Consider the following 72,089-nt stretch of genomic DNA (forward strand, 5'->3'; position numbering starts at 1 on the left):
GAGACCCTCGTTTCTAAGAACAAAGTGGAAACTTTGAACATACAAGATGTCCATCTAAGCATAACCTCAAATAACTTATAACATTGCTATGGAAAGTACATGAAAAAGAGACTTAGAACCAAGGGCAAGCTTAGCAAATTCATCAAGATCTCTTCCCAAGTATTGTGGCACTAGCCATCAACGTAGACAATGTGGAAAAGGACAAAAGAGTGGGTCTAGTTGACTAAATGCAAATGTTAACCACAAAGCCTTGCTCTTTGGAAATAAGGGATCACTAGATGAAGCACCTCTTAAGGTCGAACATCATTAGAGAAGTAATTATCAAAGCCATTTGAAAGAACAAAAACAAAATAGCAATTAGAAGGAAGCTAGGTTCAAGAATTTTTTACTATTATGTTAGGAAAATTATTATGATTCTTACATCTTAGAGGAAGACAAAATATGTCTCTAAAGTGAACTATAAGCTCCTTAGGAGCATGTACTTGACTAGTTTTGAGTAACTTTTTACCCCACACATCAAAAAGATATAAATGTGCTTATTCTCTAATGGAAATATTATAATTCTAAGTGCATTTTACAATGTCAAAATTTTTAGTAAACCACATTATTAAAACACCAATCCTCAATAGACTTTTATAATGGCTAATGATTTGCACAACCTGACTGCATTCTTTGAGCATAGCCTTTCAAAGTTGATCAAGCACAACTTCACCATTTCACGAGACTAAACAATGAAATTTTAAAGGTGAAGTTTTACTTTGCAAATTACTTAGAGAGAAAAAACACAAATCCAATCAACCAATTGGTACACAACACAAGTATATTTGTGTACATTTGCTAAATCTACATCAATTATCAAGCAAAAGGTTCCAAAGATAATATTGTTTCATGTTCCATCAACGATGGCTAAAAGACTACCTTAAAAGTTTGAAATAACATCAAGCCTAGTCAAATGGTGCTGCTTCAAAACGAAGATGTAGTCTTAACGGTGTGTCCACACACTTAGTGGAGAATTTTAGATGCCATATAATCTATCTACATCATACCAATAAATTCATAATAAAAAAATAGCATTGGGAAAAAGCTAGCGCTAATATGATGAATTAATTATCACACATCTACAGCCATATGGAATAATTCCTCGAGAGAATTTGTGACAAAGTATTGAACCACATGAAGGCTTTTGCAACCACCATCAAAGAAGCTCAAGTCATCACCATAGATGACATGGGGAAGAGACGATCCAAGAGTGTGTAGAGACCACCTCCAAGTAATAGAGCCCCACTGTACAAGGACAAAAGTTAAAAACACACACACACACACACACACTCTCTCTCTCTCTCTCTCTCATGAGCACAAGTACCATTGTTCACTTACAAGAGGTGCAACTGCCATCTCACCTTGGTAAAAGAGAAGCATATATCGGTTTTAGATTAGCTTTAATCCTCTGTGAATGACAGCTGCTTTTAGAAGTGCCTCAAAGCAATTTGTGCTAAAATATGCAATTGCTTTATAAATGTCTTCTAGACCTCAAAGGGACCCAAAAGTTGAACTTTAAATTGTCCCAACCAGATGATATTCTCTGCAGATCTGATTTTTAGGTTCTTCAGTCTTCTCCACATGCTTACGCATATAAGGGTTGTGCATGTTTTTCTCCCTTTCACTGCTTACGGCATTGCATTGAGGCTGCAGGTAAGTAGGCAACATATTTGCAAATGCCAAGATTTTTCAACTACAATGACCACACAAAAGCTATCTTGGATACTCTAAATAAGAGATTGGAATTCTCAGTATGACCGCACAAAAAGCTATCTTGGACGGTTCCGGCTTGTCTACTCTTGATCCAACACATTCTATCGGGTGATTGTGATGCTATGAGCAAATAAAAAATCAACAGCTAGTAAACCCATCAAGGGCTCAGCAAAGTGGAAGGAGCACACAAAAGCTATCTTGGATACTCTAAATAAGAGATTGGAATTCTCAATATGACCGCACAAAAAGCTATCTTGGACGGTTCCGGCTTGTCTACTCTCGAACCAACACATTCTATCGGGTGATTGTGATGCTATGAGCAAATAAAAAATCAACAGCTAGTTGTAGAAGAGGGAGAATCACCCAAATTTGTTTATGTTACCTCAGACTTCATTGAAGATGAGAAGTTACACTGGATAGCCCTCTTCAAGAAGTTCTTTAACGTATTCACTCAGAGTAAACTTATGCGGATTTGAAAGGAACATCACTCAAAGTCATCACATATACCATCCCCATGGTACCAGACACAACATGTTAAACAAAGGTTGTACCCCATCAACCCAAGGCACATGCAAGCCCTGCAGTAGGAGCTTGACAAGCTACTCAAAATCAAGTGAATTTATGAGATACAGCACATAGACTAGGTGTCACTAATTCTGGGTGTACTCACAAAAAAACGGAAATATCAATTAGAAAACGGTCAATGTAGTGATTAAGAGAGGGACTATTACCTCTTGTGACTCATTCACTCATTTCTCAGCATGGGAAACAGCACTGCACCCCCTTTTTGGATGAGGCATTTTGTTATATCCTTATGTAAATGTTGAAGCCATCACTTTTGAAGGGTTATTCTTCGCAATCATGGCACAAGCAAAGGCCAAGGAAGAAGCCAATCAATGTAAACTCCATTTGGAGAAACAAAATGTCCCATAATAGAATGATCATGTGCATGGCTTGCATAGTAGATTGGTTGATCCAACTTCAAAGATCCTTTTGGGCATAGGACTGTGCCTAACCCTTCAACTGATGCAGTCCAAGACTAAATTACCATCACTTGCTCAGGCATTCTATCAGCTAATGCTGGAAAAGATTTGAGAACAGAAAGAAAGAAAATTTGCACTCCTTATACAAAAGAGGATGATCAAGCAGCTAAGTTTATTCCCACCAAGAACATTTTGAGTTTGGCATATTTGCCCTGCAACTGGATGACCAGGGGCTTCTGCAAGTTAAGGTCTGTTAAACTGAGGTAGGCCAGGTCATGCCTAAGACTGTTTGTTAAGGATGCCCGCCCCCTTGTTGTAGCACCTAGTATGACAACTTAAATACATGATAGCACGCACATACACTAGCTCACTAACTCACCCATACTCGATTATGAGCATACAAAAAAAATTTTCTGAGCCCACACAGGCACCAGGAAGAAAGACTCTATAAGCAAGGTCCAAAAGGGACTGTAGCCTTATGTCAATAGGACTTGTTTAAACTAGCAGGATGTGTATCTATATCATTTCAATCATTCAGAGAGAAACAAAGGATGTTAACTTCTATTCTACAAGCACAGCTGTCCTATTCTCATCAGAATCTACAATAACGCACGGCCACCTGCAAGGAACTAGACCAATACAAATGTAGCATTGCTAACACATTGATTACGGCTAGGTTGACCTTTCATAAATCTTCAATACACACACTCACATTGATTGCCCTGCAGCCTTCAATCCCTATATTTAGATGATCCAAAAACTCAAATGGGGTTTTTACATGTGCAATATGCATTGGATATGATGACAGCCTTTATACATTTAATTAACTGCTAAGTTCATGAAACTGCTGCTCTTGTCAGCATCAAGAAATCTGACTGTAATGACAGACCCCACGAAAATGCATGATTTGAAAGGTGAGGAGAAAACCTTGTAGGACTAACCCACGCAGAATACTTGCGAAACGAAAGAATCCTCTGGTGACATGATATATCAGAAGGTTAAGAGTCATCATTATTAAACTAGAATTGCTTCATTTCAGGTACTAAGATGGCATAAATATGATATAGATGTAGTGAGGATTGAAAAGATACCTGAAGAGCACCAGCAAAAGAGGCTGCAAGAAGAAGAGGTGAAACATAACCCATTGTGTAAGCTAACAATAGGCCACCTCCTGCCAATGGGTCCTGCAAAATTCCTCGAACATTATGGCCAACATAGAATTACTCAGATGTTACAAATTACTAAAATTAGCAACACTCCAACAAAATGATATATATTCTAGTACTTGTGAAGTAGCAACATAGCCAAGTAGTGTTGCTAGAACTGGACTGCTACAAGGTGATGCTGCAAGTGCAAAAGTAAGGCCTGCCAGATATGCTTGCACACCTGCCATAATTGCCGCGGGGGGGGGGGGGGGGGGGGGGATGGATGAAAAAACATCATGCAACCAAAGAACACAGTCAACAACAATCATATTATCCTGAGGAAAATCTGAAGATATAACTTGATGCCACTGCAGGATTGAAGTCAAACACAATAAGACACCTTCAGGAGATACAAGTATTACTTGATGGAAGGCTAGCTGCTGCTGACCGAGGATCGAAATCTCCAAAAAAAGAAGGCAATTGCAACTCAATTATCTGCCAATACCAACTATAAGAAGTGTTAAACTACCAAGCACTGTTTATGGCCTACCATGCTCCCCACTTTACTTCCAAAATTCTAGTGCTGCTTTAACTATCTGACTGTTACCTCTAGAAGATTCAGGCCCATGACTATGGCCAGGGCAGATGCAGCAATTGGCAACCCCTGCCCTATTTGACCATAAGCCTTCCCTGCCAATGAAGCTGCAACCCCTAAAAGAGCAAGCGTTGTTGCTAGTCCCAATGAGAAGGACAAGGAATCTACAAAACTCTGTTCACAAGGCCAATGTTATAGCTCAACAATACAATCTCCTGGAAATACCCATTGAGATCACTACAACCCTCCCACTCTATGTGACTGAGCAAGAAAATATGACCTGTAAACGATTTTTCCCTGGTCCGGATGCACCTGAAAAATTATCTCCATTACTGCAGATCAGTTTGGTGAGAAGAAAGCTTCATATGAAACTTCACTTTAAGAGAAAAAACATGTACCTATGTAGCCAAGAGTCAATGGCAATACACTAAGTGTGCATGGGGAAAGACTGGTCACAAGACCTGCTCCAAATATTATAGCAACACTGCCAATACACTAGATTTATAAGAAGGCAGGGCAGAAACATTTTTGAGTCACTATGTTCAAGAAGGAACAACACTTACCCAGCTGGGCTTAGAGCAGCGAGCTGTAGCTCAACAAGCTCATTAGCATTCTGCCCTGCAGAGTAGACTAAGCTGCTGAACCACTCTCCAACTGAGCCCATATCCGAGAAAAACAAGACAGTAGGTGGAATTGAGTGTTGTGCCAGGACATGTACCTTACCAACAAATTAAAATGAAGTCAAAAAGAAAGAGCATAAAACTACACACAGACTTCACATACAAGCATAAAACTTGAGTCCAAAAGTTTTAGTTTCTTCCTCTCCTTCCTTCCCTCTCAGTTCATGACTAGTTTTCAATTTATTATGCAAGGCTGCTCCTTATTGACTAATCATCTTCCTTGTCATGGAATGTCAAGGGACCAGTGTGGTGTATTCTGTTTGTAGCTCAGTGGCACACATGTAGCATGAAATGGCAGGACCAATATATGTGTACAAGGATCATATGACTTTTTGTATACTATGTTAGTTTCTCATCTGTCTTGGGTTGTGCTGACTCCAAACGCAAACCTGATGTAGAGTAGACAGGGCACCTAAAGAAGATGATGGAAGTAGAGAGGAGAGACGAAAGTCTTAAAAGAAGTGAGGGTGGTGAGATGCTGAAAATGGGGGGTGTACCGTATATATATAGGCATGACCTATCTCGAGTCTCACCCACTGAAGTCTCTTGAGCACTACTTTGATTCTCTCCGAAGGCCCTAGAAAGCCTTTTTGGGGCTGGAAACTGAAACCAAAAATGGGAATGAAGAAGGGAAACTGTATGGAATGATGTGGTTTCTCAACAACTCCATCATGTATGCCCACATGGGATGATTAGTGCTATCCAATTTGTCACAATCACCAAATATATTGAGCAAATCATTTTGCCATGCCATTGCTTGCTGCAAATTGTTGGTATTTATAACCAACACCAACAGTTGTCCAAAGTACAAAATGTTCGGACACCTCAATTGTAAACCAATGGATTGTTATACATACACTTCTCCTTGAAGTTCCCCAAGTAAAAATGCAATTTTAATATCAAGCTGGTGCACAATCCAACCATGATGGACAGCCAAAGCAACCATACACCGAATGGTGACCATACGGGATATAGGAGCAAATGTCTCCTAACAATTAACGCCTTTCTTTTGCACGTAGCCTTTTGCCACAAGCCTAGCTTTATACTTATCAATGGATCCATCCACTTTTCTTTTCAGCTTATAGACCCATTTTGTGCCAATGGCTTTCTTTCCAACAAGCAATGTCACTAGATCCCATGTTTAATTCTTTATGATAGAATCAAATTCAGCTTGCATGGTTGCCATCCAATGATACTCTCTTGTGCATCCTCAAAACAATCAAGCTCATCATCGAGTGTGTGTGCTGCCATAACAAACTCCATTGTATTAGCATGATCATGCAAACATGCTTGTCTTCTAGTACGACCAGCAATAGGAGCATCCAAATGAGTATCTTTAATAGTCTACAAGTACCATCTAGGCATCTGCCTAGCTTCGTGATTATGTACAAGCTCCTGTTGAACCTCAAATTCAACATCTTGCTGAATATTCAGATCAGCCATAGGCTGAATTTCTGCATTGCACAATGGAGCAACTGGCTGAATATTTTGTTCATTTACTAAAAACTCCAACTATATCACCAAAAGAAATGGGCAACAGCCCTTCAAATACCCTCAGATATATCAAAATCAGCAAGGGATAATTCTGATTTTTCATCAAAAATCACATCCCTACTGACAAAGACTTTCTTGAAAACAAGATCATACAATCTATATCCTTTGCTCTCATTTTTGTACCCTACAAAAATGCATTTGACAGCCTTGTTGTCCAACTTCTTTCTTAGCACTTTGGAAATATGAGCATACGCAAGACACCCAAAAATACGAAAGTGGCCAACTGAAGGTTTTTAGCTTTTCCAAGCCTCGAAAGGCGTGACATTTTTTAATGCCTTTGTAAGGCACATGTTCAGAACATGATGAGCACACATAATTGCTTCCATCCAAAAGCCATGTGGAAAATTCTTAGCTTTCAATATACATCTATCCATCTCCATGAGTGACCAATTCTTCCTTTTTGTAGCCCCATTCTGTTGTGGAGTATATGCAGTAGTATAATGATGGACAATGCCTTTCTGCTTCAAAAAATTATTCAACAAGGAATATATGTATTCCCCCCCTCAGTCCAAATGGAGAGTCTTCCTGCAGCCAAATTGATTTTCAGTAAGGGCAACAAAAGCCATAAATGCATCATACACCTCTAACTTTTTCACCAATGAGTAGACCCAACAAAAACAAGTAAAGTCATCAATGAATGTGATGAAATAATAATACCCACCCAATGACTTTGTCTACATAGGTCCACATACATTCGAATGCACAATCTACAATCTAGTTGTTGCCTTAAGGGTTTCTCAACACAGTTGCCCCTTCTTGGCTTGCATGCCCCCTGTTTCTTGTTGCTCTGTGAAGTACTTGAACTTCCAAAACTCTATAGAGCATTTCTAGACTGGCTGCCCTTGCCCCTTCTTGGCTTGTGTGGCCCCTATTTCTTGTATGAAGTACCTGAACTTCCAACACTCTACAGAGCATTTCTAGACTAGCTGCCCTTGCCTTTTTGTCTCGCCATAAAAGCCCATTCAAAGGCTATAACATCCACCCCACTATTATTTCTTGTTTGCTCTTTTTTAAGGAGCAAACTAACCAACTAAAAAAAGGTAAGTGGCTGCGGAGAAATTCTCATATTGAGATTTAAGGCCATGTGAAAGGCCAAATAAGGAGGTGGCAAGGAATTCAGAGTAGTATAGATCATCTCTGCAGTAGAATAATACTCAATCTACATTCATTAACTACTCACGTGAGTCTTGAATTTTGTTAAGATGATTCTACATGGCATCACTTTCATCCATCTTTACATTCTCAAGCTCTTTTTTCAAGAAAGAGATGTCTCATTTTTTCCAACAAACATCTGCTAAGTGTGAGCCATGCTTCTTGTGAAGAAGCTGCAAACCGTATATGCAGATTATAAACCGTTGAACTACCAATGCAATCAATGACAATGCTCAAGCATTGCCACTAATTATAGACCGTTGAAATGCCAATACAATCTGTGACAATGCTTGAGCATCCCATGTGGCCCAAGCCTTTTGTGCTATTGTTCTTTGGGGAAGTAGCTAAGTTAACCACGTCCTCCTATGGGAGGTGTTGCAGGAGCCACAACTCCAGGATGGGAACTTCCTCACCACTAACATAATACCAAAGATTTTTTGCAATCGGCACATTCTTCATCATGAAGGATCATAGAGAATAGTTATTGCTGTCCAAATCTATCCTCCTTGGATACATATGTGAATACATCATTCTGTCCCTAATTGGCCATGGTATATGTCACTGTTTCAAAGAGCACAAAAACAAGAGCCAAAGCTAAAACAACCTGGAATCTTGGAAATTTCCAGAAATTTCAGCGTACATCAAGGCGTAATTAGCAAATCTATGTCACACTTGACCACAACTGTCCAATGTACACGCTATCCAATGCACAAACAGTGCTCAACAACACAACCAATGCAAAAGCCCTAAAATTTTGTTGTCCAAAATGCACAATTTCAGTCTATTTCAAACTGAACCTGTAGTACATGTGCCAATGTTTGCTCAATATCCAAAAGGCCCAAATTTTCTAGCCCGCTTTCCAAGAAATTTCTGCAATAAGTGTGTTCCAAGATATGTCCAAGAGTAAAAATGGATTGCTTGAGAAAAAGCCCTTTGCTGTGATTCAGATTTTTAAATAATAAATGAATAAATGCCTTCTTTACCTCTAATGTTGGCTGCCTCAAGCTTAGTGGAGCTATGATACAGCTATGAAAGAGGAGTTGGCGGAGGGACAATCAGAGGCAAGTAGCTGAAGGAGACGAGCTGGTTGTATAGATGGCAGTGCTACAAGTGGCGGGCCTACAGGTGGAGCCGGCGCAGGTGTTTGGTGTGCTAGTGCCTGACGGACCAAGAGGCGAGGGAGCTGGAGCAGCTGGCGGCTAGCAGACAAGGATAGCAACTGGCGAAAGGGCAGCGCTGCTAAAGACTAGTGGCAGGTGGCCAAAGGCAGTCCTAATGGTGCTGAAAGTCTATACGAGTAGTAGCAGGTCAGGGTACAACTGACTAGTAGTAGGTGATGCCGGGCTGGTGGTGACAGGTGAAACTAGAGCTAACCAAGATCTCCAAGAGGCTGAGATGGACTATGCGAGCCTGGAGCCCTAATACCAAATGTGAGGGATGGAGATGGAAGCTCTCAGTTGAGAGTACACAGTTGACATTAGAGAGAGAGAGTGTGTGTGTGTGTGAAGACACAGCATGACTCCCAATGCAATTACCAAGAGTGTAATGAAAGTACAAAGTACAACCCTTAAACCTTAGGGTTGTTAATGTGCATTTACATTTAAAAGGTGTAAAACACGATAAGTGACCGAACTATGCAACATAAGCACATAAAATAGAAGATAATGTAACTAGGGAAAACCTCCTCTCATAAGGAGAATAAAAAGTGCTCCATTGTCCTACCATGGATCACCGACACTCCTCTCTGAACGTAGGCATGAGTCAAACCCAACACAAGCTATTGGCCAAGTATCTGGTCCTCTCTCTTTTCTCAAAGAGAGGGAAAGGCAAGCCGAAATAGAGATTGTACACACCATAATTGAGTGCAATCTCTCTTTCTAAAAAAGTGGATCAATGGTAGCAGATGGTGAAAGACATTGCCACAATTGGTCCATGAAGTTGAGAAAATGTTGAGATGAGAGAAAAATCTGAGATTCTTTGTAGAAAAATGCCCCAATCTAATTGATGCCCCGTCCAAACTGCCTAAAATGCAATCGCCTACTGTCTAGGCTGCCCAAAATGGCTGTCACCAAACTCCAAATGCTATCGCCAACCCCTAATGGGTCTGCTCCTACTGTGCTTGCATCTAGAAGGCCCCAGATGGCTGTCACCTGTAGCAAAATGCAAATATCCGCACAGGAAAATGACCAGCAACAGCCTCCTCCTCTGTCCCCACCACTATACACACTGAATCAGCCTCTACAACCCCCAAACAGCCTTCTCCCCCGTTGCATAGGTAATTTTGCCAAGTAATAGCCTTCTAATCCCATTTTCCAACAGTTTCAGCCATTAAATAATTCTGAAATTTAATTTTAGCTACTCTGACCTTGCCTAAAATGAAATGTGCCCATCCATGATTAAATTGGCTAGGCCATTTGCAAGCTGCAATGGTCCTCAACCTCAATTGACCCTTAGACTGGCATTAATTAATTATTTAATGTCTAGTCCCTAGTATCACCACTAACACTTAATGGACAAATAACTATCCTAGGCTCAAAACTGATGCCAACTAACAATCAAAGTCTAGCTAGCATAATTTGTCACAACTTTTGCCTTTGATAGCCAATGACTCTTCGAGGTCATTGGTTGTAACCATGAAATAGCTACCATGTGCATCACATACACCTTACAACCTTGCACATTTGATTATGAATTAATCAAATGTTACTAGCAAGATTAAAGCATCTTAAAAATTTCACGTCCTTGTAATAGACCTACCTATCTCATATGCTTCTCTGATAACCTTGTCTACATCAGAAAGTACCTCAATGTCTAATGATCTCTCTACATTGTAAAATCAGCCCCTAACAAATAATGTTTCCACATAGACAATGTATGAATTACAGCCAAGAGCTCTCTCATAGACCTACAAATTTCTCTCTACACCGTGGAGAAGATGGCTCTTATAGGCTAGCCCATTCTACATTAAAATACCCCTAATGATGTTTCCACATGCATCATACTGAACCACAAATGACTTCCTTGGGTTTGGCAACACAAGCACAAGATCTGAAGTCATCTTTTACTTCAACTTTTCAAATGCTAAAATTTTCATAGCTGTCCATCTAAATGTCACATGGTGTCATTTTTCTTTTGCAAAGTATGCAATGGAGATGCTATCTCAACAAGCCCATGAACATACTTCCTATAGTAAAAACATAAATCCAAGAAGTTGTGGATCTCATGTATATTCTTCAAATGTGGCCATGATCGTATAATCTCAACCTTTGCAAGGTCCATACAAATACCATCAGCCGATACAATATGCCCAAAAAATGGATTCCATATTTAAAAAACTCACTTTTCTTGTCATTAACAACTTCTGTGCTTTGCCTCATTCTTTGAATAGACAATCATATCGTCAAAGAAAGTGCCCACAAATCCTCTATGTGGCCAAAAGATGTAATCCATCATCCGATTAAAAGTGGTAGAAGTATTTGTAAGTCCAAAAGGCATGACAAGAAACTTGTACAACCCAAAAGATGTCCTGAACGTTGTTTTAGGCAAATACTCTAGTCAAATGCATATCTAATGATGCCCACTTTTCAAATCTATATGACTGAATATCTATCTATAACATCATCGATTTGAGGGATTGGAAACCAATTCTTATCGTGATTTTATTCAAGGCACGACATGCAATGCACATACGCCATGAACCATCTTTTTCTGCACCAAAAGCACTGGACAAAAAAAGGAAATGAGTTGGGCTAAATCAGCCCTCCTCTAATAGCTCATTTACCTAACTTATAATCTCCTGCTAGGCTGCACTAACTTTATAAGATGGATGTATTAGCCCTTTTTTTTATAGCTCATTCACCTAACTTGTTATCTCCTCTTGCTAGGCTATACTAACTTTGTAGGGTGGCTTATTAGGTAGACTACTTCCAGGGATAAGATCTATGTCATGATCTACAAGCCTTTCAGGCGATAGCTGCCCTAGAAGTGACTGAGAGAAGCAATCAGCATACATTTTCACAAATGAAATGTGATTCTTTTCTAACTTTGACAAGTTTCCAACCTCTTCATTATCAAACTTATCCTTAGTAAAAACCAAGTATGTTGAAAGGTGATTTTTCATTACTTTAGAAATGGTAAGAGCCGATACAACAAGGACAGGTTCCCATTTTAACTTTACATCAAATGTGAGTGCCTTTACCTTACGCTGACTAGTGATTTCTTTTGCATGTGAATCAACTACTATATCCATACGGTGACACCATGGCATACCAAGCACCACATCACAATCCTCAAGTGGAGCAATAAAGAACTCTTATCCACATATCCTTAAATGTGCAACCGAAGCTTTCCAATTAGTATCATAAGCTTTGCATGGCCCTTACATGTCATTCTAACTTTTTCCATGGGTCCCATCTCATCCTCTCTAATACCCAAATGGACTGCTATATCTACAAAGATATACTACTAAATGAAAGTCAAAGCTTTCAATCTATCTTATACACCACTGAAGGACTCAAACTTCACTCCTTTTTCACCCTCATCATAGTCTTTTGCTACCCCTTTGGGAGTCAAGTTATCATACAATGGCTGCTACAAAAAGGATGCATTTGTTGTATTTACATCCTGAACAAGCCCAAAAGAAGCATTTGCATGATCAGCACTCATTCCTCGAGTCCCATAAGCACTCACGGGTACAAATGCATTATCAAACATGCCACTTTGTGCCCCAAGCATCAAATCAATAATGCCATACATAGGATTATACACGTTTCCAACATACCCAAATACATTGGGCATTGTATACCATGCATTGACTATTACATACCATAGGGAGTTGTGCCATACATTCTCGTATACGTTCCTTGTCCAATCATTGCATGAAAAATCGTGCTATCACCAAAGTATCCTAGCTACGCCTTCATTGCATGCATGCTCGACTGTCCAAAATCCATTGGATTAGCACTTCCGTGATGACCTTACATTTGCATACCTTGCCCCATAGGTACCAACTGTTTCTCTTCATTAGCTTCTTTGGAAGCTTCTCGTGAAGGATTTGGCATTACCTTCAATGCACCTTGCTGTCCTGCCAGTGCAGAAGATGACTTTTTCTTCTTGCCCTTGCTATCCTTCTTCAGAGCATTTAAAAATCGAACAAATTAAGGATCCTTTACCAATTCAGCAAAGAGATTTGTCGTTGTCCTCATCCGAATTTTGAACCGATCAGAGCCTTAGTCTTTACTATTTCCTATGTAAAGCAATCTTTAAATGCCTCATGAAGTTGTATGCCTTATGAAGTGCAGTTTGTAAGCAGTTGAAAAACGTGACCTGAAGAGGTATTGTGTGTCTTTCTCATGTATAGATCATCATTCTTGATCATGATCAATTGTATGTTGGAGTTTCTTGCTCATCAATACAATATGACAATGGGCGCCATAATTCATACCTCTATTTCTATCTTCTTTCCAGCATATACTCTGATTTCTATCTCCGATTTGCTATTATGTGTTGTAGAGTATACATCATTATTTCTGAGTTTTCTATGAGTTACTTGATGAGGCATTAGGTATGTTTTACATTGCTTGATTTAGTTTACTCTATTGCTGTATGAGGCAATTCAGTCCTATTATGCATTCAACATAGATTTGGGGCTGAAACAACAATGATCAATTTGGCTATGTATCAACAATATCTAAGTAGAGAAGTAGGTGAATGCATCTAACTTATGCTTTGAGAAATATACCCACATATACCTACAGAAATCAACTATAAAAAAGACGTACAACACACCATTCAAGGAGGTAGTGGATGTTGACCCATGAAGATCAATACAGATCAATCTAAGGGGCGCCTCAGCTCTATGTGTAGACTACTGAGGGAATGGTACACAAAGTTGTTTTCCTAGTTGACAAGCTTTACAAATATCTCTAGATAGTTTTAAAGCGTAGAAGGCCCTCAACCATCCGTAGACGAGACAAATCATAAAGAGAGTCATATCCAAGATGCCCCAGGCAATAATGCCAAAGACACTCGTTATTCACAGGCTCCCGTCTAGTGGCCAAAGCCTGGAAGCATTGGAGCGTTGACCCCTCAAATGTTAACTAGAAAGAAACTGAGTCATGTGGTACAAGCCACTAGGCTGTGCCTCACCGTAAACAACCACTAAACCAGTGTGAGTGTCAAGGACCTTGACTATGATTGCTGTAAAGAAGACCACTTACCCCAACTGGCAAAGCTACTAAACAAATAACAAGTTCATCCCAAGCTAGGAGACATAATAGATATCATCTAGCATTGAGTCCGCAAATGTTAACTAGAAAGAAACTGAGTCATGTGGTACAGGCCACTAGCTATGCATAAACAATCACAAACCAGTTGGAGTATCAAGGACCTCAACTATGGTCGTTGTAAAGAAGACCACTTACCCCAACTAGCAAAGCTGCTAAACAGATAACAAGTTCATCCCAAGCTAGGAGACATGATAGATATCATCCACCGTGGCGAGATTTGGATCTTGGTTAGTAGAAAAACTGATACGACCCTAAACCTTAATCTTGACCAAGAAGTTATTCGCCACCTAGACATACTCGGCTGCAAGGGCTCACATGAGAAAAATATCTAGGATAAGGGTCATGTGATGTATAGCTCTATTGTCTACAATCAAACAAGAGTCAAAGTGCTAGGCTACCAAGAGTGGGCCTAAATTGTCACCTTGTTGGGTAACTCACAGATGTAAATGAGACTCAAGTTCTCGGATGTCTGAAAAGAGACAAGGTACGAGCGGTCAAACAAGCCCTCGAGCATTGAGAACAAAGTCGACTATGATGGCGAATCGATGGCAATGTGGATCTAACCACGCCACTGCCCCTGATTTTGGTTGCCACCAACCTACCTCCCTTGCTGGGGGTTGCCCGCCAACTAAGGGGCAAGGATCTAATCCTTTAATTTTGGTGTTGTACCTCTTGCCTTTGATCGATACTCCTCGTTAAAATGGCCAGCTTTTTGACAATGTTGACAATATCTATTCATTTTAGGTACATTCTACCATTCAAGTTTAAGAGATGACTAGGAGGTTCCTTGTGACTCAATAGTTTAGTTTTGGTTTTGATTGTGTTTTTTTTTTTCAATTTGAATTTTGATTTTGCTTTTCCCTTCTCTTCCTGCCCCTTCTAAGAAGTGGCAATGAGGGCCCGCTCTAAAGATGTAGACCTATGAAATTGGTGGAACAATGGAGTGTAATGTAGTAGCTAACACTCAAATTCATAGAAGGTAGGCAGATACCATAGTATGAGGGTAGGAGTCTCCCTTACCCACGTGATGGCGTCGTGGTATGCACGTTAATAGCGTCCACCCTCTACACATAAAATCTTGTCCCTCAAGCCTTTTGACCTTCTTGTAAGTATTCTCATGCCTCTGTTGCACATCATAATATACATATCGCGTTACCTTGATTCTATGTTGTGTTACCTTGCCCGTTACGTGTTACCTTCCGCTGCCCATGACGCGTTACGCTTCGCGTTCCGTGTCGTGTTGAAAAACGCTTCTGCACAACTGTGGGGCCGCTGATTAGAGGGTGATCCACGGGGTGGGTGTTGCCTACCCCATGACGGCTCCAGGGGAGTGTCGTCGCACTTGGTATCAGAGCTAGTCATATGTAATGTAGTAGCTAACACTCAAATTCATAGAAGGTAGGCATAATAATCTGTGAGATCACATCTTGCACAAAATGAAAGTATTTTCTCGGTAGATTGTTTAGAAACAACGTGACCTAGTCATCAAACTTAGAAGCCCCCATGGTAGAGAACTCAATGAGTAGCCATCGATACTCAACCAGCTTGACCTTAAGATCATCACGGTCAATGATTGCGAAATTTTGGAATTCATAGTCAAGTGTGATATAACGGGTCCTATCCTGAGCCACAAAGCAATCAGTTAAGTGTGCCCGTCGCTCGAATGCTAGATCAAAGTACTGTCACTGTAAATGAAACTCAGGAAGAAGTCCTTCCATTAACTTGGCTATGGCAAAGGCATTCCTTGCCTTCCAAGAGTAAACAACTTCGTATGGAACAAGTGTAGGATCGGGCTAGGGTTCCAACCCCTACACAAGGTCCTATAGATTTTAAGAGTCAAGTGACAAGTCCATGTCTCGTCAAATTGAGCCAAGTGGTGTAGTTAGGCCTATTAAAATGAGTCTTATCAAAGAAAGCATGCTTAACTAAGGAGGAAGATGAACCATGAGGTGTTGGATGAGAATAAGGATATGAGGGAAGGAGATAAGTAAGAGGTGGTGGGCAGGCAGAAATAGGTTGGGAGTGTTCATATAATGCCGATGATGGAGGCATTGAAACATGAATATTTTCATAAGATGTTGATAGAGCTGGAGGCACTGGAGCATTGATGCCTTGTGCAAATGTCGGCTAGGGCATAACAGTGACCAATAGGTCCTTTAGGTACAGCAATGGAGGCAAACGATGGTACCAACTGATCTACACTTGTGTAAGCAAGAGAAGGAACCCCGCGCTAGGTATAACCCAAGGGTATAAAAGATGGAGGCTAAGCCTCCCCAAAGGTGCATGTACACCAGGTATATAAGTCCTAAAGGTAATGCCTATGTGTAATGGACCCCCTAGTGTGATATGTGCAAAACATTATGGTATCTAATATGCAAAAGTGAAAAAATGGTAATGCAAGGAAAGAAATGGATGAAATGGGTGGGTTTAAAAATTGTTGAAACTAGCCTTCCTTCTCGGTTAGGGTGGTTTAACCTGATTAAGCACTTAATTACAGCAATCAACAAATGAACATAAACTGAAATGCTCACTTTACCTTCATAAACTTGGGCAGTGGACACCCTGTTGGCCCCAAAACTGACACCCCTTTCGGTATTTCTTTAATTTTAATTGCTGATGGATAAATTACAAGCCGAGATTTCACAATCTCCTTGGCTAATTCAAAAGCCCCTTGCTGTTCCAATAATCAGCAAAGCATTTAAGCAAATTGCCCCTTGATTTTCACCCAAGACTTGCTCTAATGGAACCCCAATTGGTCAAATGCTGCCCCAAATTCACAATAAATAGGCTGGCATTTGAAATCCTCACAATTCCACGAATTTTCGGTGCTGATTTCAGTGTACAATGCCTTTGACTAAGGGCACGGGTCCCAAGGTTGCTGCTAAACCCTAATTACTTCTGTAATTTAGGATTTACAGCAGTAAGCTCTCTGCTGTCCACCAAATTTGGCTGTACCCTACTACCAATGGCTAAGAATTGTTGAGAATACTTGAGCATAGACAAGAGGAGATGAGAGAATGCTGTAGAAAGATAGAAAATCAGCTAAAATGTATCTTTTGATTCGTAGCTCTGATGACAAATCTAATGGCACCAACAACTTCAAAAGGGAGGTAAAACACCAGCTCAGCTAACGAGCCCTCCTCTTCTACCGCCACCTCTCTTGAGGCGGAAGAGAAATCCTACTGCTCCCTATCCTATCGCGGCGAGCGATCAGTCATCGTCGCCTCTCAGAGCCAAATCTGATCACTCCCTCTCCCTCTACCAAGCTCCGAATGGCTGCCATTCAGCTTCCACCACCCTCCAACAGTCTTCTCCCTAGTTGCATGGGAAAATTTTGCCAAGTGGCAACCTTCCTAATGCATTTTCAGCCATTAAATTATTTTTTCAGAATTAATTAATTCTGAAAATTAATTTCAGCCCATTTGACTCTGCCCAAAATTAAACATGCCCATCTGTAATAAAATTGGCTAGGCCATTTGCAACTTCGAGTGGTTCCCAACCTCTGTTGACCCTTAGACTAGCATTAATTAATTAATTAATGCTAGTCCCTAGTGTCACCACTGACACTTAATGGCCAAACAATTGTCCTAGGGTCCAACCTGGGGCCAACTGACCACCAAAACCCAGTTGGCATAACTTAACACAACTTTTGCCTTTAACACCCACTGCATCCTCGGGGTCCTTGGCTTGTTCCCATGAAATAACAGCCATGTGCATCACATGTGCTAAACGACCTTGCACATTTGATTAGTAACTTAATCAAATGTTACTTGAAACCAGCCTTCCTTCTCGGTTAGGGTGGTTTAAGCACTTAATTACAGCAATCAGCAAATGAACATAAACTGAAATGCTCACTTTACCTTCATAAACTTGGACAGTGGACACCCTGTTGGCCCCAAAACTGGCGCCCCTTTCGGTATTTCTTTAATTTCAATTGCTGATGGATAAATTACAAGCCAAATTTCACAATCCCCTTGGCTGATTCAAAAGCCCCTTGCTGTTCCAATAATCAGCAAAGCATTCCAATAAATTGCCCCTTGATTTTCACCCAGGACTTGCTCTACTGGAACCCCAACTGGTCAAATGCTGCCTCAAATTCACAATAGATGGGCTGGCATCTGAAATCCTCAAAATTCCACGAATTTCTGGTGCAGATTTCAGTGTACAATGCCTTTGACTGATGGCACGGGTCCCAAGGTGACTGCTAAATCCTAATTACTGCTGTAAATTAGGGTTTACTGCAGAAATTACAGATCAGCCCACCAAAAGTGGCTGAAATCTCCTCCAAATGGCTGAGAATTTCTGAGAATGGTTGAGCATAGGCTGAAGGAGATGAGAGAATGCTGTAGAGAGAGAAAATTTTGAGATTTGTCACGAAGAACTGATCAAAATCAATTGCTGCCCTGCTGTATCAGCCCCAAACGGATGCACCAACAACAATAGGAGCATCAGAGACTGTGATCTTTAGGAGAAAGTGCATCAATAGCAATTGTCAACTTCCCAAGGTCAAGAATATGCAATCTCCATCACCAAAATGGTCTCTAATTGCTGGGAAATGGCCCCAAAAGCTGGCAGTAACAGTCCAACACCTCTTTCCAATAGCTCCAAAATGAAGAAACGAGATTTCCCTCTCCCTTCAGCCCTATTTAGCCTTTCCCCCACTTGATGGGAAAGTTTTGCCAAGTGGCAGCTTTCTTAATCCATTTTTAGCAATTTCCGGCCATTTAATTAATTTTTAAAATTAATTAATTTTGAAAATTAATTCAACCCTTAATCCATGCCTAGAAAATTGACCTTGCCCATCCAAAAATTAATCGGCTAGGCCATTTGCAACCCAAAGTGGTCCCATGCATTAATTGACCCTTGGACAAGCATTAATCCATTAATTAATGCCTAGTCCCTAGTGTCACCACTGACACTTAATGGCCAATTAATGGTCCTAGGGGCAAACTGATACCAAAATTCACCTAGAATCTAACAAGTGTAACTTGTTACAACTTTTGCCTTTGACACCCATCTTTTTCACAGGGTCCTTCGGTCTTCAACTATGAGAAAGTAGCTTCCACCTCACATGTGCAACACGTGTATCTTTTAATTGCACATTTGATTAATTGTCAATTAAACATAAGCAAAACATCAAATTTTCATGTCCTCGTAACATTACTACCAAGATTAAAGCATCTCAAAATTTCACGTCCCCGTGACAATTGTGATGATACATTAAATTGATTTTGATGAGGTGAAGAAAATTGAAATGATACCAAATATGATGAATGCTGAAACTAGCTTTCCTCCTCGGATAGGGTAGTAAATAACCTGATTAAGCACTATTTACAACAATTAACAAATTCACAAAACTTTGCACATTTTACCATATAATCTTCGACATTGGATACCCTGTTGACCCCAAAACAATCGCCCCTTTCAATATTTATTTAACTTAATTAAAAAAGAAGTTGATGTACAATGGGATTCTCCTAATCTCTTTCGATATTCCAACTCCCCTTGCTGTCCAAAATAATAGCAAGTCTTCAATCTGATTTGCCCCTTGATTTGAGCAGTCAATTGGCCTTCACTTGCTTTGATGGAGATGGAAAATGCCCCAAATTCATTGATTTGCTAGTCTCTTCACTTGAATTTGACTAAAAACAACTTTAGCCCTATTGAATCCAAGTCTTGAAGCTTCCAATTTTTGGCACGATTCCTAAAGCTGCTGCTAAACCCTAATTTCTGCGCTACAAATTAGGGTTTACGGCAGAGAAAGCTGAAATTTCTTAGCCTCTGGTGATCTCAATGCTGTAATCTTTGGAGCAAGGCTGTAAAAAGCTGGGAGATAAGAGAAAATGCTGAGGAGAGAAAAATTTCAAACTTTCTTCGTGAAGAACTGAAGAAAATCTGTCATTTACTGCTATTGCCTTGTCTCAACTGCTTATAGATACAAAGAATAGAAGAAAATCAGTCATTTACTGCTGTTGCCCTGTCTCAACAGCCTGTAGATGCTGTTACTTGTTGTTGATTGGTCTTCTCCTACCCCTAGCTGCCTCAGAAGGTCCTCTAATGGCTGCAAATCAGACCAGTAGCATCTCCCCCTCTCTTGCAAATGAATACACTAAAATGTCTCTCCAATCTCTAAAGACGTTTTTCAGTCTTACATGGGCATTTTTGACAAGTGGCAACTTCCCAAATGGCTTTTCCAGCATTATCCATAATTAAATATTAATGTTCAATCTTTAAATACTGAAAATTAATCTAATAATTATTTCAGTGCCCTGAAAAATAATCCAACTAGCCAATAATTAAATTGGCTAGGTAACTTCCATTCCTGAGTGTCTCTACGCCATCTTTGACCATCACATTGGTGTTAAGTACCATTAAACGTCACTTCTCTAGTGTCACCAATTGATAGTTATGGCCAAATGAATGACCTAGACCAACAACTAGCACCAGATACCACCAAGTACCTATGCGGTATAACTTATAGCAAATTTGACCTATGATATCCCATGATTTCCTGGAGTCCTAGGCTCATAAATTTACTTTAACTCCAGTTACACCTCACATGTACAACATTCACTTAACCATGTCATTAAAAATTAATCCACATGTTAAGTGAGGTTTCAAAAATACATATCCTCATGACAAATGCAAAGAAGAAGATGCAGCAAACTCATTTTAACCATTAGAAGAATAACGTAAAGAAAAAAGTGAAAATATAAAGATACCGAACTCTTTCTTATAATCACCCCTTCTTGCATTAACGTATATGAGTGTGTCTTCTATGGGGGATTTACTATGTTCCATATATTGCACTCTTGCTTCAATTTGGTCTTTACCAACATGCTACAAAGGCAGTAAAGAAAGAGAAATAAACAAAGGAACAAAAGTAGACAATTGTGTACCTGCACCGAAGTAGGAGAAATAGACTGAAAGTATGGAACATACTTAGGATCTCTCTCTCCAAGAGGGGGGGCCATCCCTAGTGGAAGTCAGGACAGCCCTACAACATCATCAAACTTGTACACTACATCTTATGAGAAAGAACCAAATATACCTTCTACATACAGCTTTTGTTTTAAGACTTGTCAACATAGCTATTCATCTTTCCTAACTCTATGAGCCAAGATCAGCTGCAACTCCTCATTGATGATGTCACCAGTGTAGTCAAAAGGATCTCTAGCCCTGTCAGAACCTTGCTGAGTTGGCAATGAGTGCCACTCCTACTCAATTCTCAACAAAGGCTCTTTTGGGAATTGAGTCGGTGGACATGTTTAAAATCATCTAAACTATTGTGGTTTCTACCTTCTAAGAAGAGCTTTCAAATCAAGGTTTGAGTTTCTTCAAAGAGAACCAAGCTCTGACATCATGTGAAAAAATACCCTGATACAGAAACTCAAATACAATCATATGATAATAGCACAAATTGATAAAAGAAAGGGTTAAGGTAACTCAAAGACAATGAACATAGTAAATAAGAAACTAAATGAATCCTAATAGAATGCAATGCTCATGCAACAAACACACTATGCAATGAAGGAATGCTAACCCCCAATCTCTGGTGTCTCCAAGACCAGTGCAAAAAGTATGAGGTGGAGAGTATGTTGTACTCTAACGGATCCCAAATCGAAGCCAAGGCAGCCTCCCTCGGTGTTTGGCAGCAACAAATGGAGCAATAGGCAGCTGGATCAATGTCAAACATATAAAGGAGAGCAAATGCAGCACCTGGTGATGATGTGGCAGGCTGGCCGCAACCTGAACAGCAAAATGCAGATCAAGTGATGATGTGACAATCAGGTCAATGCAACAGCAATCAAAATGCAGCAATTGTTGCAATCGCAGAGGGCAGGCTGGCAGCTAGCAGGTCCAAACACAGCAATTTCTGCCACATGGCAGCTGGCAACAGCAAAGGAAGAGTGTAGCAGCAGTCCGAAGTCGCCAAGGCTGAAGAGCTGTAGATGATGGCTGAAACAGTCCCAAATCTTCATAGGAAGGCTGAGAAACAAGTGTTGGTGGGGGTGGACACTAGTCTTGAACAGCTCTGGCTGTGATATCCTCCATGAATGGGATGTGGATAGCAAAGTTTCAACACCTATAATTCCAAAAATGAGATTGTTTGAATAAGAGAGCAGCTTGTCTATTTATAAAAAGTTTAGGGCCTCCCAAATTAGGGTTTGCATGTGGGACACTCAAACTCTCTAAGACTACATTGTCTAAATAAGAGAGCAGCTTGTCTATTTATAAAAAGTTTAGGGCCTCCCAAATTAGAGTTTGCATGTGGGACACTCAAACTCTCTAAGACTGCATTTCTTTTAAAATAAAATATTAAATTCATTATTTAATTTGAGTTTTGAGGCTGTTTAATAAAAGCTAATGAATTTTTAGTTCGACAAGCTAGACATAGAAGATGGCTAGTTTATCAGCTAGATGTGGAGTCCGTATTTCTTAATGGTGATTTGAAGGAGGAGATATATATTGAGCAGCCTCCCGGCTTTTCCTCATCAGATGGCAAAGTTTACACGTTAAAGAAGGCCCTTTACAACCTCAAATAGGATCCACATGCTTGGAATGAAAAGATAGACTCATTCTTACAAGGGAATTTAGGGTATTGGCATTCCTCTACTAATCCCTAATTGTATATCCATACGTCAGCTGGAGGGCAAATGTTGTTCATGCTTTACATAGAATATCTCATTCTGACATGTGACCATGTCCAAAAGATCAAGCAGACAAACAGGTTCTAGATGAGATGTTCAAGATCACAGATATGGGCTTTTTCCACTCCTTTCTAGGTCATGTGATTTCGTAGACTCCGGGGGAGATTTTCATCTCTCAGCAACGGTATGTGCAAGAGCATTTGACCACCTTTGAGATGGAGGGGTATAGGCCTATTTCTACTCCCATGGATCCAACCTAGAAGGCTACGCCCCATGTAGATTCACCAACAAAGGATACTACCTACTACAAGCAATTGATTGGGTCAGTGATATGGCTCCTAAATACTAAAATTGATTTGTGTTTTCCTATAGGTTTCCTTGCAAGATTCACAAGAGTGAATCTAAGCTTGTTCATTGGCACGCTACTATGAAGATTTTGTGGTTCTCGAACGCGGCCCCCAACCTAGATATTTATCATCCAACAAGTAAATGAGAATTAGTTTTTGTTCTATAGGGCTAGACGGACTCAAACTGGGCTAAAGATGTCGATCATAAGCGGTCTACCACATGTGAGACAGTGTGGCTTCCAAAGTTGTTAGGACAGCTCAACTATCCTCAGCCAAGTCCTACTACACTTCATTGCAACAATGAGTTGCATTGCTTTGGCATGGAATCCCATATTCCATGATAGTTTGAAGCACGTTGAGATAGAGTACCATTTCATTCAGGAGAACTTCTCTTGGAAACTCCCTTATCTAGAAAAGAAGTGGATACAAACCACATGGGCTGCAGCAACCACTAGAGTGTTCCTAGTCTTGTCTCTCTCAAATAGAAACATTGGCATACCTTATGAATACAATACAAATGGAGGGGAATGTTGCATCCTTGGACATTCGAAAGGGTGCTAGTATCATTGGTCCCAATGGTTAAGAGGATTTGACATCCTTGGGTATCCGAATGGATGCTAGTAGCATTGGTCACAATGGTCATGAATTGACTCTAGGGCACTTCATGACCACTATGACCAATACTACTGGCACATCCATATACGAAAGCATGAGATTGAGTATAAACCAGATGAACTGTGGCAACCACTCGAGTGCTCCAAATCTTCCTCTCTACAATAGGAAAATTGGTACACTTAATGAATCGTACATGTCTCAAAGTAACCACAAAAGCAAATCACCGATGCGATTGGAATAATCTTTTTTCTGCAAGATTGGATGGCGTCAAAGAATGATGGCATATGTGTTTATTTCACTAGTTTCCTATGACATGCATGTTGAAAGCAACTTCATGACAAAGTTTCGAGAGGTTGCAAATAGGATCCTCCTGGAAAAGGGTTTGAGCCACATCCAATCACATGCACAAGTTAAACTTCCAAGCAAGGGATAGAGACATTCCATATCCAATCACATGCACAATTTTAGACTACCGCTTTGGAGATGAGCAAAACCTCTCCTTAATCAACACTTGGATAACCATTTCACGTTTGTGTTGAAATTCATATTCTTAGTATGCAGCCATTTAGGCTACCGCATTTAGAGATGAGCAAATACTCGCCTTAACCAATGCTTGGCTAAAGCTTTGACGATAGCTTCGCCGTTGTGTTGAAGTTCCATATTCTCGACGTGGAGCCATTTAGGCTACCGCTTTGGAGATAAGCAGAAGCTTGCCTTTCCTTAACCAACCCCTGGCTAAGCTTTAGTTTTTCCATATGTGTGTTGAAGTTCAATATTCCCAGTGTGTTAAAGATCTCAATTAAGACAAGCGACTCACTCATTGAAACAAATTCCGTCAACAAACGATTGGCAGTCATAGTATCACAGGGAATTAACGTGCCATAGGATGATAGGAAAGCCGAAATGTCATGTGCAGGTGAGCAAATGAACACTTACTGCAGACATAACGGGAGGGCGTTTAGTGTCTCCCCGGGCAGACGCGCGCTGACTGCAGGTGCGAAGACGACGTAGGGGCGACAGGAACGAGCTCCCGATGCCATGGACCAGGGATTGAGAGCAAGCGATCGCCATAGCCGTTAGATGAGGCAGGCGTTCGTCCTTTTAGCCAAGAGGCTTTTATGAAACCTGGTACTCCTAATTTCTAAACACTAGCCTAACACCTGCACCTGCAGCCAGGTGCTTGTTGTACTTATAGTTCGTTCTAGTGATGTTTTTTTCTCGAAAGTCGTAGTAGTTTTCTTTTTTTTAAGAAGACCTCAATGAGGTTCTGCCATATTTTAGTGTGCTGTATTTTATCAGCATAAAAGTATATACTAGCGTTTTGTGTGCGCAAAGTGCATGCAAACCATCAACAAGCAACTCTTCCTTGACAATCCATTTATTTTCTTTCTCTCTCCTCTTTTCTGTCTTTGTTTTTATTTTTTTCCTTCTCTCTCTCTTTCTCTCTCCCTCTCTCCTTCCAATTCCTTGTCTAAAAATTTTATATCTTTCTCTTTTCACCTTTTATTTTAGTTATATTTTCTCTCATCTCCTTCTTGCTCTTTCTCTTCTCCCCCCTCTCTCCTCTCTTTTCTTTCTCTCTCCCTCTCCTCTTTTTTTTTTTCTTCTTCTCCTTCTCTTCATTCTCTCTTTAATTTTTTTCTTCTCTCTCTTTTAAATTTTATATTTCATCTCTATAATTCTCTCTCATTGTGTTCATATTCTCTCTCTTTCCTTTTCTTGTCTCCCCACTTTTTTTCTTTTCTCTCTCTCTCTCTCTCTCTCTTTCTTCTCCCTCTCTCTCCTCTCTTTTCTTTCTCTCTCTCCTCTTTTCTTTTTTAATTATCTTTCTCTCTCACTTTTAATTTTTCTTTCCTCTCTTTATAATTCTCTCTTTTGTGACCTTTATGCACAAGCTTTGGAGCCTACTGCGACACAGATACTCCCGCCTCGCACTGGAATCATCCAAACAATTTGCATCGCAAGGGGACACTGAATGCTGGTACGCCCGTACTCAAGCCTGCTGCAGCTACATGGGCTACACATGGACCACCTCCCACCCCTACAATATAGTCTGGACTACCCACACCTGAAGATTAGCTGGGAGGAGTTGAACCGCATCATCAGAGCAGATATTATTCAACTACACACAGCTAGGACATGGGTGTTACCAGCCGAAGATCTGGGGAAGAAGATGGCCTTCTACTAAGAGCACCTCCTATGCCTCACACCTAACGACTTCATTATACACCCAAGATACATGGATGTACACCTATCCCATGGGGTCCGAAGTGCCATCGAACAACTCCGTACATCATCACACCAGCTACGAATCGAGACAGGCAGATACGGAGTAGACTCTCTCCCACTAGAGGATAGGATCTGCCAACTCTGCTAGCTAGAGCCAAAGACAGAAGAACATTACATATGTAGATGCCCAATGTACTACGAGATCAGAGGCCGCTTCCACTATCTCTTCAAGGAGGGATTCAGACCACTCTCCCAAACACTAGACTTCCTCGACCAGAAATGCCTCAGGCTCTTCCTCTTGGAGCTACATCGACATAGGGACCACCTTCTATGGGTCCGGGACCAAACAATCAGAAACACGCAGCAACGCACCCTTCAAGAGTTCTACAGACCCTCGGCCACCCCCTCTACAATGAGGACTACAGCCAACCGACCAGTGGCCCCACCCCGAGGAGTCACCTTGGATAGAGCTACAGAGAGAGGTAGAGCTCACCACCCACACCCAGCAGGCCCATGCCTCTGCAAGAGACATCACCTACAGATGCAACGGATACTACAGCGCCACCGGGGAACCACACCCCCTGCCGCTTCAACCTCTCCATGCTAGACATGCCCATGCAGGACATCTTAAGATGACCACGCTCCATGAGCAGTTCCACACTGCACTTGAAGTGCATCTAGATTGTATCGAGTCTATATACCATTTTGTACCTACTCACCTAGTTCACCATAACACTAAATAGTAGCTTTACTGGGACTTGGAAAACTTCCCAGACATTTTGTATGTAACCTTTTGGTCTCATAGGCCAACTTGGCCTTTTGTAGACATTAATATAACTTTCTTTCTTTCTTTCTCTCTCTTCCCCCTCTCTCTACCTTATATTTTAGTTTATTTTCTCTCATCTCCTTGCTCTCTCTCTCTCTCTCTCTCTCTCTCTCTCTCTCTCTCTCTCTCTCTCTCTCTCTCTCTCTCTCCTGCCTCTCTCACTTCATTCTCTCTTTATATTTTTTTTCTTTTCTCTTTCTCTCCTATAAATTTGATCTTTCCTCTCTCTATAATTCTCTCTCTTTTTCTCAGTCTCTCTCTCCTTTTCTTCTCTCCTCACTTCTCTCTCTCTCTCTCTCTCTCTCTCTCTCTCTCTCTCTCTCTCTCTCTCTCTCTCTCGCCTCTCGCTTCATTCTCTCTTATATATTTTTTCTTTTCTCTTTCTCTCCTATAAATTTGATCTTTTCTCTCTCTATAGTTCTCTCTCTCTTTTTCTCTGTCTCTCTCTCCTTTTCTTCTCTCCTCACTTTTCTTCTCTCTTTCTCTCTCTCCTCTCTTTTCCTTCTCTCTCCTCTTTTTTCATTTTTTATTCTCTCTCTCTCTCTCTCTCTCTCTCTCTCTCTCTCCATTGAGCGGAGAAGTTCCAAAAATGGCTTCTACAAGCGTATCATGGCAAAGCCATGCTCTATTAGTTTAAGCTTATAGGAAGGGCTTTTGCTTTACCTTGGTGGGTACACAATAAGAAAGGGATTGGATCATCACATTTGTAGTGAGATTCCAAGATAACCTTGTTTACCTTGACTAGCTTAGTGAAGAGGTTGGAGTACTATTTGCAACACTTGATACATCCCATGTGCACCGAATCATCTAGTGAAGATGGAAAAAAAGGCCTGCATTTTATGGGATAGAAGAAAAGTGATCTCTTAGTTCAAAAAGGTCTTTGATGCACATGGTATTAGGATCTACATTGAGGTTAGATTAAGCCATTTTCCTAACTCATGCTATCTTTGCAACAAAACAGGCCATTATGCTCATGATTGCAAGCAAAAGCAGAGTGAAAAAGAGGATGCAACAAGTGAAAGTTTCCTAGAGTGAGGCACATCCACCAACTCAAGTCAAAGCCCCATAGGAAGGGCCATCAAAGCAATTGGAAAAAAACCCAAAGAAATGGCAAGGAGAACTAACCTGCAATCAGAGATAGGCTTCCCTTGCTGGATAGAAACACATAAGGTCCCTTGGCCGAAGAGAACGTGGGGCTCCTTGAAATGTATGGTGAGCCATATAATGGGTAGCTTCACAAAGAAACTAAACCTCATATCTTGGAACATAAGAAGCTTATGTTCAAACAAAAGAAAAGCGACATGCAAAGATATGGAGGTTAAGAAAACTAGGCAATCCTTGCATTGTAGGAAGTCACGATAGTAGAGGAAGATATTCGGAATGGGGTTTCTCCTAGCTATTATTGTTTTTTGGGAGCATGCATCTTGAGTCAGGAATAGCATGTATATGTCTCTCTTCAACTAAGCTAAGAATGCTCTCTTCTTCCATCATATGAGGTATTTGATGTGCTTGCCTGTGGGTGGTGGATCTCAATGGTCTGGTGATCTTTGCCTTGTAGATATCATTTGTCTCTTAGGAAAAGAAGTACGTAGGGTGTCGACATGCTACATGTTGGCTTTGTAGATCAATAACCTAGAGATCCATAGTGAAAGAAAGATAAGCATGATCTACTACCACTTCAAGGAGAGATGGTGAGATTGAGAGGTCCTAAATATAGAGGGTATAAGCATTGGTGGAGAAAGTACATAATCTACCATGCTTGTTCCATGCTCTAGCTACCTTGATTCTTGGTATGTGCTCCTTGATGTGGGCTAGTTGGGTCGGCGTGAGATCATTGCCTAGAAACACACTAGTACCTTTCAATGTTTAGTGTCTAAGAAGTCTCTCCTAGCCTCCATCATGGGGAAGTAGAGAATGAGAGCACACTCTTTTGTGATCTCATCCTCAATGCTCTTTTTACCCACTCTCTAAATAGAGTTATGTATGTCTTTCTTGATGTTCATCAATGTGTATAATTCCTTGGTGCCTTCTTTCATTTTCTCATGCATTTTCAGCCCTATCACTTGAACATGAAGCTCTCTCACTTTCACTTTTGTTCCTCCTCTAGTGTGTCATTGATTATGGTTGTTGTAGATGAACATGAAGCACTCTCACTTTTCATTTTTGTTCCTCCACTAGTGTGTCCTTGATTATGGTTGTTATAGATGTATGTGCCGATTGTTTTTCTTTCTTTGCCACATGAATCCATTGTTTCACTCCCTCTACTTGTTGTTGGGTTTTCTTGAGAATCTTGCCCAAGATAATGATTCCTTTATCACGTCCTCTTCCTTATTTTGAAGCTTATATAGTCCTCTTTAATGTGAGTTTTGCATTTAGGGTTGAGAGAGGGGGGGGGGAGTAAGATAGAAGGAAGGAAAGAAAGTGAAAGAGAGATGGTATAAGTAGGAAAAAAGGATATATATATATATATATATATATATATATATAGAGAGAGAGAGAGAGAGAGAGAGTAATAGCATAATGAAAATAGAGTGGATGGAAAGTCATTAGCATATTAGTTAGCTCATGAGTGAGTTTATGTATGCATTGTGGATTGGGCACATTATTTCTATGCATTTTTTGAGGTGCTCGTAGTTTTCTTGAGCCAAAATGTGATTGCATGGGATTATTTTATCTCAATGACTTTTTTTTTTGGGCTCTACAAAGTTGGCCAATTTTGCTTGTTTTGGTCATTATCTTATGCTTATATATTCACACGCCTTCCTCCTCCTCCTCTCCTTAGTAATTCACTCATTCAGTCACTTGGAGTCTTCCAGAGTAGGTTATATTAGCCATTATTGGTGTGAGTTCCATTTATATTTTTACATGAGCACCTTTGTGTGCTAGTATTCATTGCAATGTTTCACAACTCTAGCCATTGAGGAAGAGGGTAGGCCACCATAACTAAGACCTAAGGATTTTCCATGTAGTAGAGTCTCCATTAAAGTGTCCTCTTGCTACTCTCTGATGTGCTTCAATTAAGACTTTGTGCATCTCATGAGATGCAACTTCTTGGCAAGCTGTCTTGGCATAGGTAGTAGTTTTGAAATATGCCTCTCTAGTAGGCTCACATGAATCCTCTATTTGGTGGAAAAGGGGAGATCTATTGGACCCATGAGAGAATATATTATTACAACCATATTTGAAGTGGTTTTAGATTCTCCTTTTAGCATAGCTAATATAGCATCCATGTCAACTACTACTGAGGATTTCCATGTGTCCCCATCTCAATTCTAACTACCCACATGGGATTACAAAAGAACATCAAGTCATTGGCCCAGTCCTTGATTACACATGCATTCTTCATCCACAATCTTCCCAACTAGATATTGTAATCCACTCTTTTCAGAGCTATAAAGTTCACTTAGAAATGGTCAATCTCATTTGGCTAGTTCTTTAGCACTTCAAATGGTCGTGCTTTTGTTTCATTGGCCAATGTAACATTAAACTGAGTTGTTTCCACATGTGAATTGCCCCAAGCTTGCAAAGTTGTATAGCTAAGGATGCTAATTCCTACCCCAGTGTCAACAATTCCCTTTTTGATCACATTAGCCAAGGCTATGACTAAGAGAACTATGTACATTTTAGTCCTACCAAAAGGCATTGACTTGCAAGGTTCTTGACATATGGGTTTTAAGGTTAGGCTTGGTATATGCATTTCAACATCGTGACACTACAAGATTCCTGCCTTTGATTGTATTGGTTTTTCTATCAACTCCTTCATCACTTTCCAAAGCACGAGATTTATTTTAGTACCAATTGTTCAAGTAGTAGAGATAGTGGTGTCAAGAGAGGTTAGAAGTTTGGCATTCGATCCCCTATGCTTATACTTTCTAATGCTTTGTTTTCATTGATCAATGTTGAAGCTACATTGCTATTTGAATCTTGGTTAGATTGGTATTCAATTTCCCTCCAATATAATGCATGTGGGGGATCATGATAAGCTAATGCTCGAGAAGTCATGAAGCTCATTTTCCAATATGGATTATGCATCCTAGAGATGTAGTTCTGCTTCCATCACTCAACTTCTCACCCTTTTGAATATCTCTAATTATTAATTCACATTAGGATACTCTCCAATCTTCACACTCTTCTTTCTTTCATACTTGGAGCAGATGTTTCTACTGCTACATTAGGGACTTGTTTTTCCTTATTAATATTGTATCACTATCTTTTAACTAGATCTTAGTATTGAGATGCCAACCTGTTTTGCTTAGACTTTGGTTATCATGTTAAGGAAAATCTATAAACCACCCTCTTCTAGCATGTCATGTGTATGATCGCTTCTACATCCTTGAATAACTTATTTTGGCTTACCTAGATAGTATAGACATGTAAGAATATCATTGCTCTTTAGATACTTCACAAATGGGACATCCAATAAGTGCTTCAACAATTATTAGTTCATATTAACATGGAGAATGTATCATCACATTTGTACCACAATGGATTCATTTTTCTCTAATTACAACTCACCAAATGGAGAGGATGAAACTAGAAATAGAGCAAGCCTTGAAATTGATGCCTTTGAGGTGTCACATGCCTTTGCTTGAGACTTTTTGTGCAAAAGTTATTTATTACTCTAGTTGACTAATATGCTTCCAAGTATACCATTTGTGATGAAAATGTGAGCAAGATAGAGAGAAGAGCACAAGTGGAAGCAAGAGCAAGAGCTATGGAGGTTTGAACTAAAGAGAGTAATAATGGTATGTGGAAACTCCAACAATCACAATGTGTGACTTGCCTTCCCTTTCATTATTCTATCATAGTGTTAACCTTAGAAAAGAAAAAAGTACAAAAAGTGGAGAAGCGCAAGTCAGGAGCTAAAAGAGGCAGCTCAGAAGGAAATCAAACACAATGAAAGAAGCACAAAGGGAAACGACTGAAAGCGCAAGGGCAACCTCAAAAGCTAAGCCAAAGGCAAAATCACATTTTTAAATGCAAGGCACCCCTAAAACTTTTTGTAACAAAGCGCCAGGCTCCCTCCTGTGCAAATTGTAAAGGTAGATGGGCGGTAGGAAGGAAGCTAGGAAGATAGAAGGACAATGGGAAAGAGGGCCTAAGCCACGGCTGGCCATGTAAAAAAGGGGATAAGGGGATGACCACCCAAAGGGGATTAGGGTTAGGGTTTTGTATAAAAGGCAAAAAGTGAATGAAGAAGCTCATTCTTTGGTGTGTGGCAAAGTGGACTCATCTTCTTCTCTCCTTCTTGTGCTTACTTATGTGTGCTTGAGAGAGGGAGTGTGAGAGTATGAGGGAGTGAGTGTGTGCTTTTGATTTTTGTTGCATTTAGAGTAAGTCAGGACCAAGAAATTGAAGGAAAAACTTTAAACATGGTTAAATAGGGCACAAATAGGGAGAAAAATGGGAAAAAAGAATGCTTAGAGGTGTTAGAATCGCATGGGGAGTGATTGAGAAGATTAAGACTGACTCCTACAAGGGTTTAAGACCCTGGGAGGTAAAGGGAGACCTCATTTTTAGGTTCTATAGTAGAGAGAGAGAGAGAGAGAGAGAGAGAGAGAGAGAGAGAGAGAGCATGTGCAAGACTTGGTGCTTCCAATGAATCAATCTAAGGCCATAGGAGTTTTTGGCTTGGATCAGATGTGTAGAAACCTTTATGTGCATCTAACCTTGGATCCTAGTGAATCTTGCTTGTGGGCATGGTTGAAAAGTGTTGGCGTGAAGTGATTTTTGTTGCCGCTATTTACATGCTGACGAAATCAAACACGATGTACATGCATCCAATTCCTAGAATCGGACGCTTGGACACCCCAACAATCAGACCACTAGCACACGTCCAATCTTGAGGATCGGACACTTAAACATGTGACCTCATTCGATTTTGAAAATCAGACTCTTTAACCACCCTGTCCGATTTTGGAAATCGGACACACTCAAATCGGACCAACATGACCTATCCGATAGGACATATCCTGTCCGATTTTGAGAATGGGACATCCTAGATTCGAACTCTCAGAATGAGATGCACAAAAATCAGATTCACAAAAATTGACCAACCCATAATCGGACACCACTCGGAGTCGGACTACTCGGACCAACCTAACCAAAATCGGAGAACCACCCGGACTCGAACTGTTTGATCGGCCCGATCGGACCAACCCAAAATCGTACATCCGATTCTGATAATCGGACTCATGAGAATCGAACGTCTGAGAATCAGATAGAAAACTATCAAAATCGGACATGTGAACATAATACAAATTTGACACATCTAAACCTTGAAACCAACCCAGAAACCTTATAGAGCTAAAAGCACATCATAGATTTATCACTGGGCTGAAATCTAGAGCAAGTAGTTCAAAACTTGGCTAGGTCCTTCGAATTGTGCATGGTATTTAGCGTAATGGCCCCATGGGCTGGGGGGGACTGCCCCCTCCTCCCAAATCCCTGTAGGGGGGCTCCTTTGCATCTCCCCCAAGTAGGCTGAAGAGAAAACACACACTGTGACATGTCCTCAAAATTAGATCCTAGTGTAGTAATGGCTCTGCATAAGCATAGATTCTCACTTGCAAAACATTGTGATGGATATCCAAAATGTTGCTATGTGCTCAAGGGTATTATGCAAGTAACCGATGGATTTGGGTACCAAAACCCCCTACTAAACCACCTCTGTCTGAAGGCCATATCGTATCAAAAGTGAAGAAGTGCAGGAGGAAATCTAAAAATCCAAGTCTCAAGTCAACAACATTGGAGTGACTGAGCCCCTCACGATTGAAATCAAGAAACCAAACATGACCATTCGAAAGGTAGACCCTTATCCTAACATGCTTAACAAGCTGATATTAGATGTAACCATCGAGTGTGTACAAAGACCATTAGTGCCCAAGGAGCCTTTGACTTTCCAAGAGGATAATGAGCACCACTTGCCCTTGCTCATGATAAGGTTGATTGCTCAACAAAGCAAATGACAGAATCATCTAACGGCCATGAGCAAATATTCCAGCCAGTGCCAAGTCCACCTAGGAGTCCCAAATCTCCTACACCCTCTTTCCCTAAATGGACACAGGAAGCACGAGAGTAGTCGTGTCAAGTGTAGTTGCTTAATCCCAATCTCTATCTCCATCTGAGCTTCCAAATGTGCAAGATGCGGGACATGACACCACCCCTGATTCTTAGCCTAAGGATATGCATATGCAATCTACAATGACTAGCTGCACAAGTGAAAGTGTAAAGGGCAACAAAAGACACGACCACTTCTGATCTACCTAAGGACTTGACACTATAGTCTACCAACAATAGCCAGTCCACTGAACTAGCTGCTGTTATTTCTCAACACCCCCCTCAAATGATGAGTCCCTATACTTGCTGGCTTTTGCCCCCCTACATGATAACATGGCTTAGGAGACTAGCTCATAGGCAACCTAGTCAAGTTAAAGCTTGAGACTTTACATCTTTGGCAAGGGTTTTTACAAAACAAATCCACTATGGGAACAAATTCCTTAGAACAATCTGTCAGAGTTGTTGATGGTAGCAGAAGCATCTTCTTCTTCTTCTTCATTCATGAATTGACTTTGGTGGTGGTCATTATGCATCTGTTGTGGTCTTTTCTTGTGAAAACATTTAGTGGAAATATGGCCAGTCTTACCACAATTATGACATGTCATCCAACTTTTGTTGTCGATGTTGAATCCTCGACCTCTTCCTTTGGGTCCAGCAGCTCCTTTGGCATATAATAGATTTTCCCTAGATGATGGAATACCATCTTTTGCATTCTTGTTCTTCTATTTGTTCTCTTCATCAAGAAGAGTGTGCTCAATATCTTTAAGTGAGAGATTGGGAACATTGCTTAGTGTTGAAACAAGGTTCTCATATGGTTCATGATTAACATTGGCAAGTAGCACTGCTATTGCCTCATCATCATCAATGGTCTTTTTAAGAGGTGCTAGCTAAGTTTTAAGGCTCTTGAACTTATTGATGTGTATAGTCACAGATGAGTTGTCTTTTACATCCAACTTATAAAATTGCATAAGTAATTTTACTTTTGAGTTCTTTGCTTGTGTACCAAAGATTTTGTCAAGTTCTTCCCATGCCTTCTTTGTATCCATGATGCCAAAGATGTGGTGTAATATATCATCTGATAGACCCCAGGCAATAATACCTAGAGCTTTGTTGTTCATCTTCTTCCATGCCTTTGTTTTAGGTTGGTCTTCTGCAGCATCTTCCTCTTTAGCATCTTTTGCATCATCTTCTTCAAAGAGATCCTAGAGGTCTTTCCTCATGAGATGATACATGGTTTTCTCCTTCCAGGCGTGAAAGCCTTCACCATTAAACTTTGCTCTCTGCTCCAATTCAGTCATCTTAGAAGGAGGTCTTACCACGAGAACACTCGGGCAATGTCTATTCTTTTACATAGAAATTGAGACTTACAAATGGATTTGATCAATAGGGCTTTAAATCATTACAAGTGTTGAGAATAGGATTTTGAATAGCTGAGGTAAAATCAGTGAATGGCTTGTTCATGAGTGAGCTAAATACACAAGTGCTAAGAGATACTGATTGAGTATCAAGAGATACTATTGATGTTGAATCTCCTTGTTGAGCTAGATGTTGCTCAATGATCTCCTTGCCTTACTGATTTTGAGTACTATGGATTGAGCTAGAACTCAGATCAAAATGGTAGCAACTTGAATTAGTTGAAGGAAGTGAGAGATTGAAGTGTAAGATAAGCTTGAACTTCAGAAGCTATGGCTACCTTGTATTAGGGTTTCTGTACCCGACTGTTATTTCGTCTATAGTAGCACGTACACGCAATCAATTGACAAAAGATTTGATGGAGAGAAGGCTTATATACTAGGATTCAAAAGCCCTATGGTCTTGAGTCTAGTATGTGTAGGTTGCGCAATTGTATGACAGCCTGTTAGGCACAATTTGGACAGATTCGATGAATTTCCATAATGCTAGAGGTATAGTGCACCAATATCAGCAATTGAGATGCTAGAGAGAAGCTGCAAGAGTAGGGGAAGAAGTTTGTAGAAGAGATCTTAGTGAGACATTGCTTGTATTGGGAGATCCAGGGGCTCCAAGGTGTGTGGGTGCAGGTAGGCTATGGTGGCCAAGAAGAGATGTGTGAGAATGAAGTAGGAGATAAACTCATACACTTATCCTGAGCTGGAGGTGAGCTATGAGAAGTTGGGGGAGCAGGGAGAACAACTAAACTGAGCTCACCATGGCTCTAATACCATGTTGACAAAGATGGATCTTGAACACAGTTTAGTTATGGAGGCTTGAACTCGTAAGCAAGAGACATGAATACTGATGACTGGACATAGACTTTCACTCAAGTGAATTAGGTTCCAAGATAGATTAGCTTGGACTCATAAACAAAATCTTGAGTGGATAGAGTTACAGACTCCAAGTACAAAGTACAATAACATTTTCATTGAAAAGTGAACCAAGTACATGTCTTTATAGCTTTCCAACTTCTCCACCCTCCCTCACTATGCATATGGGATTTAGGACATCTCTTCCTGGAGCATACATCATTTGTATATTTCTCAACATGTCCTTGCAGACATGGGCACATTCCCTAGGGAGCAGCTTGAGGAATATTTGCCATATTTGCTATCCTGGAAAGAGCAAGAAGATCTTAATGGGCACTATGACAAGCTCCTACATGAACACATGCAACTCATCTTTGACGAGGAATCTAATGAACTATGCTTAATTGTGACGTTCAACGAAGCACTTTGCCAACCAAATCTCTTAGAGATAGAGCAACTAAAGCGACAAACAGAGGGTCGAAGTCAATTTAAAAGACATTGGTTTGAAAACCACGCTACAATGGCCTTGGAGCCTAGATTATGAAAGTCTTAGAGGAGCGATTGGACCAATGGGGTCTCAAAGAGACACACCCACCTATGTGGCACCAACTTCCTTTTGAGTACTGACTACCGTTCGGGGTATGGACTTAGCTGGAACTTACCAAGAGAACTCTCTGATTGATAAAATTCTCACTGAGGAGGAGCTACATGTTGCCAATAGACTCAGATAAGGCACCATGCTACTCAATGTTGCAAAATATCTATTGTTATTGCGTAGGTTGCTACGATTATTGAATATGTATGCCCCACTCTAGTACAATCTTGAGTTCTACAATTGGTTTTTATCCTCATGAAGTGACATGGATTCATAAACGTGTACATAAATAAACAATGTGTTTTGTGATTGTATATAAATAATACCAAAAGAAGAAAAGCCAACACACACACACAAGCAATGATAATCAAGTGTAGGTGATATGCATCGAAGTCAACACTATGGGATTCAGATAAGTGATGTCTTTTTGAGCTACACTTGTTCATTATGGTTGAAGCATATGACTTGCATGTACTCTCACGAGTTGCCAAGTGAATACATACAACACAGATCTCTGTACGAAAGCGTTCAATGTTCAAGTCACCACAAGACCACCAACCCCACAAAGAACCATTATGGAGCAAGCAATAGAAATACCAAGAAATAAAGAGCCATGATGGAAGCCTTGCTGGAAGAGAAAATCACCCTTGTAGAAAGCACACATTGCATTTGAAGCATGGCCCAAAGCATAGCCATTGGCTACTCTCTCTTTCTTGGCCAAACTCTACATCTGGGTAGGAGCCACACTCTCAACAATGACAAATGTTGCTTCATCAACTAGGATTCAATTCATCGGATGCTTTGTCCCTTGTCCATGCATAGCTCACTCTAGTTGCTACCTCAATTGTTCCGATGTCTCATATGTTACAAAGAGGAACCTAAAATGGTAGGGCAAGATTAAGGTGGCAAGCTCTCATTCATGGAGAAAGAGCAAACAAAGTATGGCTTGATGCTAGAAATGAGGGGTTTCAACCAATTCACGTTCAAGCTTACCCTAAACCTAGAAGACGCCATCATGGAGGGGCCAGGTAAGTGTAAAACAACTCGTGGACCAGTGTAGTCTATAGAAATATGTAGAGAAGGTAAGGCAGACTGTCAATTACAGCGAGTGCACAAAATTTTGAAGGAGTTGTGGCATGGTGACAGTAAGAAGAGGAGAAGAAGCTCATCAAGTAGAGTTGGAGTTGTTGAGCCCTGCGATTGTGAAGAAGACATTGGGTTTAGCTAGCAGTAGGATTGAGAAACACCCAATGAGGGATGTGTATAACATGCTGGGGTTGTGCCATCACCAATCTGAGAATAAGAGGAAGATGAAGTCCACAACGAATAGTAGGACAACATGGAGAGAGTTACTAATAAAAAGGAGAATGACCAACCATCTCAACAACAAGAGCGAGAGGACAATCATTGTGAGTAGTAAGGCTAAAAAATTGTCGAGTGAATGGGAGAGGAAAAGATCACTGCCAAAATCCCCATGAGAACTCAATCCACCTCCAAAGGAAACAAAGAGCTGCAAAGGACGGAGGAGGAATCGAAGAGACTAGAAAAAGAGCACAGGAAAACGCCAAAAGAGGAGGAAGAATGACTAAGGCAAAAGAAGGAGGAGGAGATTACTCTAACGAAAATGGAATCAAAGATTTAGGCTATAAGCTAGCACATTCCAAGAGTGAATGCATCTTGGTGGAAAGCAAAGTCACGGCTTTCAAGACAAGAAGGCTGGAGCAACAACTTGCATCCTCCTTGAGCACATTGAACGTCACTGATGCCAGGAGGCATATTCCACGGTGGATTCCGTGAGGTTTTACGGTGGATTCCGTAAACTTAGATGGCCGGGGCTCATACGCAAAGAGGATTCTTTGTGCGAGAAGTTGATGGGGACGCCTGTCCTTTTCGGGCGTTTCATTAATTTAGTGTGTACATGGGTGATTCCATAGCGGGTGATTCCGCAAAATGCATATTAAATTAATAAACGTTTATGAGTTTAGAGTGCGCACTCGTAATAAATTAAGGTTAGGATTTATTTCTAACCAGTTGATTTATTTATGTAGCTGAAGACTGCTAGGTATTCACTTTTGTCGGTTTAATTGTGTTATTTTACTAACGATTGTGAATGCTTCAGTTGATGTGTAGAGATAGCAGCAGTGGCGGAGGAAAGCATTGGAGTCTAGCGGGTTTCCGATCTTTGGACTATATTTTGATAGGCGCCACGCCTATATTTTGATTATGTCTACAGAGACATCGACTATTTATTATTATTTTGTATGCGCTTATGCGCCTGGATATGTTATTTTTATTTGGACATTGAGATTGGGCGTGCCAGACTCTTTGGGCACCGTCCATTAGCTTTATTTTCCTATTCTTGGTAGAAAGCAAACTCAAAAGCTAAAAGCTTGTCATATTTTTGTAATTGGGCTATTTTTGAGCAAAAAGATTGAAAATATATATTAAATACATGCTTTGTGAAGCGCTCACACAAGGCATGGGGGAGATTCAACCCAATTTGTCTCTTGTCTTATGTCGTGCTTGCTTTCACATTGGTTTTTGTGCTAAAAAGTAGAGTGCTTTGTTCTTGGGGACCTTTGGGAATTCACTACGTGAGCTACCTGCGTCCGATCTGCGCACCAGTGGTATCAGAGCGGAGCAGAGATCAAGGGCTTCCAATGGCTACCAATCTCGGGCGAAGGCGGAGCTCTAGGAACAAACGGCCTCTACAGTCAATCTTGTCGTGAACCGTCGATACAGGCAGACTTCTGGCGATCAAGAACCCCTGTTTCCACTCTCAGATCGCGAAGGACCACTCTCTGTCGGCGGAGGACCACTCCCTCAACTCCATGAACAAGTCGTGATGAAACTGTGAGAAAAGCTCTTAATCCTATTAATCAAAAGCTTAATCATAAAGCTTAAGGGTATTAGAGAAGCTTGATTAGCTTCAAATCAACAAATCGTTGCCAAGAGGAGGACCCCCGAAAATTGCGCGGAATCAAAACGGCCCCCCCCCCCCCCCACGATTGAAAAACGGCGGCCTCTGTCCACTTACTTAAGCTTATTAAGCTTAAAGCTTAACTAATTAAGCTTAAATCCTTCTATACTTTGCAAGTTCTACTGGGCAGACAAGTCTACAAACTCCGGGTCACGCACTCCAGAAGACAAGTTTCGCAAGTCGACACTAATCAAGTACTGCAAGTCCTGCAAATCAGCTAAGTTCAGCAAGTCAACAACCCTGCAAGTCTGTTAAGTCTGCAACTCTGCAAGTCAGACTAAATCAGAACTGACTAACGCTCGAAACTCCTAGAAGACTTGTTCGTTTGCAAAAACTCTGAACTGGAAAGTTGTTCGCAGCAAGCTGTTTTACCTATCTGCAAGTTCGTTGAAGTACTTTCAGCAAACGGAGACATAAATATTTCAGAATTTCTGAAAATTGAAGAAGAAAATACCCAAAATACATAGCCTTGTAACCCCAAATTTGAGCTACGCTCATCCCGCTAACTGATTTTGAGTGAGAAAGGTTTGTTGAGTTTTACAGGATGACTTCCCCACATATGGATGATCCTATGGCTGAAGACGACCTACCCGAGCCTACCATGGAACAAAAGCTGGATCTTATCATGCTGCAATTAGACGAAGAGCGAAGAGCTAGGCAAGCCTTGCAAGCGCAATTGACAAAGCTACAAGGAGCGTCTACTGATAAAGAAGAACCTCAAGCTGAAGATCTGATTCGCCGTACCATCGACGCCACTCTTGAAGCACAAACCATTCGCAAGGAATCCAAGATAAGTAAACGAAGTTTCAAGTTTCGCACTTTCAATGGCATAAGAGAAGGAAAGACTGTTTTATCATTCATTAGCCAGTTTGATGACTATTTCCATGAGGAAACTTATCCTGAGAAAGATAAAATCAAGTGTGTTACTAATCATCTGATAGATAGAGCATCACTTTGGTGGACTGTCGTCCGCAAGAGCATAGAATGTCCTGCTACATGGGAAGATTTCAAGAAGAAGTTCATGCAAAATTTCCTTCCACCGCAATTTCATGAGAAGGCAATCAAGCAATGGGATTTACTTCAACAACGCGATCGTGAGCCTATACCACAGTATACAGAGCGTTTTTGGAATGCACTTTTACAGCTACGCATGCTTGAAGACGTACCAGAGACGACCCATAAGCGGAAGTACATGTCTGGACTTCTTGGACATTACTACGCTGAGGTGAATATGTTCAAGCCTGCTACTCTTGAAGATGCCATCTCCTTAGCTCACGACACTGAAGATAAGTTACGTGGAAGAGATCGACGACCGCAGTCATTCCAAGCAAACGGTAATTATGGATCTAAACAATTCAATTCAAATTTCAGAAGGTTTAATCCAGGTCGTTTCTCATCACCATCTTTCCGCAAGAATTGGCCTAAACCACCTGCATTACCATCCACTGTCAATCCAAATCCTAAGCCTATCCAACAAGCAAATCCAAATATACCCAGACTCCCAGCCATTGCAAATAATGTGACCAAAGCCAAGCCCATCGTATGTTACAAGTGTCACTAGCCAGGCCATCTCGCAGCAAATTGTCATTCAAAGAAGCCATCAGTACATATCAACTACCTTGGAGCTATGGACGAAGACGAGCATGAGGATATGCCGGATTTCACTGAAGAAGAAGATGATCCTACTACTACTTCCGACACTTTACCAGGTATGCCTACTTTACATTCATTGTTGACTATGAAATGTATGGTGCATGGAAAAGAAAGAACTATATTGCATGATGACGGTAGTACGCATGATTTTATTTCAGCAAAATTGGTAAAGGAATTGAAATTGCATACAGTACCTACGCATTATCGCATAAAAGCTGCATTTTTAGGTACTAGGTACAATGGCACACAAGAAGTTCAAAATTTAGAAATTCAAATTGGTCCATATATTGAAAGAAGAAATTTCTTAGTTGTCCCATTACAGTCTAGCGACATTATTCTAGGAATGCCATGGAGACACCAACATAATTCCAATATAGATTATTCCACACACACAATGAATATTAATTTTCAAGGAAAATCTATTACATTATTTGGTATGCATGCATCTCATATGTTTCCACTGCTTTCGCATACTCAAGCAAAACGTGCACTACGCAAGAATACTAAATCATATCTCATTTGGGTGAATGAATTGCACGCAAAAGAAACTCATATGCACCCTAGACATAAGGAATTTCTCGCATATTTTAAGGACTGTTTCGCAGAAGACCTACCACCAGGTTTACCTCCATCACGTCCAGAAGACCATAAGATTGACCTAATACCTGGCACACAACCACCTTGCAAAGCCCCATATAGGCACAATCAAATAGAGCAAAAAGAAATCCAGAGTCAAGTAGAAGAATTACTAAATAGAGGCTTAATTCGACCTAGCAGTTCTCCATTCGGTGCACCTGTGCTCTTAGTCAAGAAAAAGAATAATATTTATCGGATGTGTATTGACTACCGAGCATTAAACAAGATCACTGTAAAGAATAGGTATCCTATACCTAGAGTTGATGACCTTATGGACAAACTGCAAGGATCTTCTATATTTAGTAAAATTGACCTTAAATCTGGATATCATCAGGTGAGGCTAGATAGATCCGACATATTTAAGACTGCATTCAGGACACAGTTTGGCCATTACGAATTCTTAGTTATGCCATTCGGATTAACTAATGCACCTGCTACTTTCAGTAGAATGATGAACCGTATTTTTCTAAAATATCAATATTGTGTGATTGTTTTCTTTGATGATATTTTAGTATTCAGTCAAAGTGAAAAAGAGCATTATGAGCATTTATCATTAGTTTTTCAATTACTGAAAGAAAATCAATTGTTTGCAAATCCTGACAAGAGTGAATTCTTTAAGACAGAAATAGAATATCTAGGTCATATTGTATCAGAAGAAGGAATAAAAGTTGATCCTAAGAAAATTGACGCAATATTGCATTGGCCTATTCCTAAAAATGTACATGAATTACGCTCATTCCTTGGTCTTGCTAGTTTCTATAGGAAGTTTGTACGTAATTTCTCATTACTTGCTTTACCATTGACCAAACTTCTTAAGAAAGGCATTGTTTATCAATGGACTGAAAACCAGCAGAAATCCTTTGATTTACTTAAACGTGCATTGACCAATGCCCCTGTCCTACAATTGCCTGACTTTAACAGACCATTCTTTTTAGTTGTGACTGATGCTAGCGGATCAGGAATAGGAGCCGTGTTAATGCAAGATAACCATCCAATAGCATATTCTAGTTCTAAGCTGAAACCTTCTGAGCTTAAATATTCCACTTATGACAAGGAACTCTTAGCAGTTGTTCAAGCATTGAAACAATGGAAGCATTATTTAATGGGTTCAGAATTCATGATAAAGACCGACCAGCAAAGCATTAGACATCTACTTAGCCAACCCCAAATTTCTGACCGCCATATCAAATGGGCTTCCTTCATTCAAAGTTTCCATCCTATCATTCAATACCAACCTGGAAAAGAAAATGTAGTTGCTGATGCATTAAGTAGAAGACCTGCAATTCATAACATTTCTATCATATCTTTTGATTCTTTGATTGCTATGAAAGACACATATCACCAGGATATTACTTTTCATTCTGATTGGCAAAAATTAGTTCAAAATAATTTCATTCCTGTTGATTCATTATCATATAATGATGGATTCATGTTCTTTGAAAAGAGACTGTGTGTTACTATTCCATTCCGATCTTTTGTTTTAAATGAAATTCATTGTCCCCCATATCAAGGTCATAGAGGTATCATTTCTACATTACGCATGTTAACTGAAGATTTTTATTGGCCGCATATGGATGCAGATGTGTCTAATTTTGTTTCTGAATGTCTGATTTGTCAAAGAATAAAGAGACATCATGGTAAACAGTATGGGTTATTAATGCCTTTATCTATTCCATCTAAACCTTGGGAACATATATCTATGGATTTCATTACTGGCTTACCAAATACTAAATCTAACCATGACATGATTTGGACAATTGTAGATAGATTTAGTAAGCAAGCATATTTCATTGCATGCAAGAAAACTTTAACAGCATCACAAGCAGCACAGTTATTTTTGAAAACTGTTTTTACTAACCATGGATTGCCGAAAGTGATTATTTCAGATAGAGATTCTAGATTTTGTAATAATTTCTGGATTACACTGTTTGCAAATCTAGGCACAAAGATTGATTTCTCATCTGCATTTCATCCAGAAACAAATGGACAAACAGAAGCCACAAATAGCACTATTTTAGATCTTTTACGTGCATACACTATCTCTAAACCTCAAACATGGGATACTCATTTGCATTTATTACAGTTTGCTTACAATAATACACCGCACACATCTACAAAGAAAGCACCTTTTGAAGTTATTTATGGACATAGATTATCTACACCTGTTGCATCTTTGTCTAATAGAATACAAAGTGCCGATGATATTGCTGTTATGCATAACACTATTTTTGATGAGGTAAAGGATATGATTGCTAAAGCCCAACAATCATATACCAAACAAGCCAACAAGAAAAGACAAGCCATGAATTTCAAAGTTGATGATTATGTTTGGCTTAGAATAGAAAAGCGTAGACTGCAAAGTGTAGATAGACATCCAGTTGTCAAATTAGCCCCTAGATTCTACGGACCATTTAGAATCATTCATAAGATTAATGACAATGCATTCAAGTTAGAACTGCCATCCCATTGGAAAATTCATAATACATTTCATATTAGTTTATTGAGACCATTTAGAGGACAATTACCTATCCACCCTGTATATGAAAACCCACCTTTACTAGAAGAAGAGACTGAAATCCTTGAACCAGAAGCCATCATAGACACTGATTACATGACCACTAGAACTGGCCGAAGGTACTCTAGATATCTCGTGAAATTTAAGAACCATCCTGTAGAAGAAGCACAATGGATGCACGCTAGAGACCTAAATGCTTTTCCCACTCTGTTAGCTCCACATTGAGCTAATAGCAATTGAGGTCAATTGCTATCCCACCCCGGGGGTATGATGCCAGGAGGCATATTCCACGGTGGATTCCGTGAGGTTTTACGGTGGATTCCGTAAACTTAGATGACCGGGGCTCATACGTAAAGAGGATTCTTTGTGCGAGAAGTTGATGGGGACGCCTGTCCTTTTCGGGCGTTTCATTAATTTAGTGTGTACATGGGTGATTCCATAGCGGGTGATTCCGCAAAATGCATATTAAATTAATAAACGTTTATGAGTTTAGAGTGCGCACTCGTAATAAATTAAGGTTAGGATTTATTTCTAACCAGTTGATTTATTTATGTAGCTGAAGACTGCTAGGTATTCACTTTTGTCGGTTTAATTGTGTTATTTTACTAACGATTGTGAATGCTTCAGTTGATGTGTAGAGATAGCAGCAGTGGCGGAGGAAAGCATTGGAGTCTAGCGGGTTTCCGATCTTTGGACTATATTTTGATAGGCGCCACGCCTATATTTTGATTATGTCTATAGAGACATCGACTATTTATTATTATTTTGTATGCGCTTATGCGCCTGGATATGTTATTTTTATTTGGACATTGAGATTGGGCGTGCCAGACTCTTTGGGCACCGTCCATTAGCTTTATTTTCCTATTCTTGGTAGAAAGCAAACTCAAAAGCTAAAAGCTTGTCATATTTTTGTAATTGGGCTATTTTTGAGCAAAAAGATTGAAAATATATATTAAATACATGCTTTGTGAAGCGCTCACACAAGGCATGGGGGAGATTCAACCCAATTTGTCTCTTGTCTTATGTCGTGCTTGCTTTCACATTGGTTTTTGTGCTAAAAAGTAGAGTGCTTTGTTCTTGGGGACCTTTGGGAATTCACTACGTGAGCTACCTGCGTCCGATCTGCGCACCAGTGGTATCAGAGCGGAGCAGAGATCAAGGGCTTCCAATGGCTACCAATCTCGGGCGAAGGCGGAGCTCTAGGAACAAACGGCCTCTACAGTCAATCTTGTCGTGAACCGTCGATACAGGCAGACTTCTGGCGATCAAAAACCCCTGTTTCCACTCTCAGATCGCGAAGGACCACTCTCTGTCGGCGGAGGACCACTCCCTCAACTCCATGAACAAGTCGTGATGAAACTGTGAGAAAAGCTCTTAATCCTATTAATCAAAAGCTTAATCATAAAGCTTAAGGGTATTAGAGAAGCTTGATTAGCTTCAAATCAACAAATCGTTGCCAAGAGGAGGACCCCCGAAAATTGCGCGGAATCAAAACGGCCCCCCCCCCCCCCCACGATTGAAAAACGGCGGCCTCTGTCCACTTACTTAAGCTTATTAAGCTTAAAGCTTAACTAATTAAGCTTAAATCCTTCTATACTTTGCAAGTTCTACTGGGCAGACAAGTCTACAAACTCCGGGTCACGCACTCCAGAAGACAAGTTTCGCAAGTCGACACTAATCAAGTACTGCAAGTCCTGCAAATCAGCTAAGTTCAGCAAGTCAACAACCCTGCAAGTCTGTTAAGTCTGCAACTCTGCAAGTCAGACTAAATCAGAACTGACTAACGCTCGAAACTCCTAGAAGACTTGTTCGTTTGCAAAAACTCTGAACTGGAAAGTTGTTCGCAGCAAGCTGTTTTACCTATCTGCAAGTTCGTTGAAGTACTTTCAGCAAACGGAGACATAAATATTTCAGAATTTCTGAAAATTGAAGAAGAAAATACCCAAAATACATAGCCTTGTAACCCCAAATTTGAGCTACGCTCATCCCGCTAACTGATTTTGAGTGAGAAAGGTTTGTTGAGTTTTACAGGATGACTTCCCCACATATGGATGATCCTATGGCTGAAGACGACCTACCCGAGCCTACCATGGAACAAAAGCTGGATCTTATCATGCTGCAATTAGACGAAGAGCGAAGAGCTAGGCAAGCCTTGCAAGCGCAATTGACAAAGCTACAAGGAGCGTCTACTGATAAAGAAGAACCTCAAGCTGAAGATCTGATTCGCCGTACCATCGACGCCACTCTTGAAGCACAAACCATTCGCAAGGAATCCAAGATAAGTAAACGAAGTTTCAAGTTTCGCACTTTCAATGGCATAAGAGAAGGAAAGACTGTTTTATCATTCATTAGCCAGTTTGATGACTATTTCCATGAGGAAACTTATCCTGAGAAAGATAAAATCAAGTGTGTTACTAATCATCTGATAGATAGAGCATCACTTTGGTGGACTGTCGTCCGCAAGAGCATAGAATGTCCTGCTACATGGGAAGATTTCAAGAAGAAGTTCATGCAAAATTTCCTTCCACCGCAATTTCATGAGAAGGCAATCAAGCAATGGGATTTACTTCAACAACGCGATCGTGAGCCTATACCACAGTATACAGAGCGTTTTTGGAATGCACTTTTACAGCTACGCATGCTTGAAGACGTACCAGAGACGACCCATAAGCGGAAGTACATGTCTGGACTTCTTGGACATTACTACGCTGAGGTGAATATGTTCAAGCCTGCTACTCTTGAAGATGCCATCTCCTTAGCTCACGACACTGAAGATAAGTTACGTGGAAGAGATCGACGACCGCAGTCATTCCAAGCAAACGGTAATTATGGATCTAAACAATTCAATTCAAATTTCAGAAGGTTTAATCCAGGTCGTTTCTCATCACCATCTTTCCGCAAGAATTGGCCTAAACCACCTGCATTACCATCCACTGTCAATCCAAATCCTAAGCCTATCCAACAAGCAAATCCAAATATACCCAGACTCCCAGCCATTGCAAATAATGTGACCAAAGCCAAGCCCATCGTATGTTACAAGTGTCACTAGCCAGGCCATCTCGCAGCAAATTGTCATTCAAAGAAGCCATCAGTACATATCAACTACCTTGGAGCTATGGACGAAGACGAGCATGAGGATATGCCGGATTTCACTGAAGAAGAAGATGATCCTACTACTACTTCCGACACTTTACCAGGTATGCCTACTTTACATTCATTGTTGACTATGAAATGTATGGTGCATGGAAAAGAAAGAACTATATTGCATGATGACGGTAGTACGCATGATTTTATTTCAGCAAAATTGGTAAAGGAATTGAAATTGCATACAGTACCTACGCATTATCGCATAAAAGCTGCATTTTTAGGTACTAGGTACAATGGCACACAAGAAGTTCAAAATTTAGAAATTCAAATTGGTCCATATATTGAAAGAAGAAATTTCTTAGTTGTCCCATTACAGTCTAGCGACATTATTCTAGGAATGCCATGGAGACACCAACATAATTCCAATATAGATTATTCCACACACACAATGAATATTAATTTTCAAGGAAAATCTATTACATTATTTGGTATGCATGCATCTCATATGTTTCCACTGCTTTCGCATACTCAAGCAAAACGTGCACTACGCAAGAATACTAAATCATATCTCATTTGGGTGAATGAATTGCACGCAAAAGAAACTCATATGCACCCTAGACATAAGGAATTTCTCGCATATTTTAAGGACTGTTTCGCAGAAGACCTACCACCAGGTTTACCTCCATCACGTCCAGAAGACCATAAGATTGACCTAATACCTGGCACACAACCACCTTGCAAAGCCCCATATAGGCACAATCAAATAGAGCAAAAAGAAATCCAGAGTCAAGTAGAAGAATTACTAAATAGAGGCTTAATTCGACCTAGCAGTTCTCCATTCGGTGCACCTGTGCTCTTAGTCAAGAAAAAGAATAATACTTATCGGATGTGTATTGACTACCGAGCATTAAACAAGATCACTGTAAAGAATAGGTATCCTATACCTAGAGTTGATGACCTTATGGACAAACTGCAAGGATCTTCTATATTTAGTAAAATTGACCTTAAATCTGGATATCATCAGGTGAGGCTAGATAGATCCGACATATTTAAGACTGCATTCAGGACACAGTTTGGCCATTACGAATTCTTAGTTATGCCATTCGGATTAACTAATGCACCTGCTACTTTCAGTAGAATGATGAACCGTATTTTTCTAAAATATCAATATTGTGTGATTGTTTTCTTTGATGATATTTTAGTATTCAGTCAAAGTGAAAAAGAGCATTATGAGCATTTATCATTAGTTTTTCAATTACTGAAAGAAAATCAATTGTTTGCAAATCCTGACAAGAGTGAATTCTTTAAGACAGAAATAGAATATCTAGGTCATATTGTATCAGAAGAAGGAATAAAAGTTGATCCTAAGAAAATTGACGCAATATTGCATTGGCCTATTCCTAAAAATGTACATGAATTACGCTCATTCCTTGGTCTTGCTAGTTTCTATAGGAAGTTTGTACGTAATTTCTCATTACTTGCTTTACCATTGACCAAACTTCTTAAGAAAGGCATTGTTTATCAATGGACTGAAAACCAGCAGAAATCCTTTGATTTACTTAAACGTGCATTGACCAATGCCCCTGTCCTACAATTGCCTGACTTTAACAGACCATTCTTTTTAGTTGTGACTGATGCTAGCGGATCAGGAATAGGAGCCGTGTTAATGCAAGATAACCATCCAATAGCATATTCTAGTTCTAAGCTGAAACCTTCTGAGCTTAAATATTCCACTTATGACAAGGAACTCTTAGCAGTTGTTCAAGCATTGAAACAATGGAAGCATTATTTAATGGGTTCAGAATTCATGATAAAGACCGACCAGCAAAGCATTAGACATCTACTTAGCCAACCCCAAATTTCTGACCGCCATATCAAATGGGCTTCCTTCATTCAAAGTTTCCATCCTATCATTCAATACCAACCTGGAAAAGAAAATGTAGTTGCTGATGCATTAAGTAGAAGACCTGCAATTCATAACATTTCTATCATATCTTTTGATTCTTTGATTGCTATGAAAGACACATATCACCAGGATATTACTTTTCATTCTGATTGGCAAAAATTAGTTCAAAATAATTTCATTCCTGTTGATTCATTATCATATAATGATGGATTCATGTTCTTTGAAAAGAGACTGTGTGTTACTATTCCATTCCGATCTTTTGTTTTAAATGAAATTCATTGTCCCCCATATCAAGGTCATAGAGGTATCATTTCTACATTACGCATGTTAACTGAAGATTTTTATTGGCCGCATATGGATGCAGATGTGTCTAATTTTGTTTCTGAATGTCTGATTTGTCAAAGAATAAAGAGACATCATGGTAAACAGTATGGGTTATTAATGCCTTTATCTATTCCATCTAAACCTTGGGAACATATATCTATGGATTTCATTACTGGCTTACCAAATACTAAATCTAACCATGACATGATTTGGACAATTGTAGATAGATTTAGTAAGCAAGCATATTTCATTGCATGCAAGAAAACTTTAACAGCATCACAAGCAGCACAGTTATTTTTGAAAACTGTTTTTACTAACCATGGATTGCCGAAAGTGATTATTTCAGATAGAGATTCTAGATTTTGTAATAATTTCTGGATTACACTGTTTGCAAATCTAGGCACAAAGATTGATTTCTCATCTGCATTTCATCCAGAAACAAATGGACAAACAGAAGCCACAAATAGCACTATTTTAGATCTTTTACGTGCATACACTATCTCTAAACCTCAAACATGGGATACTCATTTGCATTTATTACAGTTTGCTTACAATAATACACCGCACACATCTACAAAGAAAGCACCTTTTGAAGTTATTTATGGACATAGATTATCTACACCTGTTGCATCTTTGTCTAATAGAATACAAAGTGCCGATGATATTGCTGTTATGCATAACACTATTTTTGATGAGGTAAAGGATATGATTGCTAAAGCCCAACAATCATATACCAAACAAGCCAACAAGAAAAGACAAGCCATGAATTTCAAAGTTGATGATTATGTTTGGCTTAGAATAGAAAAGCGTAGACTGCAAAGTGTAGATAGACATCCAGTTGTCAAATTAGCCCCTAGATTCTACGGACCATTTAGAATCATTCATAAGATTAATGACAATGCATTCAAGTTAGAACTGCCATCCCATTGGAAAATTCATAATACATTTCATATTAGTTTATTGAGACCATTTAGAGGACAATTACCTATCCACCCTGTATATGAAAACCCACCTTTACTAGAAGAAGAGACTGAAATCCTTGAACCAGAAGCCATCATAGACACTGATTACATGACCACTAGAACTGGCCGAAGGTACTCTAGATATCTCGTGAAATTTAAGAACCATCCTGTAGAAGAAGCACAATGGATGCACGCTAGAGACCTAAATGCTTTTCCCACTCTGTTAGCTCCACATTGAGCTAATAGCAATTGAGGTCAATTGCTATCCCACCCCGGGGGTATGATGCCAGGAGGCATATTCCACGGTGGATTCCGTGAGGTTTTACGGTGGATTCCGTAAACTTAGATGACCGGGGCTCATACGTAAAGAGGATTCTTTGTGCGAGAAGTTGATGGGGACGCCTGTCCTTTTCGGGCGTTTCATTAATTTAGTGTGTACATGGGTGATTCCATAGCGGGTGATTCCGCAAAATGCATATTAAATTAATAAACGTTTATGAGTTTAGAGTGCGCACTCGTAATAAATTAAGGTTAGGATTTATTTCTAACCAGTTGATTTATTTATGTAGCTGAAGACTGCTAGGTATTCACTTTTGTCGGTTTAATTGTGTTATTTTACTAACGATTGTGAATGCTTCAGTTGATGTGTAGAGATAGCAGCAGTGGCGGAGGAAAGCATTGGAGTCTAGCGGGTTTCCGATCTTTGGACTATATTTTGATAGGCGCCACGCCTATATTTTGATTATGTCTACAGAGACATCGACTATTTATTATTATTTTGTATGCGCTTATGCGCCTGGATATGTTATTTTTATTTGGACATTGAGATTGGGCGTGCCAGACTCTTTGGGCACCGTCCATTAGCTTTATTTTCCTATTCTTGGTAGAAAGCAAACTCAAAAGCTAAAAGCTTGTCATATTTTTGTAATTGGGCTATTTTTGAGCAAAAAGATTGAAAATATATATTAAATACATGCTTTGTGAAGCGCTCACACAAGGCATGGGGGAGATTCAACCCAATTTGTCTCTTGTCTTATGTCGTGCTTGCTTTCACATTGGTTTTTGTGCTAAAAAGTAGAGTGCTTTGTTCTTGGGGACCTTTGGGAATTCACTACGTGAGCTACCTGCGTCCGATCTGCGCACCAGTGGTATCAGAGCGGAGCAGAGATCAAGGGCTTCCAATGGCTACCAATCTCGGGCGAAGGCGGAGCTCTAGGAACAAACGGCCTCTACAGTCAATCTTGTCGTGAACCGTCGATACAGGCAGACTTCTGGCGATCAAAAACCCCTGTTTCCACTCTCAGATCGCGAAGGACCACTCTCTGTCGGCGGAGGACCACTCCCTCAACTCCATGAACAAGTCGTGATGAAACTGTGAGAAAAGCTCTTAATCCTATTAATCAAAAGCTTAATCATAAAGCTTAAGGGTATTAGAGAAGCTTGATTAGCTTCAAATCAACAAATCGTTGCCAAGAGGAGGACCCCCGAAAATTGCGCGGAATCAAAACGGCCCCCCCCCCCCCCCACGATTGAAAAACGGCGGCCTCTGTCCACTTACTTAAGCTTATTAAGCTTAAAGCTTAACTAATTAAGCTTAAATCCTTCTATACTTTGCAAGTTCTACTGGGCAGACAAGTCTACAAACTCCGGGTCACGCACTCCAGAAGACAAGTTTCGCAAGTCGACACTAATCAAGTCCTGCAAGTCCTGCAAATCAGCTAAGTTCAGCAAGTCAACAACCCTGCAAGTCTGTTAAGTCTGCAACTCTGCAAGTCAGACTAAATCAGAACTGACTAACGCTCGAAACTCCTAGAAGACTTGTTCGTTTGCAAAAACTCTGAACTGGAAAGTTGTTCGCAGCAAGCTGTTTTACCTATCTGCAAGTTCGTTGAAGTACTTTCAGCAAACGGAGACATAAATATTTCAGAATTTCTGAAAATTGAAGAAGAAAATACCCAAAATACATAGCCTTGTAACCCCAAATTTGAGCTACGCTCATCCCGCTAACTGATTTTGAGTGAGAAAGGTTTGTTGAGTTTTACAGGATGACTTCCCCACATATGGATGATCCTATGGCTGAAGACGACCTACCCGAGCCTACCATGGAACAAAAGCTGGATCTTATCATGCTGCAATTAGACGAAGAGCGAAGAGCTAGGCAAGCCTTGCAAGCGCAATTGACAAAGCTACAAGGAGCGTCTACTGATAAAGAAGAACCTCAAGCTGAAGATCTGATTCGCCGTACCATCGACGCCACTCTTGAAGCACAAACCATTCGCAAGGAATCCAAGATAAGTAAACGAAGTTTCAAGTTTCGCACTTTCAATGGCATAAGAGAAGGAAAGACTGTTTTATCATTCATTAGCCAGTTTGATGACTATTTCCATGAGGAAACTTATCCTGAGAAAGATAAAATCAAGTGTGTTACTAATCATCTGATAGATAGAGCATCACTTTGGTGGACTGTCGTCCGCAAGAGCATAGAATGTCCTGCTACATGGGAAGATTTCAAGAAGAAGTTCATGCAAAATTTCCTTCCACCGCAATTTCATGAGAAGGCAATCAAGCAATGGGATTTACTTCAACAACGCGATCGTGAGCCTATACCACAGTATACAGAGCGTTTTTGGAATGCACTTTTACAGCTACGCATGCTTGAAGACGTACCAGAGACGACCCATAAGCGGAAGTACATGTCTGGACTTCTTGGACATTACTACGCTGAGGTGAATATGTTCAAGCCTGCTACTCTTGAAGATGCCATCTCCTTAGCTCACGACACTGAAGATAAGTTACGTGGAAGAGATCGACGACCGCAGTCATTCCAAGCAAACGGTAATTATGGATCTAAACAATTCAATTCAAATTTCAGAAGGTTTAATCCAGGTCGTTTCTCATCACCATCTTTCCGCAAGAATTGGCCTAAACCACCTGCATTACCATCCACTGTCAATCCAAATCCTAAGCCTATCCAACAAGCAAATCCAAATATACCCAGACTCCCAGCCATTGCAAATAATGTGACCAAAGCCAAGCCCATCGTATGTTACAAGTGTCACTAGCCAGGCCATCTCGCAGCAAATTGTCATTCAAAGAAGCCATCAGTACATATCAACTACCTTGGAGCTATGGACGAAGACGAGCATGAGGATATGCCGGATTTCACTGAAGAAGAAGATGATCCTACTACTACTTCCGACACTTTACCAGGTATGCCTACTTTACATTCATTGTTGACTATGAAATGTATGGTGCATGGAAAAGAAAGAACTATATTGCATGATGACGGTAGTACGCATGATTTTATTTCAGCAAAATTGGTAAAGGAATTGAAATTGCATACAGTACCTACGCATTATCGCATAAAAGCTGCATTTTTAGGTACTAGGTACAATGGCACACAAGAAGTTCAAAATTTAGAAATTCAAATTGGTCCATATATTGAAAGAAGAAATTTCTTAGTTGTCCCATTACAGTCTAGCGACATTATTCTAGGAATGCCATGGAGACACCAACATAATTCCAATATAGATTATTCCACACACACAATGAATATTAATTTTCAAGGAAAATCTATTACATTATTTGGTATGCATGCATCTCATATGTTTCCACTGCTTTCGCATACTCAAGCAAAACGTGCACTACGCAAGAATACTAAATCATATCTCATTTGGGTGAATGAATTGCACGCAAAAGAAACTCATATGCACCCTAGACATAAGGAATTTCTCGCATATTTTAAGGACTGTTTCGCAGAAGACCTACCACCAGGTTTACCTCCATCACGTCCAGAAGACCATAAGATTGACCTAATACCTGGCACACAACCACCTTGCAAAGCCCCATATAGGCACAATCAAATAGAGCAAAAAGAAATCCAGAGTCAAGTAGAAGAATTACTAAATAGAGGCTTAATTCGACCTAGCAGTTCTCCATTCGGTGCACCTGTGCTCTTAGTCAAGAAAAAGAATAATACTTATCGGATGTGTATTGACTACCGAGCATTAAACAAGATCACTGTAAAGAATAGGTATCCTATACCTAGAGTTGATGACCTTATGGACAAACTGCAAGGATCTTCTATATTTAGTAAAATTGACCTTAAATCTGGATATCATCAGGTGAGGCTAGATAGATCCGACATATTTAAGACTGCATTCAGGACACAGTTTGGCCATTACGAATTCTTAGTTATGCCATTCGGATTAACTAATGCACCTGCTACTTTCAGTAGAATGATGAACCGTATTTTTCTAAAATATCAATATTGTGTGATTGTTTTCTTTGATGATATTTTAGTATTCAGTCAAAGTGAAAAAGAGCATTATGAGCATTTATCATTAGTTTTTCAATTACTGAAAGAAAATCAATTGTTTGCAAATCCTGACAAGAGTGAATTCTTTAAGACAGAAATAGAATATCTAGGTCATATTGTATCAGAAGAAGGAATAAAAGTTGATCCTAAGAAAATTGACGCAATATTGCATTGGCCTATTCCTAAAAATGTACATGAATTACGCTCATTCCTTGGTCTTGCTAGTTTCTATAGGAAGTTTGTACGTAATTTCTCATTACTTGCTTTACCATTGACCAAACTTCTTAAGAAAGGCATTGTTTATCAATGGACTGAAAACCAGCAGAAATCCTTTGATTTACTTAAACGTGCATTGACCAATGCCCCTGTCCTACAATTGCCTGACTTTAACAGACCATTCTTTTTAGTTGTGACTGATGCTAGCGGATCAGGAATAGGAGCCGTGTTAATGCAAGATAACCATCCAATAGCATATTCTAGTTCTAAGCTGAAACCTTCTGAGCTTAAATATTCCACTTATGACAAGGAACTCTTAGCAGTTGTTCAAGCATTGAAACAATGGAAGCATTATTTAATGGGTTCAGAATTCATGATAAAGACCGACCAGCAAAGCATTAGACATCTACTTAGCCAACCCCAAATTTCTGACCGCCATATCAAATGGGCTTCCTTCATTCAAAGTTTCCATCCTATCATTCAATACCAACCTGGAAAAGAAAATGTAGTTGCTGATGCATTAAGTAGAAGACCTGCAATTCATAACATTTCTATCATATCTTTTGATTCTTTGATTGCTATGAAAGACACATATCACCAGGATATTACTTTTCATTCTGATTGGCAAAAATTAGTTCAAAATAATTTCATTCCTGTTGATTCATTATCATATAATGATGGATTCATGTTCTTTGAAAAGAGACTGTGTGTTACTATTCCATTCCGATCTTTTGTTTTAAATGAAATTCATTGTCCCCCATATCAAGGTCATAGAGGTATCATTTCTACATTACGCATGTTAACTGAAGATTTTTATTGGCCGCATATGGATGCAGATGTGTCTAATTTTGTTTCTGAATGTCTGATTTGTCAAAGAATAAAGAGACATCATGGTAAACAGTATGGGTTATTAATGCCTTTATCTATTCCATCTAAACCTTGGGAACATATATCTATGGATTTCATTACTGGCTTACCAAATACTAAATCTAACCATGACATGATTTGGACAATTGTAGATAGATTTAGTAAGCAAGCATATTTCATTGCATGCAAGAAAACTTTAACAGCATCACAAGCAGCACAGTTATTTTTGAAAACTGTTTTTACTAACCATGGATTGCCGAAAGTGATTATTTCAGATAGAGATTCTAGATTTTGTAATAATTTCTGGATTACACTGTTTGCAAATCTAGGCACAAAGATTGATTTCTCATCTGCATTTCATCCAGAAACAAATGGACAAACAGAAGCCACAAATAGCACTATTTTAGATCTTTTACGTGCATACACTATCTCTAAACCTCAAACATGGGATACTCATTTGCATTTATTACAGTTTGCTTACAATAATACACCGCACACATCTACAAAGAAAGCACCTTTTGAAGTTATTTATGGACATAGATTATCTACACCTGTTGCATCTTTGTCTAATAGAATACAAAGTGCCGATGATATTGCTGTTATGCATAACACTATTTTTGATGAGGTAAAGGATATGATTGCTAAAGCCCAACAATCATATACCAAACAAGCCAACAAGAAAAGACAAGCCATGAATTTCAAAGTTGATGATTATGTTTGGCTTAGAATAGAAAAGCGTAGACTGCAAAGTGTAGATAGACATCCAGTTGTCAAATTAGCCCCTAGATTCTACGGACCATTTAGAATCATTCATAAGATTAATGACAATGCATTCAAGTTAGAACTGCCATCCCATTGGAAAATTCATAATACATTTCATATTAGTTTATTGAGACCATTTAGAGGACAATTACCTATCCACCCTGTATATGAAAACCCACCTTTACTAGAAGAAGAGACTGAAATCCTTGAACCAGAAGCCATCATAGACACTGATTACATGACCACTAGAACTGGCCGAAGGTACTCTAGATATCTCGTGAAATTTAAGAACCATCCTGTAGAAGAAGCACAATGGATGCACGCTAGAGACCTAAATGCTTTTCCCACTCTGTTAGCTCCACATTGAGCTAATAGCAATTGAGGTCAATTGCTATCCCACCCCGGGGGTATGATGCCAGGAGGCATATTCCACGGTGGATTCCGTGAGGTTTTACGGTGGATTCCGTAAACTTAGATGACCGGGGCTCATACGCAAAGAGGATTCTTTGTGCGAGAAGTTGATGGGGACGCCTGTCCTTTTCGGGCGTTTCATTAATTTAGTGTGTACATGGGTGATTCCATAGCGGGTGATTCCGCAAAATGCATATTAAATTAATAAACGTTTATGAGTTTAGAGTGCGCACTCGTAATAAATTAAGGTTAGGATTTATTTCTAACCAGTTGATTTATTTATGTAGCTGAAGACTGCTAGGTATTCACTTTTGTCGGTTTAATTGTGTTATTTTACTAACGATTGTGAATGCTTCAGTTGATGTGTAGAGATAGCAGCAGTGGCGGAGGAAAGCATTGGAGTCTAGCGGGTTTCCGATCTTTGGACTATATTTTGATAGGCGCCACGCCTATATTTTGATTATGTCTATAGAGACATCGACTATTTATTATTATTTTGTATGCGCTTATGCGCCTGGATATGTTATTTTTATTTGGACATTGAGATTGGGCGTGCCAGACTCTTTGGGCACCGTCCATTAGCTTTATTTTCCTATTCTTGGTAGAAAGCAAACTCAAAAGCTAAAAGCTTGTCATATTTTTGTAATTGGGCTATTTTTTAGCAAAAAGATTGAAAATATATATTAAATACATGCTTTGTGAAGCGCTCACACAAGGCATGGGGGAGATTCAACCCAATTTGTCTCTTGTCTTATGTCGTGCTTGCTTTCACATTGGTTTTTGTGCTAAAAAGTAGAGTGCTTTGTTCTTGGGGACCTTTGGGAATTCACTACGTGAGCTACCTGCGTCCGATCTGCGCACCAGTCACGCAGTCGAAAAGGAAAAGAGACATGGGAACAACTAAAAAGAAAACTAGCACTAACAAGGAGGGTGATGCAACATGGGCCCCATGACAAGCCATGCATTCCTTGGCAAATCTCTTAGGCCCCCTCGAATTGTAACTACTATAGAGCATCAGGATGATGTCTAGTATTCTCCCTCCCAATGCATCTCCAAAAAAAATGCACCTATGATCATAGCACAACACCTAGGGGTCCTCAAATTAGGTATGTCCAACGATCTTGGTTAGCAGGGTCCGTCCCTAGTCCCCTAGCCCTTTATACATCCCCCACAATTGTTTAGGGCACATCAGGGGTAGGACATACCTAGGGATCTTGTCTTGTAGCCTATGGTTAGACTGTCACCCTAAACCATTTGCACAATTCTTTTCCACACTCCATCTCAATGCCATCGCAATCAACAGTGGTAAGCAAGGCATGAAAGACCATGGAAAGTACATCGTACTCTTCAAACAATACAAGTAGCCACCAGCTACCAAAAACTAAGGTGTCAATGAGCTCAATTATGCTACATCGTGTTGTCAAAATCACAAATGATGTCTCAAGAAGCCTTCAAGTGTATTTCTCCTTAACATCGACAATTTTTTCCACCTCATTGAATCCTCGCTTCATCCACACATTGCTACGAGAAACTAGACCAACAGTCTTCTAACTACGTAATATCTAAGTATGCACCTGTACTTATATAATATATGTATCACAATCTATACATAGTTTGGGTCCTCAAGTGCAAGATAATACTCTTGGCTTATCTCCCAAACTAATCAAACTACATCTTGTGCATGATAAGAAAACTAGTACTAACCCCTAGGGAGAGACCATATGAGAGGTTTTCAATTGCAGGTATTGAAGACTCCAATGAAAGTATCGTCAGCTCTTCATCAACACTCAACTTTGAACTCTTGTCCTTTATCATCATGCAATCCCACCAAAGAATTGTCACAAATGGAATCCCCAAAACACCAACACTTGTGCTAGCCATGAGTGCAACTCCCAATAAAGAACAACACTATCACAAACTACAACAACCCTATCACTAGCAAATCACGCCGCCAATAAAGTGCCACCAAAGACCTTCATCCGCACCACCACCAAAACTCCTCCACAACAAATCACAATAGTCCCTTCCACCCACGTCTTCGATGCATGCCAAAGCCTACTACCTACAACAGAGGGTGCCATGGGACTATCACTCATTTAGGAGGGGGTAATGTTAATCTCAGAATAATAAAAAAGTGGAGAAGCGCAAGTCGGGAGCTAAAAGAGGTGGCTCAAAAAGAAAATCAGACACAACGAAAGAAGCAGGAAGGGAAATTGCCGAAAGCACAAAGGCGGCCTCAAAAGCTAAGTCAAAGGCAAGAGTACATTTTTAAATGCAAGGCACCCCTAAAACTTTTTGTAAGAGAGTGCCAGGCTTGCTCCTGTGCAAATTATAAAGGTAGATGGGAGATAGGAAGGAAGCTAGGAGGACAATGGGAAAGAGGGCCTAGGCTATGACTGGCATGTAAAAAAGGGAATAAGGGGATGACCACCCAAAGGGAATTAGGGGTTAGGGTTTTATATGAAAGGCAAAAAGTGAATGAAGAAGCTCATTCTTTGGTGTGTAGCAAAGTGGACTCATCTTCTTCTCTTCTTCTCTCCTTCTTATGCTTGCCTGTGTGTGTATGAGAGAAGGAGTGTGAGAGTGTGAGGAGTGAGTGTGTGAGGATGAGGGATCAAGGAGAAGAAGCTCTCTGACATCTCCTCTCTTCTTCTCTTCTCTTCTTTTCTCTTGTCTCACGTGCTGCTATGGAGGATGGAACTTGAAGGTAGAGGCTTGAGGTTGCTTGAGCTTGCATCACAAATCGTGGAGCTATTAGTGTTTGGGCATCAAGGTAAGCTCACTACACCCTGGTAGGATCAAAGGTGCATCAGCTAGGTGAGAGATAGCCATAGGTATTTGCTTTAAACGCTTGAACAATAAGCGGTTCATGGGTCTTGGCGGTTGGTTGCCTCTATATATAGTAAAGAATAATGAATAAAGATAATAATGATGGGTGGCTACCACCTATAGTATACACTTGTGCAAGCACTAAGTATAAGGCAAACATAGGTGGCCTTTAACTCTCGAAAATCTCTCACTTAAAGATAAATGTTGTGGGAGCTCTTGAGACTTGGTCAACTGCCAAGACCCACGAAACACTTATTGTTTCAAGTGTTTTAAGCTAAGTGTAATGGTGCCTACCTCTCATATAGCCATGCACACTCTTACACCGATACGAGTGTAGTGAGCTTACCTTAATGCCCGATTGAGTTGACTTCTCCTACGAGCTCTCGGATATCTCCACCATCCAAGGTGCAAGCTTGATTCTTAAGCTTCGAGATCTAAGCTCCATTGCTATGCACAGACAAGGCGCACAGAGAAGAGAAGAGAAGAAGAAGAGAGAAGAAGATGGAGAGCTTCTCCACCATGGTCTTTCACCCTCACACACTCACTTCCTCACACTCCCTCTCTCAAGCACAAGCACAAGTAAGAAGAAGAAGAAGAAGAAGAAGAAGAAGAAGAAGAAGAGAGCTAGTTTTGGCCATACACAAGAATGAGCTTCTTCATTCACTTTTTGCTTTCAATACATGCCCTACTTCTCTTGGGTGCCCATCCCCTTTTTTAATGACTTGCCATTTTAGCCTAGGTCCTCTTTCCCTATTCCCTTCCTATTTACATTGTTCCTTCACCCATTCTTGTCTACATTTTAGCCTAAGTCTGCTTTCCCTATTCCCTTCCTATTTACATTGTTCCTTCACCCATGCTTGCCTCCATTTACAAATTGCATAGGAGGGAGCCTGACACTCTTTTATAAGAATTTAGGATATGTGCTTTTATATTTAACATGTGCCTTTCCTCTTTTGCACTTTCCCTGGACTTTTAAATTTGCTTCTTACACTTTTGGCCCTTCTCCTCATGTTTTTTCATTGGGCCGCCTTTTTCTATTTTGTTATGTGTCTTTCTGATTTTCTTTTGCTTTCTTTTCACTTTCTTTATATCAGGGTTAATGTTACCCCCCTCCTAGCTAAGTGCTAGTCCCATGGCACTTGTTGGTGAGGGATCAGGTGGTTAAAGGGTTTTCATGTGGGTCAATGATGGGGCTCAGGGGAGATTGGTTGTGAAGAAGAAGCATAACAAAATGAATGAGAGGTTGCAGTGGTAGAGGATAGATTGAGTGGATGAATGGGGCCTCTGAGGTCATGGTTGATTGTGGGTTGTTGAATGTACTTGAAAAGAAAAAGGAAGTGCACTACTTGGGGGCATGCCTACCTCACTATGCAGTGCATGGTGCCCGTGCTAGTGGAGCTGGGAGTTGGATCAAACCTTAGGGCCTGTGGTGTTGTCCCACACTTGAGGACCCAATTTGTGTACAAAGGGAGGTGCTATGGGTGTGACTCAGGGAGACATGTCTAACTTTAGGGGAGCATAAACTCCCTAGGTGTGTCCTTCCCTTGATGTGCCCTAAGTGTGAAGTGGGGAAAGGGACTAGGTATATAATTGTCCCTAGGGGCAGTGTTTGTGGCACTATGATGGTATATAAGAGTTCTATTTCTTCCTTTTCTTGTGCTTTGTCATTTGTTCTTTCTTTGCCTTCTTTTTTTCTTTTTCTCTTCTCTTTTTTTCTTGTTTATTTTTTATTTTTTATTTTTTTATTTTAATATATTGGGAGGGAGCAAGCTAGACGTCATCCCTATGCTCTTTAGGAGCTACACTACAAGGGAGCCTAAGGGACTTGGTAAGAAAGGGCCTACTCTGTAAGTAGCCTTTTATGTTAATGCATACATTTAGGGGTGTCGTCGCAATAGGAAGAGGTGGCTGTAGTTGGTGAAGCGGTTGTTGTTCATATCTTCAAGGATGACCATACAAAAGGAAGGCAGGAGCATAGCCCTCATCATGAGGCAGATTATCGCACATCTATCAATTCTTGCATTTAGATTAAAAAAGAGTGGTGGTGATCGGCGGGCCTCTTCCTTTGCAGGGGTGTCGTCGCAATAGGAAGAGGTGGCTGTAGTTGGTGAAGCGGTTGTCGTTCATATCTTCAAGGATGACCATACAAAAGGAAGGCAGGAGCATAGCCCTCATCATGAGGCAGCTTATCGCACATCTATCAATTCTTGCATTTAGATTAAAAAAGAGTGGTGGTGATCGGCGGGCCTCTTCCTCTGCAGGATTTTGCTTGACCAAAATCCTAAGTAACCTAAGATAATCACATGTAGTAATAAAGGAGGGATTGGAGTAGGATAAAAACTCATCGAGGAAGTGCGTGATGGATGGGCAGATGTCTCACTCGATGAAGGTTAGGAACTCCTCTCTCGACTCCCTGCATTCACATTGTAGTTCCTTGGGAAATCATACATGCCATGCATGTTCGAGTTATACTCTACCCCTATTCTCTACCGATATGGCATGTAGGTGGGATCATTGCACTCATCTAGTATGGTATTGCAGAAGGCCATCCAAGCATCAAGGTTGGAGTCTTGAGTAGGTTGCCACTGATTCGGTTGGCCTTTATATTTGCTAATGGTCTTTGGAATCTCCCAAACCTTGACTTGACACCAATAGTCAGCAGCTCTCTTTGCCACCTTGTAGGGTGTCTTGCTCTTTCCTTTGTCCATTTGTTCCCTAGTTGTTGGCCAAGCCTAATCACCTACTCCACCACTCTTAGAGACAAGACCATGTCTAGGGAGTGAGAGTAATGGAAGGAGAATTTGAATGGTTGGCATTTGTTCTCCCATTGCTCCTAGACAACTAGTTCTTGGGCCTAGTTTATAGGATATCATTCTTCTCTTTGTGGGATTTGGGCCTCAAGAACTTGCTGTGGCTTTGCTTGGAGTCTTCTTTGTGCTAGCTCCACTTGCTCTCTCTGCTTGCACTTTCTTTCTAGAACTCTCTCATGGGTGGCTTCCTCACCTTGCTCTTTTGTTTGTGTGTGCATTCTCTATGGTGGGCTTGGCTCATGTGGCTGCTCTTCTTCATCTTGGTCTGCTGACCTTCTTCTCTTTGTGGTTCTGTTGAGATTGTAGTGGATGGTTGAGCTTGTTGTTATGGCTCTTCAAATCCTAATTATTTTAACTCCTTTGTCGAGAGCCTAGCCTACCTCATGTATGTCGTTATTGTTTTGTGCTTAGGCTAGTGCTCTCTTTTGGTACATTTTCATAGAGATCGTATCTCAAGGCTCTCCTTCTGATTTCTAGTTTCCTTGTTGGCCCTTTTACTGTATCCTCACCCTCGGCCTGGGTCACATGCATGACCATATTTAGGAAGGCTTGTTGCTAGACTTCTAGACCTGCCTCCATTGCTTCCACCCTTGCGAGTGCCATGATTCATTCACTTTCCGCCCCAAGGCAAGGTGTTCGACAAGGCCCTTGAGTCTTCCAACAGTCTTTTCCTCCCAAGCCATGGCCTTTTCCTCCATCTTTTCTATGCCATGATTCTGGAATTGAGACAATCTTATTACCATCTATTCCAAATCCTTCCAGATCCCAAACATCTCCTCTTTCTACTGTTTGAGGTGGTTCAGCTACTTTGCCAATCGTTTTTGCTCTAGGAGGGCCACATGGAGTTGGTTTTCCACCTCTGTCAGTCGACACCTCATCTCTATATGTCTTAGCCTTGTGTAGTTCCTTAAATATCCATTCCTTGTGCTCTTTCTCCTTATGGAATTCTACGTAGGCCTTTCCAACTCCTCGACGGGCTCATCTATGATTTTCTTCAGCTGTTCGAGGTATTCTTGCATCTCCTTATTATGTTTCAAGAGGATTGAAAATTCCTCCTCTGGCATCATCTATTCTTCTCTTTCCCCACCTTGGGGCTCTTTTATGTCCTTCTCCTCCTCCGTTCCTTCCAATCACTTTTTGGCTTCCAACTCCTTCCTCAGGTCACTTATTTGTCTTTGTTAGGTGGCTATTTGTCATGTTTTTTTGAGTTGCTAAGTTGAGAATACTTCTCTTTATGTTTCCAACTCTGCCAACTACTGCATTTCTCTCTTCTTTCACTCTTTCCAGTTGCTCCAATAACTCTTGGACATATTCCTCATATTGTGCTGGCATGGTTGAGGGTATGGACATAGTTGAGGCTTCTACTCTAGCCTTCTTTAGGTCTTTTCTTGATTTTGCATCCATAGTAGCATGCCTCTTTGTCCCTGGTACTGGGGCTCCTCCATTGGGTACTGGGCCAAGCTGTTGCACCGTGTTGATTAGGTATTGTACCCAAGCCATCACATTGCTTTGGTTCATCGTTGTGTCTGTGGTTTCTTTTGTGGTGGTAGTACTGGCAACCATGACGGGCAAGGGCAGGTGTAATGGGGCCTTTCCTTTGCCTTCCACTACAGGCCCTTGAGCTGCTTCTGCTACCATGGAGTTGGTGCTAGGTGCATCTTCTAGGCTCCTCCTAGCCAAACTCTTCTATTTGGGAGGGTTGCTCAATGGACAGCCTAATGGCGAGAGCCATCCACTCATCCTCTTCTATCTTTAGTCTTTCCTCCTCCTCTTGTTGCTTCTTCCTTCGTTCTTCCTCTGACCTTCTAAACTCTTCTTCTGCCTTTCACTAGCATTCCTCCTATAGCTTTCTTGATTTCTTCTGCATGGCTCGTAAGGATTTTTCCTCTTTTGTTTTAGTTTTCTTCTTCTTGCTCAGGATTTTTCACATGATTTTTCCCTTCTCCCCCTAGTTCAATGGGACTGAACCCTCCTCACCTTACTCACTAATGGTCCTTTCACTTGAACCCTTATGTTGCCGCTATGCTTGGGATTGAGCTCCTTTCTTCCTTGTACCTCACTCTGTTATTTCTTTTTGTAGCTTGATAGCTTCTTTGTCTCCCACATTTCCTATTTTTGGAGACATTGATGGGTTTTTTGTGACCCGGGAGAGGTGCTACTCTTGAATAGGTGATGTCTTTAGTGTCTCCCCTACTTCTTCTTCCCTTTCCATATCTCCCATGGCTTCTTCGATGATTACCATCAGTACCCCTCCAAACCCTATCATGGATGCTTTTGATGCATATGTTTTTCTATCTAATTCAGTCGTGGTGGCTGATGACTCACCTCTTGCAGGTCTTTGGCTTGATGACAAAGCCTTGGCTGATGATTCAATTTTTTTACGAGCGTAGGTATTCAAATTCACTTCATCTAGGGACCCTGGTGTGATGCTTTCAAGCATCGGCATTGGTATCTGGGCCATGAGTGTGTTGTATCAATGACTAAAGAAAAGGGCATGCAATATCTTTGCCTGTAAATGGACTGTAGGGTTAGGGATGTCTATTATACTTATCCCATCATTGGTGTGCACCTTTGTCTTCAACATCTTCAACATGCCATAAACATCCCTCTTCGGTCTCTTTCCATGTGTGTTTGCCAACCCTAATGGCTTCTTCATTATTTCAGGGCTAAGTGTAGCTTCTATCCTTGTGGGTGAGCCTCCTTACCTGACAGTTACTACACCATTGTTCTTTCTTGCATTGAAAGACCTCAGGAGCTCAATGCATTTGCCGTGGTTGATTTTTTTGCCAACCTTCTCTACATATTTGTGGAGATTGCATTGATCAACTATTTGCTTCACCGTGGCTTTCTTAGTCACTAGCGCTTTCAAATTGCTAACGTTGTGGTATTTTAGCTAGTTGTAGACTCATGTCTCAATGGGCCAATTGGTACTTATTGTGCTCTTCCTCTAAGAACAGGAGTTGTCCTACCATTTCGAGTTCTTGTTATGGCATGACAACTTACAATTAGCTCATTTGAGAGTACATTTTGCAAAGAAAAAGATTACAAACAAATACTATGGAGTGGTGTGATATTCTAGTATGGAATGGAAAACTTTTTTACTTCAAGCAGTTCACACATTCCAAGCACGAATTTCATAAAAAAATTTCCTGAAGTATAAGTTCGCTTTATTCATCCTTTTTTTCTTTTGAAGTTTGGTTTAAAGTTATGATGTTCAAGTCACTATTCGAATAGCCACCTCAAATAGCTATTGGACATAGTTTCCTTCCTAAAAGCCATCATTATTTGAACATTGCCAATGGTAAGGTGAATATGCTGTGAGTCCTAGTTGACATTGGAGTGTGCCTATTTCTTGAATGCACATCCTAGTTGTAATTCCTTACCAACAGCCTTGGTGCTAGGTAATATGTAGAAGATCATTATTAGGCTTTTATTCTCGATAGATCTCACTATCTTGCACTTTCCTAGTAGTGAATAAGATCGCACCATAAATGGACTAAGTTTAGCATTAGTAGATTGCAACTTGGGACTGACCAATGAGGGTCCAATGATCATGTGTAAGGATATTAAAGTCAGCTCCCTTGTCAATGAGTGCATCAAAGGCATGTGTCTTATGGCCATTGATCGATATGTGCAAGTATGCAGGTGCCATTGCTTCCTGGTCCTTGTCCTCTATCTTAGTGATGGTGGCTACTCTTACATTCACAGGCGGGTCTAGCATTGGAGGCTCATGTAGTGGATGTGTTGGAGGGTAGTACTTCTTGAGGCGACTGCCATTAAAGAAGCCTATGCTCTCTCCCTCTAGAGTCTCAAGCTCTACATTGCCAATTCAACTAATATTGCAGACCTTGAAAGGTCACCATCCCCTGAACTTCATCTTTTGCTTATGGCTCTTCACAGAGTACATGAACACTAGGTCTCCCTCTTGTTTGAAGTCGTGTTGTTTGACATGTTTGTCAAACTAGCTCTTGCGTCTTGCCTTTTTTCATATCAATGCATGGTTTGCCAAGAGTTGGCTTCAAGAGGCATTCTAACTTCACCAGGAGTTCCATCCATGCTTCCTTTCCATCCAATCTCTCTTGTACTACTACTCTTAGACTTGGAACGAGGAACTCCACTACCAAGATTTCTTTGGTCCCATAGGTAAGCTTGAATGGTGTCTGCCCTACGATTGTCTTATAAGTTGTCCTATAGGCCCATAGCAGTGCCATGAACTTATTGTCCCAATTAGTATGTGGGTGGAGACTACCTTAGTCAGGACATTTACTAAAATCTTATTCATGGATTTTGCATGATTGTTATCTTGAGGGTAATAGGGTGAGGATTTCCTATGGATAATCAATAATATTGATACTAAATGGGCAATCACTTCGTCAATGAAGTGTGTGCCTTGATCGCTAACTAGTTTGATGGGATAGTCAAATCGCGAGATCACTCACTCCCAAAGGAACTTAGTTGTAGTCCTACATCATTCTTTCTAGTGGCTTGAGATTTAGCCCATTTCGTGAGATAATTCATCTTGCTACAATTATGTACTTCACCTGTGAGTACTACACTGCGGGTCTGATCAACCTAATGAAGTTGATTCTCACTTTTCAAAGGATTGTTGTGCTATTATCGGGGTCAACTCCATCTTGTCCTTATGGATGGGGACTTTGGTTCTCTAGCACTCATCACAATGCTTCATGGAATTAGTTGCATTGCGGAATAGGGTGGGCCATCACAACTGATATTGTTGTATCTTGCATGTTATAGTGTCTCTGTGAAAGTGTCCTCTAGCAATTCCACCATGCGCTTGAGTAAGTACATCATGCATCTCATGCTCACACGCACATCTTTGTAATAACCCATCCAATCCTAGTCTATAGAGCTAGCTGGCTATTAATTGATAGGACTGAACCTTGTGGATAAGGTGCTTTAGCCTAGCCTTCTCTATAGGTCTCTTCGACAATCCGTGCTCTAGGATTTGGACTATGTCATCTGCCAAATACGGTGTTAGATCGGCCCTGAACAAGTCTTTCTCATTGGATATGCTAAAAAGATGTGCATCTGGTAGGTCGTCTACGATGCTCTGGTTTAGTAGCTTCTCCTATATGGGTATGTGGGACATATGGTTTGCCATGTAGTGTTGCTTACCCTTGCATACAACCATGAAGAAGTCAAACTCTAGAAGCAAAAGTAACCATCTAGCTATGCATCCTATAGCGTATGGTTTGTTTACTAAATAGAACAAAGCCTAATTGTCAATGAAGAAGATGAAGGGTGTAGCTAAAAGATAATGATGAAACTTCTTCATCACAGAAAACACAATAGCTATGCCTTCCCTCTCTATCGTGGACTAATTCATCTCCATATTTGTGAGTTGTTTGCTAGTAAAGCTCACATGATAAGCAAGATTATATTGACCAGGTTGGAACAATACAACTCCCACGAATCATCGATAGTACCTTGTGTGCCCCAAGAAGCACTGAACTCCCTTATAGTTTGTGGGTGGGTGGTGGTAAATTGACAATGATCCTGACTTTGGAGAAGTTGGCGGTAATGCCATTCTTAGACACCACGTGCCCTAGGATACATCCATGTCTTACCTAGAATTGGCACTTCAGGGGGTTCAAGGAGAGATTATACAACCTACACCGCTAAAAGACTGCACGAAGTTTATCTAGGTATTCCCTTCAATTGGAATGGACATATAGATCATCAACCAATACCTCTAGTTCTCACCTAAGAATGTCTTTGAAGATGGCATGCATGAGGCACTAAAAGGTAGTTGCTGCATTCATTAGCCAAATGGCATGACTATGTAAGCAAATACATCCCATTTGGTCGCAAATACCTGTCTCATCAGGGTGTACTTGCACACTTGGTTGTAGCATGAGAAGCCGTCCAAGAAATTATAAGCTTCCTTCCCCACGACTCTTTCGAGCATATGCTTTGTGTAGGGCAGTGGATAGTTATCTCCCTTAGTCGCAACATTGATCTTTTTATTGTTTACACACACTCGAATCTTCTAGTGCTTCTTTAGGATAATCACTATAGGTGACATCTAGTTCATGTGCTCAATTTTTAGATGAATTTGGCTTTTGACAGCTTATTTATCTCCTCCTTAGTAGTGTGTGCATGGTTTGGATTCATCAGGTATGGTCGCTACTTAACTGGCATTGCATCAGGAGTCATAGGGATGTTGTGAGTCACAACCCTCAGATTTACTCCTTTTAGTTCATCTAAGGACCAAGTAAACACATTTATGTACTCTCGTAGGAGAGCAATGAGATCAACCTCCTCTTTCTTAGTTAGGTCCTTGGCTAGGAATACTTGTTGAGGCATTTCACCTTCCCCTACTAAGTTAGCCTTCTTGACCTTAGCAGGCCCTTCTATCGGTTTGCTTGCATGTCCTTGCCTCTTAGCTCCCATAAAGATCACTACCTTGTTGCCCTTTTTGAACTTTATGGAGTGCTTTGGTAGATCTTGGGGCTTCCTTTGCTATTTGGCTTCTGATCCATTTGACTGCCTCCTCTTTTCCTCCTTCAACCACCTACACCTTAGGTGGATTGATAGGTCCCCTTTGGTGTGGGGTCTTACGTAGTTGGGGTATCTTTGGATTGCTCTTGGAGCTCGCTTTTGATTTTGAATTAAACTCACAACCCTTGCTAAAAGAAGGAGTTTCCCCTGGTGGTTGTAGCTTTGAGGCTGATTCGATTCTAAAGAGTGGTACATAACTAATCTAGCTTGTTGCTCATAGTCTATTACACCTAGGTGGTCACATTCCATCCTGATGACTCCTCTTTCAATCCTAAAGACATTGGCTTTCTATGGCTTGGAGTCTACTTGTATTTGTTTGATCACTTGGCCATCCGTATCATACTCTATTGTATTGACCTCTTCCTCACTTTCCTCATTCATAGAGTAGTAGTCTTCTTACTCATTGTCTGAATCGTCATATTTTGATTGCTCATCATCTTCTAGGTTTCTACTCTCAGCCTTCTTTTTGTCCGTGATTAGTGCCCAAATTAATAGGTTTAAGTCATGCACTTTGGTCCATTGCCACTTTGGCTCGTCCATGAGGTCCTTAAGGGGTTTGAGATTGGCAGAGATGCCTCTCTTGTCAAGTATTCAAGAATCCCTTGGAGTTTGAGTTTATTAGATGGGAAGTGGAAGGGGACAGGTGTTGACCAACTGCTAGAGCTCTTGTCCATCATGCCAAGTGGTACTGATGGTGGGATCCTACTCTTTGATAACCTAAGATGGAGTGACTTTGTGGGACTCACCTGCTACTCTAGAAACTTGCTTATGATCCTTCTCCTCATTTGAGAATGGTAGATAGATGGTGGCTAGCACATGCATCCAATCCTGCTCGTCCTTGAGGCAAGGGATAAACTTTGTTAGTTGCCCCTAGGAATTGCTGACTTGTGAGTCTCCTTTCAAGATAGTAGAGATGGCATTGAGGTTGACTGGAGTGGTCTTTCAGGTGTCCATCTCATCCCTCACAACTTCTATTCTGTTGCTTAAGAATATTAGACCGTTGTCCTAGTTTTCTATCACTCGCTCCTATGTTTCACATCTAGGGTCGACCTAGTAGGATGTTGTAGTCCACTCCCTTCATGACTATGAAGTTCATTGAGAAGAACTGGACTCGAACTATCTTCAAGGGTTAGTCTTTTAGTACTCCAAATGGTCTAACCTTCATTCTATTAGCTAGCATGACATTAAACATAGTAGTCTCCATAGGTGGGTTACCCCTAGTTGGCATGATTGTATGGCTGAGCACATTGACTCGTGCTCTTGTATCTACAATTCCCTTTATTGTAGTATCTCCTAATGCATTGATAGGTAAAACACACGTGCATCTTTGTGCCTTTCCAAAAAGCATTCACATGCAAAGACTTAGGTACTAAGTTCAGGATTAAGCTCGGTATATGTGTTACTGCATCGTGGTCACGAAAGTTGATCACTCCAAGCTCCTTAGGTCTTTCTACCCATTGCTTTAACACTTCCCACAGTATTGGATTTTGCCTAAGCAGCTCTCCAGGAGGTAGAGTCACAGGGGTTGATATCAATGTTGTGAGTAAGTTGCCAATTGCTCACTTTCTGTTAGGCTCTTCACCCTTTTACTAGTGATCTTGATTGGTGTGCTTGCCAGTGGTATTTAGGCTTCATCTATGCGGTGCTACATGGGGTGCGAATGCGTCTCTCAATCTTAATCGTGTTGGATGAGATTGGTGCGCTCATGCTAGAGAGCTCATCGATCTCGTCTTTTATGATAGATTCAACATCTTTGAGGTGCTCTTTGGCTTCTCTCACCTACTCCTTGACCTTATCCGCTACTTCCAATCAGTGCCTCTCTCGAGTCTACAGGATACTCCCCAATCTTGACACTCCTCTTTTCTGTCATGTTAGAAGCAGATGTTTCTGCTTCTACATGTGTGACTTGCTTCTCCTTGGGTAATGTGGTGGCATTTCTATCTTAAGTGTTACCTTCGTCTCAGTCCTCTTTCTCCTTCTTCTACAACTCTTTTTCCTTATTGAAGCTGTATCAAGGTTGCTAGGTTCGAGTAATGAGATATCAGCCTGCTTCATTTGTGCTCAGGTCATGACATTCAAGAGAATTGGTGTGGCCTCACCATCAAGTGTCTCAACCTCGAATAGCCCCAATGGTATGGATGGCATGATTATGGAACTAGTGGAGGTTGTTCTGCATGGGGCGCTCAATATATAAGTGTGTGACCCCACACTCTGGACATCTTAGGTCAGCTTTGTCTCGATTGGCTTGCTCACTTTTGGGGCAACGAGATGAGATATGCCTTGGGTGTGACCGTAAGTCCAACACATGATGGGTTCTTGGTGCTATCCTCTTAGACCTCTATCTCTTCCCTTGCTTAACACCATCATTGACATTGGTCTAAAATCCATGAAGATGGGGTTACCCTCTTTGTCATACTAGATGCAAGGGTTCATGTATGCTTCATCCTCCTTCGACTTCTCTACGTAATGTATCGGAGTGTTGCTCAGTGGGTGGGTCATGATGGGTCCACATGGTCTAGGTATCCTTGTAGGGTTGATGCCCATCCCAAGGGCAGTTGGC

General features: G+C 40.5%; 1 protein-coding gene across 2 annotated transcripts; it reads right to left on the bottom strand.

The window, feature by feature from the left end:
• Positions 1 to 1,051: 1,051 nt before the first annotated feature.
• CCDA (cytochrome c biogenesis protein family) lies at positions 1,052 to 24,973 on the bottom strand. Of its 2 annotated transcripts, XM_087676600.1 has the most exons (10): positions 24,698 to 24,970; positions 5,039 to 5,193; positions 4,874 to 4,959; positions 4,756 to 4,787; positions 4,488 to 4,649; positions 4,303 to 4,375; positions 4,021 to 4,121; positions 3,827 to 3,919; positions 3,663 to 3,709; positions 1,052 to 1,284 (listed from the first exon to the last, which is right to left on the bottom strand). In XM_087676600.1, the coding sequence occupies exons 1-10, from the start codon at positions 24,830 to 24,832 to the stop codon at positions 1,206 to 1,208; spliced, it is 963 nt and encodes a 320-aa protein (XP_087532726.1). In that variant the 5' UTR covers positions 24,833 to 24,970; the 3' UTR covers positions 1,052 to 1,205. The 2 variants fall into 2 exon arrangements, with proteins under 2 accessions (XP_087532726.1, XP_087532727.1); XM_087676601.1 differs by lacking the exon at positions 4,021 to 4,121 and having other exon boundaries at positions 24,698 to 24,973.
• Positions 24,974 to 72,089: the final 47,116 nt, after the last annotated feature.

This window comes from Lygodium microphyllum, chromosome 4 (assembly GCF_053477565.2).
Source record: "Lygodium microphyllum isolate KBCC chromosome 4, Lygodium_microphyllum_v1.1.10, whole genome shotgun sequence".
Lineage (NCBI taxonomy): Eukaryota > Viridiplantae > Streptophyta > Polypodiopsida > Schizaeales > Lygodiaceae > Lygodium > Lygodium microphyllum.

What these genes read in the sequence shown, in the direction of transcription:
- CCDA (XM_087676600.1), bottom strand. Translation starts at nt 24,832, where the DNA reads ATGGCGATCGCTTGCTCTCAATCCCTGGTCCATGGCATCGGGAGCTCG. An exon ending in AGCAGCTAGCCTTCCATCAA is followed by an intron (nt 4,122 to 4,302) that starts GTAATACTTGTA and finishes CAATTATGGCAG; the next exon opens with GTGTGCAAGCATATCTGGCA. An exon ending in GCGTGGGTTAGTCCTACAAG is followed by an intron (nt 1,285 to 3,662) that starts GTTTTCTCCTCA and finishes GTCCTTGTACAG; the next exon opens with TGGGGCTCTATTACTTGGAG.